The sequence below is a fragment of the Mytilus edulis genome, chromosome 10 (genome assembly GCF_963676685.1).
Source record: "Mytilus edulis chromosome 10, xbMytEdul2.2, whole genome shotgun sequence".
Classification (NCBI taxonomy): Eukaryota; Metazoa; Mollusca; class Bivalvia; order Mytilida; family Mytilidae; genus Mytilus; species Mytilus edulis.
The window spans coordinates 18577817-18649905 of NC_092353.1; the positions used below are offsets into that span (position 1 = coordinate 18577817).

General features: G+C 31.8%; 2 protein-coding genes across 2 annotated transcripts; both read left to right on the forward strand.

Moving 5' to 3' along the window:
* Positions 1-6278: 6278 nt before the first annotated feature.
* LOC139490546 (uncharacterized) lies at positions 6279-28440 on the forward strand. Its single transcript, XM_071277366.1, has 9 exons — positions 6279-6365; positions 15600-15908; positions 19080-19208; positions 19699-19800; positions 22153-22272; positions 22777-22976; positions 23990-24236; positions 26015-26185; positions 28017-28440. Exons 1-9 carry the CDS (start codon positions 6302-6304, stop codon positions 28277-28279), a joined length of 1605 nt encoding a protein of 534 aa, XP_071133467.1. The 5' UTR covers positions 6279-6301; the 3' UTR covers positions 28280-28440.
* A 15080-nt stretch (positions 28441-43520) lies between these two features.
* On the forward strand, positions 43521-71390 carry LOC139492374 (uncharacterized). Its single transcript, XM_071280580.1, has 11 exons — positions 43521-43798; positions 45647-45952; positions 49601-49729; positions 50218-50319; positions 53609-53728; positions 54519-54718; positions 62741-62987; positions 64368-64538; positions 67415-67594; positions 68296-68475; positions 70493-71390. Exons 1-11 carry the CDS (start codon positions 43660-43662, stop codon positions 70738-70740), a joined length of 2022 nt encoding a protein of 673 aa, XP_071136681.1. The 5' UTR covers positions 43521-43659; the 3' UTR covers positions 70741-71390.
* The last annotated feature ends 699 nt before the right edge of the window (positions 71391-72089 follow it).

Genomic DNA, 72089 nt, shown 5'->3' on the forward strand with positions numbered 1-72089 from the left:
TGTATGGTTTGAACTAAACATATATGACCGAAACATGAATTGCCAAATTCGATTCTATTTTGAATCCATGATATATCTACAAAGGAAACGCACTAAAAATATTTATTTTGGGTTAAATGTCGACCGTGCAAGGACCAGTCAAGGTCGTTTAAAACTTCCATCATCATCATCATCTCAAGAAGAGCAGGAATTATATGGTTGTGTAATTATTCAAAATACAAGACAAGAAAGATTTGCTCTGCAAGTTCAAAAATTTGATTACTATATACTAACATGCTATCTGTTAGTCGAAAATTAATTATCTCGGGCTTTTAATGCTCAATTTTACTTACTAATATTTAGAATAAATCGGAGTTTAATCGTTATCAATTGAATACAACGTGACAAAGGTTCTACTAGTAATATTGCTTTTTGTTCTTAAATTTTTCTTAATTGTTTTTTGTTTTGATATTTAGAAAATAATCATAAAAATTCTACACCGTATATAACTATCGTTGATAGCAATTATGTACAATTCTCCAGAGTTGTTCAACATATTTTCTAATTATAAATATTCTTTTATTCTACTTATATTGCGAATCAAGCGAGACTCGATTGTGTCGTGGTATTGCGGTCAGGATATACATGCTAAACATGCTAAAGTTGTATTGGAATTTTAAAGTTTTACATTTTATTCCACTGTGTAAAATGTAAACATGGTAAAATAAACAAATGTACAATTTCAGTCAGTCTTTTTGGTGTAAACATGTCATACATAGATCATTCCGTAAAACGTTTTGAATGTCCTTGATAACTTACAGGTGACGAATGATTAGACATAATGTATTTCTCATTTTTGTCAGCTGTTGGTAAACATGGTTAACATAGCATGATTCTCCATTGTTAAGCCAATCTCAAAACGTTCCAAAAATAAAGTTATTTTTTACACAATAATATCTTGTGACTAAGCAAAATTTCTTGCAATTCATTGGAAGGATAAAAAAGTTTCCCTAGGTCACCCCTTTTTTTCTGTTTCAGATTGGGGTTTTTTTTTGTGAATTGTTTTTGTATCCTGTAGCTGGTTTCTATACAACACTCAAATCTTAAGAGATATTTTCTGCAATTGGATGACCCTTTTATTGTGGTAAAATAAAATGAAAAAGCAATGTTCAGACAGATTGAGGCCGTATGTTAACTTTCCTCAAATATTTAACAGACGATATTAGATATAAATTGTAGGTACATTAAAACATTTGGTTTTCTTAACTATGTTTTATTCAAATAAATGTTACAGTTAATCAGCTATGGCAGTGTAAGTCATATTTTAACTAACTTGGGATAACAACACACAAAACAATTGAAATTAAATCATTCTGGGATAGTATATAAAAGATCGGAATGGTATATAAAAGATCGGAATGGTATATAAAAGATCGGAATGGTATATAAAAGATCGGAATGAATGAATGAATGATTAAAGGATTTTTTTTTTAATAAAATTATTTTGAAAACTGATTTTAAATAGAACGAAAGTTTCAATGACTTAGTCAGCTAATTCTTAGTTTGCTCTTCTATAAAATTGACAAAATGGCGCGTTATATTTGTAGGTCGTTTTGGTATTCAGTGCAATCCAAAATGATTTATAGTCTGTCCTAAAATTTTAAACGAATTATCGATAAAATTGATTATATTACTCGTGCTGTGTCCTGTACATACACAATTTATGAAATACGTGGTAGTTATTATTAAAAAAAACAATAAGCCTATACAAAAAACCAATGCATTTGGCATGTTCAACATTTAATCTATTTAGGAATAATCTAAATCAGATATATTAGTGTAAAACAAGTTCATAATCATTAATGAACAATGATGTCATCTGTAATTGCTAAATAATTAATTGATATCACAGATGTAAAAACAAAACGTGTCTTTTGAAACAATAACTCGTTAATATAATAGTTAGAATAGTAAAATTGATTTTTTAATGTTGGTCGAAACATTGTTCTTTTTTCTATTAATTTGCTTGTTACCCTAATGCCGATATCGGTAAGAAACTAGAAACATTTGTCAGTTCGACGGCACCAGACACGTTATCTGTTTGAGTTTTTATATTATTTTGTAAAATAGGTGGAAACATGAATGCACATAAACACAGACAATAAACTTTAAATAGACTGGCAGCGTAAACAAAAACTACAAAAAAATAATGTAAGAATACTCACCTTGTTTAGCAGTATTAGAACATTCTGTAAGGGTAAATTAAAAAAAAGGTCTACACTCTTGTTAACTGTTAACAAGAAAGAAAGGAGTAGGCCGATTTTGGCCCCAAATTTTAGTTTCATCTAACGAGATATTTAGGACACTTTTTAAACACTTAAGTGTCTATTTTAATTGATTCGATTAGTTTATGCTAAAGATTTTAACTGATTCAGTCATTAAAAACGCTCCGATTGAAGCTTAAATATGAAAAATCTATCAAATATGCCATAAAACGTCACTTTTCAGATGGTTTTCGTCAAAAATGAAAGTGGCCGCATCCGTGTTCATCCTCAACCTTTATATATGTTATGTATTATCATCAAATACAACTTACATTTCAATATTATGAATGAACACGAATGCGGCCACTTTCATTAAAGACGGAAACCGTCTAAAATTTTTAACTAAAATATTATAATTGTGAAGATTTCAGTAATTTAGCATGACTTTATGATGCTAGTACACGATATATGTGCATTGTATTGTCAAAAACAGCACATATTTGTGTAGCAGAAGCATTCTACTTTCCAAAAAATAGCTAAAAGATTACATTTTCACAATTTTGCAAAACTGCTAAATAGTGGGGCCAAAAAGGGGTTTTACTGAACCTACTCCTTTTGAATGGCAATTCGTTGAAAGGGGTCAGTTTGTTTGTGTAATTTGTAACAAAGCTAACATAAACTTTATTTTTCGATACAAAACATTATTTCAACCTCATTTGGACCTGAATAAATAAATATAAGAAGATGTGGTATGAGTGCCAACGAGACAATTCTCCATCCAAATCACAATTTGTATATTCCTAATATCTCCTTGCGTGTACAAGCTAATTAACGACGTCGATTTTATAATAAGGAGATATGCGTATCTGTCATTAACTCTTCTTGATGATTAATAAAAAACATTTAACATCAATGAGGTTCTTGAAGTAGCATATGTTCCTCATGATCTCTGTACGTCCAAATATATTTTCCTGATATCAAGTAAAAAGTATTTCTTTTCGCACCTCTGATCGTATGTTATTTCTATATAATGCCTTATCACACAACCCTAATATTGAAAGCCTTATATGACCGAAAATATAAATGTTTAAAAATATAGTGGTAATGTGAATGTTTATTTGTATTTTGTGTGCTGTTTATTTGCATTTAGTGTTGTTTTTTTTTGTATATTGTGTGTTGTTTATTTGTATTTTGTATTTTGTATGTTGTTTATTTGTATGTTAGGTAAAAGGCGTATCATACAAAATAAAAGTACCTTTGCCTCCATATTTCTCACATTTTATTTATTTACTTCATTTAGGAACAAATCAAAACAAGAAAAGTCATTTGTGAGTTTGGCATCTTCTGTTCTGTAAATGAAGTTGCTCATATGAATACTTCTTTATATGCAGATATTCGGTCAACGCCTTAACATTCCAATAAATTAACAAAAAGACTCAATCAATTCTTAAATAAATTCAATTTCAAGAAAGTAAATTTGAGTTATGTGTAAATCCTTTAGGGTTTGAAACCTTATGCGCTTCGGTTTTGCACTTGCTTAGGCTGTATCTGGCTTTTTTCAAAGACTTTTTTTCTATTCGAGCGTCGCTGGTGAGTCTTTTGGAATAATACGTTCGTCTGACGTGTGATATGCTAATCCTTGTATCTATGATGAGTTTATTAATGATACATTTTACAGATAATACGTTCATTGAGTGTAATAATTTAAAAAATTCGATGGAACTGAAATTCAACCTCATTACATATTCTTAAAAAGTCTGAGTAGATGTATTCAACATCTAAATAGTGCGATCTTTTTTAACAGTTCAATTGAGTTAATGGATTATTAGAAAACTTATCTGTTGACAATGTCAATCCTTTAAACGAACCTAGCGTATTTGTGCTCAAAGGATTACAGTATTAATTTGAATTTAAAAAGAGTGGTTGGGTTGTTAAACATAAAAGCCCAGTTGTTCTCATCAAATGCTCTTGATCATACAATCTCTTTTTCTAAATGTCAAACATAGTAATTGGATCTTGCAGTGAGTACATTATGTTTTATTCAAAACAAATTCTACTCTGAACAAAATACGAAGTGTAACGGAATTGTACAAATAGACTGATTAATTTCCTTACGAAAAGAGGTTGATTATAAAAAGATGTGGTATGGTTGCCAACATAATATATATATCACGTAGAAGTAAACAAATAAAGTCCATCGAAAGGCATTCAACAAAACCCGTACCCCCTAGCAAACTATAAAAGTCCGAGAAAATTCAACGTAAGAGAAAAGCGCTGATGACCTAATTTATGAAAACAATTCATGAAGGAAAACAAACATGACATTTAGCAAAACACATTCAAAATAAAGTAATAGGAACTAAATATAACCGGATTGTAAAAATATATGGTACTCTTGTACCAATATAAAAAGACGAAACTGAAGGAAGAAAAGGTTGTGGAGTTTTCATGTAATTAAACAACAGAAAATACTTAAAACTCCAGTCCCACTAGACCACGATCGCACCACGCTCACCGCGATCTAAAATAAATTTAGATCATGGTGAGGTCGCAGTTTGAACGGCATGAAAATGTAAATTTTCGTTGCTTTCACGATGCTACTACGTCCTTCTTACGCTTCTACAAAGATCCCGCTACGATTATACCACGTTCTCACCGCGCTTATTCTGCGACCTCACTACTCGTATCAAGATCTTTCTACGCTCTTCGCGTTCTCACTACGACCATACCCCGAGTTATCCGATTGCAACACGATCTTTCGCGATTATAACACGTTCTAACCACGATTATACTACGTTCATAGCGCGATCTTACTACGTTCTCAGCAATAACGTCAACATCGTGTTCCATATCAATACAGTTCAATTTCTTCTATTTCTGATTAAATCGTAGATTTCTCGGAAACAATACAGTCATGCCACCAAAATCTACCAGAACAAGTGGGCATGGTGGTAGGAGTTGATGTAGAAGCAGAGGGAGCAAAGTAACGAATCCTGATCGAGCAGAGATGTCGGACCGACCAATCCAACCTAAATTACAACCTATAGCTGGTCCATAAAGCTCAATGACGATATTTTAGTGAACTATAGCAGAGAGGACATAGATGTATCAATAAATATATATATATATTTATATAGGAAGATGTTGTTTGAGTACCAATCAGCACGCTATAAAGGACCCAAAATATTACTAGTGTTAAACCATTTAAACGGGAAAACCAACGGTCTAATCTATATAAAAACGAAAGCATGGTTGAGACGTTAGAGCAAATGGATAATTACATTCAAGCAAACAAAATCTAGGGAGCTTTTTTATATATTGTAGGTGAAAATGACAATGAGAATGATGGTCGTAGTGTGGACGTAGTCAGGTCGTAAGAAGAGCGTGATGAGGACGACAAGGGCGTGCTAGAATCGTACTATGGTCGTGAACAGCGTGGTATAGTCGTAGTGGAAGCGTATCTTACTACGATCTTAGTGCGTTCTCACTACTCTTGTACTACGACCCGATTATTTCACCACGACCGCACCACGATTGTTTTGATTATGTTCAAAGTTGGCCACGATCTTCACGATCTTGAAGACCTCACCATGACCGTGATATCACCTTACTGTGATCTACACGATCGAACTACGAACATCAAAATTTGCATTTTTTTCACGATCATGGCCTAGTGAGACTGGGGTATTAATTATTTAGTAAAATATTTTTTTTCTTTTAAACAGAGCCAGTAGTAAAAGATATATAAGTTTATAAATTACTTTTCCATCTTCATTTAAAATTTTGAAAGATAAATGGACAAATAATTATATTTTGTTCGTCGCATTTTCGGCATCATTAGTTATTCAGTAGTTGTGAACGTCATTACTTTATTTGCTGTTCAAATACTAATTAAGGAGCCTTTTTAAAAACACTTATGATAATGGCTTAATTCATATACAAATGATATTGTTAAATAGAATTAGTGATCAATACAATGGAAATACGTTTCGAAGGACGTATGTAATCATACAATTCTGCGCACAAGGCTTTCTACATTCCAAAACAGTTAAAGCGTTATGGAGAGAAGCATTGGAATGCAAGGACTAATGTTAATTCTTTTTATTCAGCGTATGCAAGCTGGTAAGATGTATTTAATTTAAAGATATGTCTGTATCATCAAAAGTCTTTTTTATGTTTTGATTTGTTTGATGTTTTATTTAGATTGAAGTATTGGCATGTTGACGCCGTTTGACCATATGTGTAGTTATATATTGGTGGTCCTTTTAAATGATAAGTTAGCTAGAGTAAAAGAACAGATATCTTACGACTGAGCAGCACCGTATCATAACAATATTCGAGACATCTCTTGTCATATGAATGACATCGATGCTTCTTCATTGCTTTCAACGTGCTTCAATGAAAAAATACTGACCACATCTTATTCCAGAAACTAACTGTTAACAAAATATTATAAATCAGTAGGATTTCTACTATGAGTATTTGTTTTCTAATCCAGTTTTATCATGCTTTTATTTAGAATTTTTATCTCTAAAGAGTTTTTTGTAGAAAAAACGCGCGTATTGCATACTAGAATAGCAAGTGTAATATCTTTGAATTTTCATTCACAATCAGTACTTAACGAACAGATCGTGTTATGAGTTGTGCTTTAATTTTTAGGAAAATGATAGGCAATACCATTACTGCGCAGACATTAAATAATAATAGTTATTAAAGGAATCAGGCTTATAATTTGAAACGCCAGACGCGTGTTTATGCGCGTCTGGCGTAAATTTAAAATTTATTCCTGGTATCTATGATGAGTTTATTTACAACCACTGGGTCGATGTCACTGCTGGCGAAGTTTTAATTCCCCGATGGTATCACAAGCCTAGTAGTCAGCACTTCTGTGCTTACATGAATTATCATTGATATGGTCAATTTTATAAATTAACTGTTTACAAAACTGTTGAATTTTTTAAATACTACCATTTTCTACGTCAGGAATAGATTACCTTAACTGTATTTAGCAAAACTTTAAGGAATTTTCGTCCTCAATGCTCTTCAACTTCGTACTTAATTCGGCCTTTTAACTTTTTTTGAATTCGAACGTCAATGATGAGTTTTTTGTAAACGAAACGCCCGCTTGGCGTAAATACAATATTTTATCCTGGCATCTATGATGCGACTATTTACAAGCACTGGGTCGATGCCACTGCTGGTTGAGTTATAATTCCCGAAGGGTATTGTGAGCCAAAATTTGTTCCTGTGAAAAAAGTTCCAGTGGAACTAATATCACAGGAAATATGTTCTGGAAGAATTTTTTTCATAGATAATTTCAATATAATTTGTTCCATCTCTATGAAATAAGTTCCACACTTTACCTGATGAAATAAGTACCGAGTTAGTGAAATTTGTTCCTTACCTAGTGAAATAGGTTACATGTTTATGAGATTTGTTCCTTACCTGGTGAAATAAGTTCTGGGTTTGTGAAATTTGTTCCACTGGTTAAACAAGTTATCTTATATACTGAACAGTTGTCATCAATGAGTTTAAAGTTATCATTCAAGTGCATTATAAAAATAAGTATAATATATTGATAATATAATAAATGAAAAATGTAAATCATCCAATAAGAATCTTGTGGACTATAGCAAATGTTTAATTATAAACGTAAAAAATATCAAAATGACAGTCCCACTTTGAGCCAGAAAAGAGTAGTATAAGAAAAATCTTTCTGAAAAAATTAAAGTCAAAGATGAACAGGAACATATGAACTAATTTGAAAAGGACAAAAAAACTGATTAATGATTCCAAAAGACATAAAGAAACAAAAGACACACTCTTTTGAAACTGTTCCATGACAAGTACATGGATGACTAGAAACAGTGCCATGACATTTAACAGGAACCAAGGAGGAATACCACATAAAACATAGATACAAATTATGATAAATTACCATCACTTTATCCTGTAAAACTTTACAGTCATGCCTACAATTGCACATGTATCCCATGCCAGCACACTCAGTACAGCATTTAGCTTGCTTTATAATTTAAGTGTTTAAACAAGAAAATGTTTCGCTGTGCAATATGTTGCAAAGGTACTTATTTCAGTGAAAATAGGTTTGAGAAGAACTTATTCATTGATTTCTTTGAAATATGTACATATTGGTCTTAAACTAATATCACAGGAACTTATTTAAAACTTTTGATATTAACTGGAACAAAATTCATGGAGCTATGATATTTGTTCCGGAACTTATGTCTTATTTGGTCAAAAAATTAGTTCCGGAACAAATTTTACAGTGTTGGAACATATATTCTGTGATATAAGTTCCGGCGGAACATATTTCCTATGAAATTTGTTCCAGTGGAACAAATGTCACGCCGGAACATATTTTTTGTTACAGTATCACCAGCCTAGTACCAGCACTTCTGTGCTAGTTTTAGTTTAAACATATCTATTTATAGTGGATGGGGAAACAAGTTATTGAAATTTTATTAACCCCTTTCCACTTTGCGGGTGCAAGTGTTGCTTTGTAGCGGCATTAGCTTAGTCTTTTTTGAAATCTACAAGGGTGTCTTTTACGCAATCTAATTAAAAACCGATCTCTCATCGCTCCTGTTTCTATTATGTCGCGTGGGAGATCTAACGAAACCCGCTTTGAGGTCACATGTGAGTGACCTCGTAGGTGTGTCTTTTTCGACCAATGAAATTGAGTCTTCCACGATCTTGGAAGTTTAACGTAAGGCAAAGGGATGTAACTCATTCTATTTACGACGAAATCGTCAGTCAAAATAATTCATAAACTTTTTTGATTGGCTTCTTAATAGGTCGTCAACTCATTTGCATATCTTTATAAATTCATAACTTTTAGTTCACTCACATGTGACCTCAAAGCCTGTTTCGTTAGATCTCCCACGCGACATATCAGAAACAGGAGCGATGAGAGATCGGTTTTTAATTAGATTGTCTTTTACGTGATATAGCTCTATCTTAACACAGGTCAGGCATTTATCGTCCCCTTCTGACGGACTATCATCGTTTCCTCAAGACCATACTCACAAATAGTGTCAAGAGAAAGTCGAAAATTTAATCCCTGAAATTATCATCACGGAATGGGAATCGAATTAGGAACATTTGCGTTAGTAGTCCGATGCACTAACCACTACGCCACGGCTCTTCTTTGCTGACGGGAATTATCATTCATATGGTCATATTTATAAATTTACTATTTTCAAAACTTTTGAATTATTTAAATACTAAGATGTTCTACCTCAGGAAAAGATTAGCTTAGCTGTATTTGGCAAACCTTTTAGAAAGTTTTGTCCTCAATGCTCTTCAACTTAGTACTTTATTTGACCTTTTCAATTTTTTTGGATTCGAGCGTCATTGATGATTCCAGGTTTGCTTTAAATTTCATGTAAAACATTTTTATATAATAGCTTTTTGAAAACAAAAATATTGTTTGAGGTATTCCCGACCAAAAACATTTCCTATTGTTGTAAAGAGAGAATATAGCAGTCATAACATATGACTTCGAGAAAGAGTCAGAAAGCTATAGATCATAGGTACTGTACATACTATAATTTAATACGCTTTTGATTGGAGTATTAATCCAGAATTATCAATTCAGATAAGGTGTATAGTTTTGAATAATCTGATATAGAGTGTAACGGTCTCATATATCCTCTTTTGATTGAAAATAATACTACGTGCTGATCATTAGGGACCTTTTGACATTAACTACAGTACAAATATACTATTGTTAAGAGAAGAGTATTAAATTACCAAAATGATTGGCAGAAAATTATAGGAAAGTTTACAATTAATGACCGTGGAACATATGGGGATTATTCCCCTTAAATTTTAATTTTGCCAAGTATTTGCGTCTTTGTGTATTCCTTCGAAGTTTTAATAGAAGGATAAGAAAATAAACCCTGGCAAAAATTAAACGATGCTAAAACTGTTGTATTAATTATCATTTTGTTTTCGTTCCAATGATTATTAAACTTGACGTTGAACAAAGATCAAACAAGCAATCAAGCAATGAAAAATAATTATGATGTTTTGTTTTTCAAATGGAATTATTGTTTTTCTTTGCACATATATCAATTGGCTTTGATAGGATTTTTCATCAGCTCATAGTTATTGTACATTTTACATTGGAAAGCACTTCTGCATGCCTTATAAAACAGCTTTAATACATGCAGATAAAGTGTCAAGTGTTCGTTAAACTGAATAGCACCTTACAGACTACAGAGGGTAAGGTTTCAAATACCCTTTTATATTAAAAATGTGAGGTGTTAATACTAAAACTCTGTTTAACTTTAAGTATTGGCTACTATTCAATATGCCTGATTTCTATCATAAACGCAAATGTTCAAAATGTCAAGATGTACCAACCGAAAGTGTGACTACAACTATCGGCTTCTTATAGATAAAGGCAACAGTAGTATACCGCTGTTCAAACTCATAAATCCATGGACAAAAAACAAAACCGGGATAACAAACTAAAACTGGGAGAAACGCATAAATATAAGAGGAGAACAACGACACAACACCAAAATGTAACACACACAGAAATAGACCAAGCATCATACAAAATCCCACGAGAATAACAAATATCACATTAAAACCAAATACATGAATTTGGGATAGACAAGTACCGTGACACGTCTTATCGCAATGTCAATTTACACTCAAAAATAAGAGAAAACAAACGACGCAACGTTTAATTGTAACACACACAGAAACGAACTATAATATAACAATGGCATATTCCTGACTTGGTACAGGACATTTTTAAAGGAAAAAATGGTGGGTTGAACCTGGTTTTGTGGCATGCCAAACCTCGCACTTTAGTGGCAATGTAAAATATAACATAGAAATGACAACATGATATTACAGGACTACGATACAAATAAATAGGAAAACGTATTAGACAAAGAAACAAATGATTAATGAATAACAAAAAGCATCAGGTTTAAAATTTAATACGCAAAAAACGCGCCTCGTTCACACAAGACTCACCAGTGACGCCCAGATATAAAAGATCGAAAGCGAAAAAAAAGGTACAAAGTTGTACAGCACTGAAGATCAAAAGTTGAAAAAGGTTGTGTCAAATACGGCTAAGTTTTTATGCTTGGGATAAGAACATCCTTATTATTTAGAACAATTAATGCTATAATTGCAAACAGTAAATTTTATCAAATGAATATAACAGATATACATAATGAAAGTGAAGTATTAACTCATTTAGTCATATTGAACCTTAAAGGATTTGTTAACATTACATAATTTTCAGCAGTCCGGTCGAACTATATTAGTGCGAAGCTGTGAGAGGTTAGACAATATAGGATTGTTTGTCCTCTAATTAACATTATTATCTGCTTTTACGTATGTGGTGTGTTTCTTTTCTTCAAAGGTATAAGTGAAAAAAAATATCTTTTAAAACTAAATTATTAACAAGAAAAGATCGAGACATGCGTCAATTGTGTCGTTCACGTACTGCCCCTTTGGGACATTTTAACATTAACTTTAATTGATAACAACAATTAAAGATAGAGAAAAGTTATAAACAACCAAATTGATCAACACAGCATTTGTGAAAAGGTTAATAACCGAAATCGCAATAAATAATATGTTTTCAATACATCCTGCACGATGGAATCTAGGAGTGTGGATTAGTTATGGTGGAAGAAAATACGATTTATACTAGTAATTAAAGGTTTGTCTGTTTCAAACATGGCATATTATCGTGAAGGGAGGAAAAGGCGCTCATAACCTCTTGAAAGGGTTAGGACACTGTCAGTTTAAAGTTACTGTTCTGTGTACATTTTGAATTTCCTGAAGCATGCATTATCATACAGTTTCCATCAATTCAGATACACAGTGTCTAGCTTTTGTTAATCTGTCTAAAACTTTACTCAACTCTGAAGGTAGAGGTCTCTGAAATTCTCTATTGTTATCATAGATACACAAATCATGTATAACTTACGAATTGTCTAGTATTTTGAATATATATTCACATACAATCATAAGCAAAAATGTTCAAATGTAAATTGATGGAAGATCTAAAAAAACGAAAAATTTAACAAAAAATGTTGACCCATATGCTCTTGATTGCCCACGAATGATAATATTATGTGTTGTTACGTTAAGGTTTTTTCGGATCTAAAAAACACAGTATATCTTTAAAATGCACTTATCAACACGAACAGATCGACACATACGGCAACGGCAATCTTGTTGTCTCCTCATTAGTCTTTATGAAGGATTCAAATTTAACTGTATTAGACAAAAATAATTGTAGAAGAAGCCAGAACAAAAGCAACTAAATTAATCGACAAAAAGCCACTCAAAGACTAATGACTAATTTGTTAGCATTATTCTTTCGGAATTAGAAATAAACTTATCAAAGGAGCTTTTTTAAATTCAATGACCGTTTTTGCATTGTGAAAACTATATAGTAAGTAATGGATTTTTTTTTAACTGAAAATGATTAAGAAAATAAAAATTTGCATATACCAAATTTGATAGAAGCAGTCATATTAAAGGATTTGTTAACATTACATAATTTTCAGCAGTCCGGTCAAACTATATTAGAGCGAAGCTGTTAGAGGTTAAATTTATCAACAAAGTTGTGATCAAGATCAGCCAATAAATCAATATCAAGGAAGTCGTCAGACAACACCTTGCAGGATTTGCTGTACCTTAAAAATATGATAAACCTATTCTGTTTGATTTCTGATAATTATCTGATAAATAATAAAGAATGGACAAACAGACCGACCAACACAGATCATTATTAAGAACATTTCTGATCTTTTTGACCACACAAATTCCCTTTTCATTTCATATTTGTGTTGCAGTCAGGTGTTCGCAAACATTCCAGTTGACCCATAATGTCTTCTTGTAACCTGAATTAAACCGGACAACTCATGGTTATGTATTTTATTGTGATCTCAGTAAACATAGGAAAGCACTAACGGTACAAATGTTACTGCTGCAAATAAGATTTTGCGACAGTGAATGTCTTTTCGATGATGATCTAGTGCACAATATCGTAAAACTCTGACTCTTATTAAAAGAGCAGATGAACAAAAGAAACAAAACGTATAACAAATTCAGGGTATAGGATCCGATTTGATACATTCTTTTACTTTAAATAATTTCAATTGTTACAGCAATTTTTTAACATAATGTCTGTAATGAAGATCCAGCTACTCGACTGGTGATTCCCTCTTGGAATATCAGTCTACCAGCAGAGGTATCGACCCAGTGGTAAAAATAAAGGTACACATTTAACTGCACTATGAGTCTTACTTTTACAATTTTTACTTAATAGGAGCGTACTAAGATTTCAATAGAAAATATTGATAACGGACAGATGGACTCTATTTTTTCAAAACGCATTTCGAATTTTACAAAAAAAAACAAAAAAACACTCAGCAAAGTCAAAAGTTGGAAGCTGTATTTATTATATGATCATCTATCAACTATCGAATTGTTGGCGTTTCGTTTTGTATACATTTATCTTTAACGTTGTTTTCATCATCTCATTTAAGACAAAGTATGATATACGATTTATGACATCTACTCGATGTTTACAACCTAATATTTATTTTGCAGATCATTTTACAATGATATCATATTTACATTACAAATTAATTGGTATTGATTGTTATTCTTTTTCGTCTGTTCTGATGCATGAGAACATTGCTGGTTGTTTGCACTGCCATCTAAGTGTGACAACCTAAATAATATTGAGATATACTAGAATTCAAAATCTAAGGTTACGGTGGAGGATTAATTTATAATGATAAGTATTGTCTATAAATCAATTAATGAATTATATCAAATATCTAATCATTAGCAATTAATGAATTATATTATGTAGCTATGCATTTCAAATTAATGAATCATATCATATACCTCTTTAAATGTTTCGGTCACATCATACATCATTTGTTTTGGCAAATATTCAGCTTCAAACGTGTCTGATAGAGGTAATCCAAATGGAGGCGCAAAGGCATGAAGACTGTGAAGTGTTGGTTTCAGATTTTTGTAATATTACCCCCCAAAAAGGTTGCAATACCTTTAAGCAAATGTAACTTTAGTCGAGTAGTTAGCAGTCTTGTTTCAAAGTTTTAATACTATTCATAAATGAATTCTGAAACTGTTAATCCCTAGTGTTCTTATTGAATATTAGGGCATTAACACGTGTAAGGGAAATATGTGTATATAATTATCAACATTAACAATTCAATTCAATTCAAATCAAATCTTTATTGCCATAAATCTACATATGTATAGTATGTGACACAACATAACAAAGGGAAAATAAAAAAATAACAACAAGATCATTAATATACACAAAATAAGTAAATATTTTAAGAGTCCCCTGTCCTCAGTTCTAACTAAATTATTAAAACTAATAGCAATAAAAACGATTTCAAGACAAAATCTAAAGAAACTTTTAACACAAATTTTAAGGTATCACGAAATATAATCAAATTCCGGTCAAAATGAAGTATTTTCGGAAACGAATTTTCTTTTCAATGTTGCAAGAGTTGTTATTTACATATATCAAATATGATTAAAATATCCTTGGTTACCATTTATTTTTTATTGGTTACCTTGACAAGGAATAAAATACCTTATCTCCTGTGAGCAAAATACGAACATCATAACCACTGTTTATGTTAAAATTATAAATATCAAGTATAGTATAATTGTAACTTGAGCGTCCATGGAATACAACTTCATATTCCCAAACAATGTATTCTACAAAATAACGTCGAGTTATAAATTATTGTTTTCTAAGCAAAGCAGGGTTTTTCAAATTGTCAGATTATCGTTTAAAAATAATTAGAAATATGGATTCTATCGCCAAATCTCATGCAACACGATATTCGCCACTTTGGGCAGTTAGATTTTAAATATTTCAATTGCTCGGGCTTGCTTTAATTGTCTTCAGTGATTAACTATTATAATAGTATCATACTTGATGCGGTGGTACAATTTATATATATCATGTAATTTTTGTATTATTCTAAAGTTTAAAAATGTATTCATCGTATGATCGCGTTGAATTTTACCCCTACAGTGCAATTAGACAAGTTAAACAAAATCTATTTTGCTAGTAATATGTGAAGATATTTTTTAATTCGCATACTATTTGTAAAACCCTGAATTTTGTTGGCATTAACTATAGTCTAATATATAGTTACTTTTCCGACTCCTCTTTTGAAATTTTACGTGACAACATCCATCAGTTCTAAATAATATTAAACATTGTAGCAGTTAAAATATCAAAAGCATGTTAATACTAGTACCTCAAACTTATTTCATTATGATTATTATTTCCAGAGGCTTCTGTGTTATTCAAACCCAGTTTTATTAGCGACTGGTACCCTGCTACAGCACTTAACGAGAGTTTGTCACTTCTTATTATTGATCATAATCTTAGAGAATATCCAGTCAAGGTTGATGTACAAGTCAAAATTAACGAAGGAGGAAAGGATTATATATTCTCCGGATTAGGATCTTCACAAAGAGATGACGATTTTCCAGATAGATTTGGAGGTGTGATCTACAAATATAACGATCAACATACACAACTCTCATTTCCATATGAAAGAAATCATTTCTATGGCAGTAGTGGTTTAGCATATACAGGTATTCTGATATTTACAGTGTTTGGATAATAATTATATTATGATGATAATCATATTAAACTTATTTGTTATAGTACACATATTTCCGTCTTAAGGGCAAACGATACAGTTAGAGGGGAGGTAATGACGTTTCTAATGTAAATTGTTATTTTCGCGACGTCAAACTATGACTTATCTGGAAAAGATTCAGTTTTCGACTGATTTTTATCATTCAAACTTATTTAACTTGAAAACAAGTTCATGGACCCCTCTTTTTTTTAAATGCCATTTGGTTTGTTAACGCGAGAAGATTATGTGTGCCAATTTTCACTAAATCGTAAATAGTGCAATTTTTTAAAATTTGATAAATATATAACAAAAAATTATGTTTTTTTTCTACATTCATGAACATTTGATAATTATGAGTTATTTGTGAATAAAAAATGGATAAATTTTTAGGATACTAATAAAATACAGAAATTACAAATTATTCAACAAAAAAAAACAATTTGTGTTTATCTTTTAAAACAAAAAAAGTTATGTCTTTCTTTCGGAAGAGAAAATCCGGTCACAAATCCGAATTTTGAGCAAATATTCAAAACTTCGACCTCATTTTACTCAAAAAGTAGCACATGAAGGTATATTTTGTATTTCATATTTGATACAATCAGGTAAAAAATAGTCTTTATGGAATTTTTTTCAAAAGGTAAATAGGGATCAAAACTGTATCGTATGCCATTAACACAAGGTCTAGAAGAAATAAAAAGACAAGACGTTTGGAATATTAATAGGTTTCTAATACTGCAATACCTTTTTTCTTCTACTGATACGCTGATCAAGCATTGTGTATTGTTTTTGAAAAATTAATTTCTTAACAAATATTATGTTATTTATTAATAGAAAATTGATGGTGAAACCAGGTTTTACTTTACGTTAAACCCCAAGTCTTCCTGACATTAATTTATATTCAAATTAATCATAATCTTTCTAAAGAAAGAAAAAAGAAACAAATTGGCTTATTTTTTTTTTTTATATAAAAACCTAATAGTGAAATAACTTTACATTACACTGCATGTACCCTTGGACAGTCTATTCAATATCACTTATGAATCATGAAACTATAAAAAGCAGAATTCCGCTAAAAGTAATGATCAATCAACATATTTTGATCATGTCAGAAGAAAGTTTTTTCCTCGGCAATTTTATAATGACTAGACTCTGACCTAAGCTATTTTGTTGATATACGTATATTGTAACGGAAAACATTGTATCTCTTTTCATGTTAAAACAACTTGACAGTATTGCATATAACAACGCAATGCATGTTTAATTCAAAAGTAAGGACATACACCAGATAAATAGCTTCTGATAATCCTATGTATCACATATTTTGTCCTGATACACACGTTTTTGCATGGCCAATAATAGCCGGAAGTCAAGGTTGGTTATCAGCCCTCGAAATTCATATCACCCCCCCCCCCCCCCCCCCCGAGTTTAATTTCCGGTAACCTGTCAATCAAAAACTATTTGTAAACACGTTGTCATCCAAAGCAGCTAGACGATAAGGAGAGGTAGCTCACAGATCAAATGACGATGCATGTAAATTCATACAAAAAAAATGAAAAATGAGAACACAATGAATAGAAATTTTGAAGTAACGAATCTGATGTAGTAGAACAAAATGTAAAAAATAAACAGTGGAAATCACAAAAGTTCCCGTAAAGTTTTGACGTCATAAAGAATTTAGAAAATATATGACGTCATAAAGAATTTAGAAAATATATGACGTCATAAAGAATTTAGAAAATATATGACGTCATAAAGGATTTAGAAAATATATGACGTCATAAAGAATTTAGAAAATATATAACGCCATAACGGAAAGTGATTGTTGAATGACATCGAAGTATAACATACTTCCAAATCACAATAGCGGTATCATAAATAAGTCGTTTAATATTTACAATTCTGAGATTTGATAATTATTGTTAATTATTTGTGAAATTTTTCACAAAACTGTGTTTACTCACTATGATACGAAATTTGTTAACTCACCGTGATACATTATTTAAATACTTTTCGTTCATTGTTCTTTTGAATTTTTGTTGAAAATATTAAACATAACTTGTTATATGCTAAATAGACTATTACATGGCATTTTCCATAATATCTTTTAATAGTATTTACTAGTAATATTAAACATAAATTGTTATATGCTATATCTTTTTTCTCTTGCTTGAAAATATGTGATAAATAGATTATCACATGTCATTATCCATATGGTCCGTGGTATCAGCCCACGACCCATATAAAGCCCTCGGCTAAAGCCCGCTGGCTTGATATGGAAGTCTAGGGCTGATGCAAGGGCCAATATGGAAAATGCCATGTAATAATCCATAAATATAATATTGGAATAGCAATTTCGTACAAATTCTTATGAGTATACAAGGAAGACATTCAAAAGATTACACACTACAACGAAATCTAAATAGCAGAATTTGAAGTTTAAGGATGTTCGCTTGTCATGTTTTAGATTTTTTTTCAGATTTTCGGAATACTCTGGATTTATCAATTTGAATGCCTGAACAAATTTTGCCCATGGACCACCATTTTTCTTTTTATAAATTATTTACATGTATGATTATAAACCATCAGTAAAAGACTTATAAAATCCTTGTTATTTTTTAATAGTTTTTCAATGATAAAGCCATGAAAAATAAAAAGAGAACAATTTTCCACCAAAATGTAGATGGCTAATATCTACACAACAAGCATATTGACCTATATTTCTGATTTCTTTAATAATCCCCTTTCAATATATTCAAGTGTTATAGAAGGCTGGTTATTTTGAAACTGAGTAGCGAATCTGCCTTATACAACCATCTAACTAACAAAATAGACTGAGTGAGATACGGAAGTTGTCAATGGGAGGTCCAAACTCATCAGTCTAGGCATTAACATAACACAATCGAAAAATCACCAAGAGATGAACAAATGTCTACAAAATACAACATTGAAAATAAAAAGGCTGAGAAAGTAGAAACCTAACCGAGATCGGGGGTTGGGGTTAGTGGGTATAAGCTTCTCCAGCATGGTAGGCAGATCATACTGCTCTTGTGAAAGTACAATATTTCTGAATCAAATTCAAATAGTTTTTTGTTATATTTGAACCTTACGTCATTTTTTATTACAGGGTCAGATGGACTTTACCATGGTTCAACACATATTCTTGGTCCATACGTTAATGGATATGTTAGAACAAGAGTGTGGCTGGCATCAGATATGTCAAACATCGTTCTTAACACATCTCTATACATGGATAGTAAGTGTGATTGCAACAAAAAGGAAACCATAAAACAGTTTATCTTTACTGAAAGAGTCATTTAATTTCAAAAAATTCATAAACATTAATAAATTAGGGTTTTTAAATTATGACCGATAGGCAAGTATATACCACAATGAGATTATGATGTGTCTTATTGCTTATTGAAAGAGATGAACAACTTGTCGTCAGAGTACTTTTTAATTTTATTATGATTTAATGCTGGTTTTCTTTTTTTAAAGATTATTTCTTTTTACCTAGTATTTTCCTCAAAGTAATACATATAAAAGCACATTGATTTGAACGTATGTCTTGCCCTTATAGTTGAATTGACAATGCATTACCTCACCTCTGAATGTCTGTTTGTGTATCATTATGTCTCCTTTAATTTATTTGCAAAGTAAACAGGTTATTAGACAACCTTTCCATTTACTTTTAAAGAACTCCTCATTCAATCATCAATAATATTGTTCAATTCATTTCATTTCAGATATTCAAAACTATCGGGAGATCAGTCATGGTTTAGGCTATTACCCAGACCTTCTAAACGTCCAGACTCTTCTTTCTAATGGTTATATGTCCGATGGAATAGGTAGGTAACACAACACTAGGTATTTCAACTTTTAAGTAATAATTCAAAATTTGTAGATATAAAAGACTTTGAAAAAGGTGAAGATTAAGCGGATATTTCAACTAAAAGTTACTTCGTTCTTTATTATAACAAGTAGCCCGTGCCAACTGAAGACTATTGCGGAACTTCTAATATGTTACTTCTCCGATTATGATTGTTTACCTTTTTTTAAATATTTTAATTGATCATAAATATTGAAATCAAAAATTACACAGTTTATTATTTTCTAAATAGTGATTCTTTTCTTTTAATGAATCATGGTTATTTTGGATTAATTACAATTATATTGTTTACTGTGACATTGAAGATTTTGTTAACCTTTCTCATCCTTACATAACAAAAAGGATACTTTCTTGGATTTTTTTTTTTTTTTTTTTGGGGGGGGGGGGTTTGTTTAAATACATAAACTTACGAATGGAAATTGGGAATGTGTCAAAGCGACAACAACCAGACCATATAGCAGACACCAGCCGAAGGCCACCAATTGGAAAATCCCGCACCGGAGGCGTCCTTCAGCTGTATTACAAGGACTCATCTCACAATGAAATATTTGGATTGAAAATCATTCAGCGATCTGTTTACAAAATGAATCACACATTTTCAAGCTTTGAGCTTTTATTTATTTATCGCCGTCTTAGTTTATCCCCTATTTTCCATAACCCTTTGTGTCATTTATTGCGACAATTGTTTCTGATTAATACCTTGATTTATATTATACATATCATATCTACATTGCCATTGCTGTCACTGTGAATTTCATGTGTAGCTCATATACTATGCCCCCTCAGAATTTTAATATTATAATGTAAAGGAACCTAAAAATTTAGGGAAGTATTTATTCCTGGCCGAGAAGGCACGTAACTATATTCATTTATAAATGCTTAATATATGTTTTATTATACTATGCTGTAATGTTATATGGGTGTACTTAACTTGTATGATTATCTTAATGATTGTTTGAATGAATAATATATATTTCAATGATGAAACTGAATATTTGGAATATAAAGATTCTACCACTGCATCGAGTGTGATACGTTATTTATCAACTCGAGACATTAAAATTTTCAAATTTAAAACGAGAGGCTCGCCGAGAGTTTTAAGTATTTAAAATCTAACCGTCCAAGGTGGATAAATATCGTATTACACGAGATTTGGTGGTGGAATCTGTTTTTCTAATATTTTTTAAACAAATTCAATACTTCTTTTCAAATGATCTGCAAAAATATGTGTTCTTTCTATGTAACGTCATCAGGCATAGTCCCCTTTTTTCGTGCCGTCACAGTAGGAAATTCAGAGGAAAGCAAGATAATTCAACGTCATAATTGAATTTTGACCAATGAAGAACTGAGATCAAACGATCCACACGTTGATTAAATAAAAATAATCAACATGTCAGGAAAGGGATAAATCGTGTAAGAATTAGAGAAATTTATATTTTACAATTTGTAGTGCTTGCAAATAAAACAATATTATATGTACAAATGTAATTGATGTTTAAGTCATATGAGAGAAATCGGACGAAGCTTCAATTCATGTTAGGGCACAGTTTAAATGTACAGTTCTTAAAATAAGAGTGGATATTATTTTGTTTTTTTTTTCATTTAATTTTTTATGATAATGGTGTATATCTAGGTATAAAAAATACATGAGAAAAGGGACAAGAAAGTTTATTAAAAGTTTATCCCATATCCAATGTGATTGCCTGGCCATTGGCAGCATTCTATAACAAATTTTACGTAAAACATCTACTAAACAAAGTATATTTTAAATAAGCTAAACTGCATTTTTGTTGTTCGATTCAAAGGTTCTGAAGGATTATTTCACGTGTAGAGATCATTTTGTCAATGGTAGAAACGTTTAAATGTTGGTAATTTCTAATTTATATACAAAAGTTGACACAACAAGGGTCGTACTGCTAGTTTAAAGAATTGAAAATACCATCTCAGTTTTAAGACGTTGTACTGTTTTATTTTTGAAGTTCATAGAAACAAGAAGATGTGGCTGGCATGATCGCCAATGACACAACTCTTTATGAGATGTAGGCGATAACCTTTGACAATCAACAATGAACAAAAACCATACCGCATAGTCAGCTATAAAAGGCCCCAAATGACAAATGTAAAACAATTTATATAAAAAAAAACGGCTGAAGTTATATACATAATAATCAACAAACAACAACCACGGAATGACAAGCTGCTGACTTAGTAAAGGCACATACAGAATGTGGCGGGGTACATGTTAGTGGGTGCCCAATGTATTTTAATACATATTTGTATTTGTCTATAACTACGATTCTTCAATTTATAGGAGTGGTGTTCATATCTGAAACGGACTTCGGGTATAACACATTGGCAGGTGTTTTATTCGGATACGATGATACCAAAGTTAGACTGTGGGTGCCGTCCAACTTTTCAACCTACTATAAAGGTAAACCATTACAGAACATGTGCTATTAACATCATGAGCACCAGACTTCTATGTAATTACAATACATGAAAGCCATACTTATCATAATGTTTGTAGACGATCAAAACACAAGTGTTTCTTTTGTACATTGTGTCTTATCATTTGTTGTGACTTGTAATAAAAGAGAAAACAACTTTTGACGGCTATGCATGCGATAAAACTACTAGTTTCTAGTAAGATTAATTGAAAATTGTTGTTGCGACTTATGCAAATTTCTAAAATAAAAAACCCTTCAGTGATGGTTCAGGCTTATATATTTTGAATAGTAGATACAACTATAAATGACTAAAAGTAAAACCGTAACAACAAATATTGTATGAAATATTAATAAGATGGTTCTTTCTCTATTGTCTTTATCCTAAACAGTGTTTCTATTAACAGATGATTAATTGTATGTGTTAGTCACAATCGTTATTCACTTACACAGTTATACTGTAACAGTGAGTAAAATTTATATTTTTACAGCTGGTGGTGTGTTTGCTGCAAAAGATGGATACAAACTTGGATATTATATGGAAGGTGTTGTAAATATTCTAGCTTGGAATATTGAATGCTCACAACAGGTTTTTCATAAAACAATCACAGTTGGAGATAATATTATACATGATGATGTTATTCAGTTTCCTTGTCCATATGATTTATCTAATTATCTAATATCAATTCAGGTACAAAAATATAATATGTTTTATTACTAAAACTTTTACAGTCGATTTTAATTTCAAATTCCCTCACAATATGAAACGTGACTTTCCGTTCCTTTGTTTAAGACTTGACATTCTCTGGTTTGTACTCAGTGTATCGCTTAGTAACTAGTTATTAGATGAAATTTGAAAAATCCCAATTGCAATTATGTGTGCAATTCTAATGCTTTTGAACTTATATTTATTAGTTACCCTGAAGATCAGTTGTTTCAATCAAAACTTAATGTGTTTATGCAAAAACATCATTGCTTTCTTGTTCAGCGTTTCCTTGTAAGTTAAAACATATACAAATGTCTAACTGAAAATTTCAGCAAACGTATCATTTATATATGCAAATACTAAAAGAACTGCTTATCATATTAATGATAATAGCAAAAACTGTGCATGTTTAATTTTTCCTGATATACTTGGTCTTCATTTCTAATAGTTTCCTGATTCCTGATATAACAACGGATTTGTTGTTAAATGTATGCTTATACAATGTCAGTGGCGATAAACTGAAATTTAATTGGATGATACGCTGTTGAGGTAAAATTCTAAAAAGGTCTAAATAATGAAAATAACGTTTAAAATTGTTGAATCATTAAGAACGCTAGAAATTCCACTTGTATAAAGCAATATGAATGTGTATGTAAATACTATATCAGCTATTTAACTAAAACATTCTAATACTTTTTGAGATTTTCATGTCACAAAGCACGGGCTATTGGATAGTTAATATCCTCAAGAAAAGAGAAAACTACTGATTTATATTTCTTTATAACTCAGATACTTGAATAACATAATTTTGCTTTAAAAATATTATCTATGGGTCGTTGATTATTTAAAAAAACATGAAGCTTAATCTGTTCGTATCCATCATGCAAAAATAGAATTGTACACTTTCAAATTCTTCACGTTCTTTCAATACGAATACCTTTTCTCGTGGTTTTCTTCGCCAGTTGATTGCAGTAACATTTATTTGAATAAATTCACAGTTCAAGGCCCCTGAAAGTGAGACACCTAATGGAGGAATGTTATTTAATGCTGCAGGAACGACCCAGGCGAAAAATGGTTCAATGTATGGTGGAATTGTATATGTTTACAGTGAAAACGAGGTTATGATATGGCGTCCGGTCAATGGACCAGTAATATATATTGGCGATAGGTGGGGAAATGGGGAATCAAAGCAGACTTCATATACAGCTGACGTTATTATCAGAGTATACCATTTACCATTAGCAGGTACCTTAATTAGAAAGCAAAGCAAAATAAATATCAATCAATTGCTTTTAAAAAGCAGTTGTAGACGGTATGTTTCCTTTGAAATATGATTGATTGCTATTCTTCTTTCTTTTTTCTTTAATTTGTTCAATGAATCTCTTAAAGTCACCCAGTTGATTGTTCTTATTACAAAGATAGAGTAAAATGAAGAAAAAACACGAGAAAAATATAGAAACAGGTTAAATTATACCCCCACTCCCCCTTAATATGTTGTCAATGTTTTTCGAGAAGAATTGTACATTATTGCAATATGTTCCCGTTACGACAATTCTTATAATAAAGATTGGGAGGTAGCTGGCCAATGTTGTTTTATGTATATTGTATAAATATGTAATTCCGTATGTATATATATACAAACTTTTATGTCAATTGGACTAATAGTTTCAAACATAATCAGATAACTCTCCTTTGTCGAGAAAATCGTAATACCAATATTAAAGAATGCCCATTCACCCAAAACGATATTTTCGAAACGATAATCTTAATATCTAAGTTAAAATGTCACATTCAGAGTCGAATGAAAGCTTCTTATACGCTGATTCCAAAATATATAGATTCTTTACACATTTGTTTGGTATATGGGAATCAATTTGTTACGGTTTTTTTTTAAATATCACTTCCGGTATCAACTAATGCACAAATTTTTAGGGCTTTATCATTTATACACAAGAAGTTAAAGCAATGGTCAAAATCTTGAACGTCATATTACATCGACTTCAAGTTCATAAACAAAGAACCTAAAATCAAAATACCCTAAATCTTTATTATATATCGTTAATGAGTTATATGATCATACTCGTTATATTAAATATAGGGGAGAAAAATTAAATATCACCGTAACTTTTCAACCAAAATGTTGTGTTACTTGACGCAACTTATAATTTAATAACGAAATGTTTTTAAAGTATCTTGGGTCGAGGTATTTTTTTACTAACACAGTGACCTATACATGCTATAGTTGTTAATCTCTGTGTCACGTGGTCTCTTGTGGAGAGTTGTTTCATTGGCATTAATATCACATCTTCTTTTTTTATATAACACTGTTGTTCAATACCGAATAACAGCCTTTCCTTTGGATTATTTTGATCGTTTGGCTAATGTCTCGTTTACGTACACCCTACAGTTTCTGATATTAATTTAAAAAAAAACTTAGTTTAGAATGAAGAATGAGTTGATCGAATTACGATATTTGAACATCCATTAATAACTGACGCCCTTTTTACCTACGTGAGAAGTTTAGCCAACTATAAAACAAGGTTTTATTTACCATGTGTATGTACCAAGCCAGACATATGACAGTTGTTATCAGTTTGTTTTGATGTGGTTGAGCTTTTGATTTTGCCATTTGAAATCTTTAAGGACTTTCGTTTTGATTTTTTCTCGGAGTTCAGAATTTTTGTTATTTTAGTTTCTACTTTCTAATCAGCAACAAAAATATCACCTGTTTACTAGAAGAGTATTATTAGTTTCCTGATTCATTTTCTTCTCCCGGTTATCGTTCTTTTGATAATTAACAAAACTAGAAGCTAATGTTTTAAATTTAGGATGTCAGACGTACCCCAGCATCAGAGATAAACTTGTTGGGAACAAATAATTATCTTTGTCTATATCATGTATCGATACTAATGATCCTAGTTACCAAAATCATGTGTTGAAGTTTTTTTCAATCAAACTGTTGTTTACAAATTAGATACGGAAAAGATTAAATGTAAATCTAATAATTGGTTTAAATTTTTTAGAATGTTCTTATCCCGAAACAGTAGGAAATGGTACATTAAATGTTACTGGCGTTATATATGGAGATAACATCACATACACATGTAACTTAGGATACCATCATGGTGGTGGTGATTTGTTCAGAACATGTGGTAGAGACAGACAATGGAGTGGAATCATTCCTGCATGTATATGTATGTACAATTCATATGTTAACGATGTACCCCTTCCCCTATAAAAAAACAAGAGGAAAGCATTAATTTGTATATCAAAAGATGAGTCAGTAAATTGATGTCCTATTTCTTAATTTTGATAGTGAAATTCGTTTCCATACCCAGGTTGTCACTATGGTATATTTACTACCCCACAATCAGTTTCTTGTGTCTTAGTGAGATATTTAGCTCACTAACTGTACACTCTTGCTGTAAAAAAAAATGTAAAATTCAAAACCAGATTTAATTTAACCTTGTCTGCATAAAGAATAATACTTGAAAACAAACGTTTAAAGCTTACTTTGCGGAATGGTTTTGATTATAGTTCAAGACGGTATAGTAACTCTTAGTTGCTAATATCTACATCATTTGGTATTTGAAGGATAACTGTTTGGTTTGTACATATTTGTATATGAACAACATCTCATGAACATTTCTGAATCAATTTCGTAATTGATATTGTTCGGACTTGTGGAGTGGTCCGACGTTTATGCAACAATTGGGCTCGTTTGGAATAAACGAGTAAAATATAAGTGCTTCAACTATGTATTTATTGTTGTTGTGATTGCATAATTTGTCAAAAGATTGTGCAAGGTTGCACACATGCATTACACGTACACACACACACGCACTTTTACTTGGTTTTATTTAGCCTATTTGCATATACATGTCGAATATCACCAGTACAAAAGAACCTTTTTTACTCTTGAAAACAGATGAGCTTTTATTAGAGACTCATTTGGTATTTGAAGGATAGCTGTTTGGTTTGCTATTGTATCGTTACCACTTATTTGTATAGGAACAACACATCGGAAATATTTCTGAATCAATTACGTAATTGATATTGTTAGGACTTGTGGAGTGCAAAGTTTATGCAATAATTGAAATCTATTGGATTAAAACGAGTAAAATATAAGTGCTTCTACTATATAATTAATTGTTTGCTGTGATTGTATCATTGGCCAAAAGATTGCCATGTCCAAGGTTGCACACATGCATTACACACACACAAATGCACTTTTACTGGTTAACTATTTTACAATGGCTTATTATTTGGTATTGCTTGTTAGCCTATATGTACATGCATGTCGAATATCACCAGTGCTAAGGGAACTTCTTATTCTTTCAAAACAGATGAGCTTACAGTGAAGACTTGATTTTTGTCTCTCATTTTGCCTTTTCAAAATGATGTTCGCGTTTTCGACCTATAATGTATAAGTTTCTGTTTGACACTGACAACTGTTCCTACGGCATAATGAATTTGCTGCTAATTATATGATTAAGTCCGAAGTAAAAGAAATAAAACAAGAACAGAACAAAAACAAAAAACTTCTAATGATTCAAATAATCCTTATGAATGGCAAAGACAACATTAAAATTGTAACAATTACTCATTCGTAGAACAATTCTTATAGTCCATTATCAAATTGCAAAATCAAAAGCTTAAACATATCAAATAGTAAAAGTAATAGAACAAAAATACCGAACTCCTAGGAAAATACAAAACGGATTTTGAATCTAAGTATGGTTTACTTAAATTGAATGTCCTGTTTTTCACACATGTATTGTAAACACACACACTTCTACCGGTTGTCTCTGTTATTATGCTCATTAGCCCATTTGAAACAATTGTCATATTACTGACTTTTAATTTCCTTACAATAATTTTCTTTGTCACCATAACTTTGACATAGTGCACCCTCGAGTGTATTGAGTCAATATAGAATATCTTCATGCATAACGGTATATCTCATTAGTAATCATACCACATCTTCTTTTATATATCTAATTATACATGCATTTTGTTTTACAGTTAATGAACAAATGAGCACAAACCGAACTAGCACATTCCTGGATTTTGAACAAGTCCGAATTGATAAGAAAGAAACATCTTTGTACAAGAGATCTTTATATAGTGCAAAAGACAATAGATATTCGTCTTTTGTTATTGGACTAAGCGGTGTTTCAATACTTATCGCAGTTTTGTGCTTTTTCATTCTTCCAGATTTGATAACTGTTTTTAGACACATGTGTTGCTTTGAAACTATATATCAAAGTAAAAGTTTGATAAAATGATTAGAAGGCAATAAATTAATTATTAACAAACAACAGCATTGCATCAAATTGTGAAGCAATATTACAAAATTAAATTGTTATATCCTCCAAATGATCATTATCATGTTGTTTGTCTGTGGTTTTGTTCCATTTTAGGGATCAAAACAATACTATTTGACATTGAAGTTCTGTTATGAACGATGTAAGTTCAATGATCTACCACCAGGTCTGAGCCTAGATATTACAATACATATATATATATATATATTTACAAAACTCATCATAGATACCAGGGATGAATTTTTTTATTTGAGCCAGGCGCGCGTTTCGTCTACAAAAGACTCAAAAGTGACGCTCTAATAAATAAAAAGTTCAAAAGGCTAAATAAAGTACGACGTTGAAGAGCATTGAGGACCACAAATTCCTTAATGTTTTGCCAAATACAGCTACGGTAATCTATTCCTATTTCAAAAATTCAAAGTTTTGTAAACAGTTAATTTATAATTATTACCAAACCAATGATAATTCATGTCAGCATAAAAAGTGCTGACTACTGGTCGAGTGATACCCTCGAGGAATAAAAACTCCACCAGCAGTGGCTTTGACCCAGTGGTTGTAAATAAAGTCATCAAAGACACCAAGAATTAAACGTTGTAATTTGTAGATGCGCGTTTCGTCTCTACAATTTTGTTTAATTTTGTCAAATCATTATCATAGTGGTGCTTGTAAGAATTTATTGTAAAGATAATTAGATGTGGAATTATTGTACACGAGGCAACTATCCATTACATTTGTTTTATTCTATTCCAATTCAGATGTCTTAACAACTATATGTTCTATACTTTTTTCAATAACGAATTCTATTAAGCAAAATTTAAATACAAAATTGATCCAAAGTGTCAAAATCTGACACGTCAGCATTTATCCACTACTGTACGTATCGAAAACCACCAATATATTTCTTCATCAAATTATCTTGATTAAATTAGTAAAATTCTTAGTAAATTCTTGAACTTTTCAAAGAAACCTTCAAATTAAGTTTACCAAAGAGCACAGTAGATCGACATTTGATTAGGAGATGATAATCAATATTGAATGAAGGTGCCTAGACATTTTGACTGCCCCGGTCTCTATAATAAGACTATTTTTTTATCGGGACGAGGGGTGTATTCTTAAACGATAGAAATTCAGTCAAACTCGAACTGAATCTGTATACAGTTATCCTTAATAGAATTTCCAAAAATCAAATTGATTTTTGTCTTCAACGAAGCTCTCACCGTTTCAAAACAGTAAGTAAAAACTAAATACCGAAACCAAGAAAAACTTTTAACGGAAAGTTCTTTAGCAAATGGTAAAATCCACAGCGCAAACACATCAATCGAATGGATAACAATTGTCATATTCTTGACTTAGTACAGCCATATTCTTTAAGCTAGTTTTATAGCTAGCTAAGCCTTTCACTCGTATGATAGTAAAGTCCATCATATTGACAACGATGTGTGAACAAAATATAGGGTACAACAATCAACACCGTTCTCTAATTTTTGTGATATTTTCACATTTCCTAACCGGTGTGAGAAAAATATTACTCCTCACTAGTGAAAAATCTGTTCTAGGCAAATGATTGGTTGAAATTTAATTGTGACGTTACATTTTCTTGTTTTACTCTGAATTTTGCTTTTGTGACGTCATAAAAAAGGTGACCATGACTGATAACATCACATCTAAAGTTCACAAGTTTCCTCAAATCTTTGAAAAGGAAGGATAAAAATCATTAGAGAAACAAATGTCAACACTGTAACTCGTGTATTATGATATATCTCCACTCTCAACAGTTAAATTTTTATTTTTTTTAAAAAGCTCGGCAAGCCCCGCGCTTTAAATAAAAATTTAACTGTCTCGAGTGGAGAAATATCGTTATACTCTTGTTGCAGTTGTGGGATCTATATTTTCATAATCGTAATCACTATATAAACAGGCAATCAGACAAATAATAGTGGCAAAACGAAAGACAAATAGATATTACCAAAAAAGAACTACACAGTAAAAGTAATATTTATTAAAGACAAACAAAAGAATATTATAGCTCTTTATTAAGATGATAAACATCGTCAGTACCTAGAATCTATACTTTATGACCATCTTATATAATTTGTAAAGTTGGTACGAAATATTTTTCAACAAGGTCTTCGTATATTCCGATGACCTTTTTCAGAAAAAGGAAGAGTTGTCTTTGACATACCACTGATTCATCACATTCCTGTTCAAATACAGGTTACGTCTTACAAAGTCTGAGTACAGGCTGCAAGCTCTAAATTACCAATTTGATGGAAAAAAGTAAAATCACAAAACTACTGTACTCCGAGGAAAATTCAAAACGGAATTCCCTAATTAAATTGCGAAATCAAAAGCTCAAACACATCAAACGAATGGATAACAACTGTCACATTCTTGACTTGGTACAGGCATTTTAGTCTATGGAATTTGAGACCCCTTATGTAGGTGAAGTTGGTATATTGCTACTAAGGAGGAGTGAAATTGATTAATATGTCAAAACTAAAATCGCTGGTTTGTCGTTGATTCTGGTACGGAGTGACCTCTTATGTCAGATAAGAAGTACAATTCATAAAATAAGGCCGTGTCTGTTGTTTCTTTAATTTCAAGTTCTAGAGGATATATAAATGGAACTCAGAAATTTTGATATTGTTCATGGAAAGAACATCATCAATTTATCTGATTTTGAATCTCATATGAAGTGGCCTATGATAATGTCTAATGAAAGATGAGAACGTTTTAAATCCAGGCAAATATGTCCAATAGTATAAAGTTCCGAATTTTACGGTTCAACTGAAAACTGAGTGAATTTATGATAGACGCTGAAATAGGCATAGGTAAAATAACAAAAATTCCGAAGTACAAGGAAAATTCAAAACGGAAGTCCGTAATCAAATGGCAATATCAAAAGCTCAAACAAATCAAACAAATCAAACAAATGGATAATAACTGTCATATTCCTGCATTGGTACAGGCAATGTCTTACATAAGAAAATTATGGATTAAGCCTAGTGTTATAGAGGACTAAACTTCGTATTTATATGATAGTAAATTCAATTATACAATACAAGGTGTGCATGCCAAAACAAACAGTCATTATAGGTAAACATGTCAAAAAAGAGGTACAGCAGCCAACGTTGTTTTATAATCTAAATCACAATAAAAGCAAGCAAATATGTCAACAGAGATTAAAAAAAAACAAAAAAAAAACAGTAAAAGTAATCATTTTTAAGGGTATACGATACAGTAGAGATCCCTCGTTGATTTTTTCTTAAAATTTTGATAGAAGGTCAATTTCAATGTGTACTTTTCAAATATGCAAAGAAAAAAGTACCTTCATGACTTACTTTTTGAGATAATTTGGTTCGAAATTTGCATATTTGGAAGAAAATCCCTGAAATTTCATTAATAATGACTTTTAAAGAAAGTAACAATACTTTTGAACGAAAAGTCATAACTTAACCGGGTTTTTTGTAAAATATTCCCTTGATTCATGGCATAAACATGCTGAAACAAGTATAAGGTTAAATCAAATCATTATGTTCCGGATTTTGATTGCTATATCCGAAATAAAGAAATTGACCATATTTTTGTGTCTTTTCGGAAGTGCAGAAAAAATTTGATCGTTGATTTTTTCCTGAAATTTTGGCGGAGTGTTCTTAAAACGGTACTTGATTGATTGCAAAAGAAAAAAAATGGGGTCCATGTGCTTGTTTTTTCAATAAAAGCCATATACCTTAATTTTTTACGACGTCTGTCAGTATGGCGCTAAATTACGTTAAATTAAGTTTTAATCGCAACAACGTCGTGTAATCATTCCCGCCGTACACGAGTTCGCTGTCAAGTATATGCAGGTGTTTTTCAAAGCGTTCATACAAAAATTTATAAGATGGTTAATCCAAAAAAGGGAAAAATATTTTTGCTAAACATTAACGAAACGAAATTTGGACAGGAACCTTTTCATTATATATAAAAAGACTATAAAAATGATTCTAGCAGATTGCTTTATCAGATATACGGCAAAAAAGAAAATCTGATAGAAGTATAAAGGTGCATCTCCGTCCGACATTAGTTCTAAATTGCTTCATGTACTGTAAGGGGATAGATAACATTATTGACATGACAAAATGTGAACCAACTATACATTAAGTGAGGCGATACCATAAATTGACAACAGTACAACCTTCAACAATGACAAAACCGATACCGTATCGTCAACTTTAAAAGGTTCCGACGTACTTTGATTTTCTTTTTTTACATTCGAAAGATAGTCATCTTTCAAATTTGAATTATAAGCAGTACTTCTTGCTTTATAATAAGAGCTGTTTTGTGCAATTTAAATCATGCCATTATTGCCTCAATCGACCGAAAATGAAGTTGTAATATACTATTTCATAGGAAGTACAGTAGCCGGTATAAGAGAATAATATTGAACGATGTCTTTATCAATAGATAAGTTGCATAACCTTTTTCACGGCGTATACGTATGAATATTGGCGTATTTGTTTGTCTAGAAGTAGAGCTATATTGAAAACACTTTGTTCGTCTGCCCGATCGTCTAACTATACGACGAGTTTTAACGTGTGTACACTTTCTTATCTGTCTGTCTGCAATTAGTATACATTTGCCGTACTTTAATTTTTATCTCTCAATACATTGAAGTACAATAGGGACATGCTTATACAAATAAGTAGACGTGGTATGATTACCAATGAGGCAAATCTCAATCAGAAACCAAATGGCTAAACGACTATAGTACATCGGACGGCCTTCAACAATGAGTAAAACCCATACTGCATAGTAAGCTATGAAAGGCCCCTACATGACAAATGCAAAACAACTCAAACGGGAAACGACCTGATTTAAGTACATAACAATGAACAAAATACAAATATGATGAACATGATACCAAAAGACACCATTTAATTACAAGCCCTTTTAACAGCATGTAAATGGGCGTGTTCTTGTTTTGGTCTATTACATCCAGTGTCATATACAAAAAGAATACAACTAATTACAAACAAACTAACGTGTGACAATTCTGCATCTATTGGTAATGTTTTGCTTAAATTCAAACCAAAAACGACACAAATATATTTTTTTTGAAATCTTTTTAACGGACTTTTATTGACAGTTTTTCGACATACACATACAATATTATATGTTTTTAAAATATCCGAATTAAAATCGGCTATTTTTTTTTATGTACCAATTTCAAGTCTAGAACAGGATGAGACACTCTCTTTATTTATTATTTTATTTACGAATAGGGGTGTTATGCGACCTTGTCCACCAATTAGGGTCTCACACATGCAGTCGGTTTTGTTATTTCATTGATAGTCTGTTAAATTTGGCCTTACAATGACAAGTCTCCGTAAAATTTGGAGGCTGTCAAATGCTAAACAAGAAAAGAAAAAAAAATCCTTGAAATTTTTCTTTCTCTACGTTAAGCAGATTCCGCTGGGCCGTGCTGTTTTGGCAGTTATTCAGTGCCAGACTAAAAAGCTCCACAATTCTTCTTCCGTCTTTCCATGTTATACTGTCAGTACTCTATTCTGTGTCTATCACCATTTCTTCAATTTCGTCATGCAAAATTGTATTTAATTTATTGTATTTCCTTTAATCTCACTGCTTTTCGGCGGATTTCTCCGCCTTTTAGAAACGGCATGACCACTTTTTTAGCAGGTACTTTTTTGAAATTCGCGCAATCGAAATTTATTTCGTCAGTGAATATTCCGCGAAATATGACTTCTTTTCAAGCAAAGTCGCGAAATGTTAACGTTCTGATTAGAAACATCGCGAAATTACAACGTTCTGGTTACCAACGTCGCGAAAACAACATGAACAGTTTTGAAAACGTTATTATCTGCCCCTGCTACTGTATCGTATTCCCTTAAAAAGACAAATAAAAGAATACTGTAACTCGTTATTAAGAAAACAAACAACGTTAGTACATATAATCTATACTTAAAGACCATTGTTTATAATTTGTGATGTTGACACAGAATATTTATAAACAAGGTGGTACATGTATCTTCCGACGAACTGTCTTTCGAAAAAGGACGAGACGTTTTTTTACATACACGTGTTTCATCAACATTCTGCTAGGACACTTGTGATGTTTTACAAAGTCTGAATAGCAACTACAAGCTCTTGAATACCGAATGAGTTGGGAATGTATATCCAATCTGCACGTGAAAATGGATTAAAGCTACTAAGGGGGGATATTGATTTTTTCCAAAATAAATCGTCTCGTTTGTCATAGAGTCTAGTAGAGAGATGACCACTTATGAGAAATTCGTGGTAATTGTCTAAAAATGAGACAGAGAAAGCCTATGTCTGTTGTTTCTTTAGTGTCTAGTTCTGGAGGATATATCAATGAAACCCAATAAAAAAATTAGATTGCTAATTAAAAGAACATCATCTATAGATGTGAATGTTAAATTAAATGATCTGGCTTCTTTGATCTTCTTGTTTGTGACAAATATCTTAAGGATTTCCGTCTCATATGAATAAGGAAAGGTCGAGAAGAAAATGAACCCAGTTTTGTCACCTAGAAATACCGTTGCAAGTTTTACCTTTTTATTTTGTAGTGTTAGAATATATCGTTTGCATCCCATATTAATAGATTTATAGCATATGCTTCCTGTTTTATGTTGAAAAGCGTTTTGAATTATTTTTTTTACACGATTTTCAATTCACATATGGAATTGTAGTATACAGGAGTGAACAATCAAAAGTTTCTATACAACAAATTTCATAGATCGAGATTCAAAATTATCCTCAAGTTCCTTAGGTTCCACATACGGTTTAGTTTAAACATATTTATTGGGAAATAAGTTTCGCAACTTTTATTAATCCCTTTCCAATTTGCGGGTGCGAGTGCCGCCTTGAAGCGGCATTTGCCTACTCTTTTTCGAAATCTACAATGGTCTTTTTTACGTGCAAGAGATATCCATATACGGGGAATACTATTATGTGAGTAAATAGGTTCACTGTAATGCTTAAGACCCTCTTTCACTGCGGAAAGAATATTTATCAATCTAATGCACAATTCTTAAGTTGAACATGCAGATGAGCCGGCAACGTACCGTTGATTGTACGGAACTTTCTTAAACATGTCCAAATTACCCAAGATTTTGTTTAAGTCCTCCAATGGGTTGTTCAATCTAATGATCATTGAAGCCATGAAATCATTATGATTCCCCAAAATCTCATTCTTTTCAAAGGATATGTTTCTGTGTGTTGGATTACCGGGATGCTAATTTATTCCTAATTTTACAAGACACTCGCAGTAATACGATTTGCATATAAAGACAATAATATTAGAAGCTTTGTCCACAAGATCAACAACATATTCGTCGAGAGGAGATGATAGACATTTCACAGCCTTTTTGTCACATAAAACAGACTTCAAGCGATCATTCCAACAGTTTTTTTAACCTATGAATTGACCTTTTATCAGCAATTTGATTGTTTTGACCCATTCTGACAAAGTGTCCAAGTCAACCTCTTATTTAGTCCATGCTCTATCGCAGTTTTTAATGGAATCCATAATTACATGTATGTTGAAGTTATGATTTTAATGTTAGTGTTGGGGTTTTCTAAACTTAGGAAAATTATAAATTGCCTTTCGGACATGTTCATGTTGAATTATGGGTAGATCTCCGGTGATGGTAGGGCCACACGGGCTCTACATATATGGCGAGTGGGAACAGTTACCTGTTATCAGTTCGTTTGATGTGTTTGAGCAATTGATTTTGCCATTTGATAAGGGACTTTCCGTTTTGAATATTCCTCGAAGCTCAGTACTAGTGTTTATGTTATCTTCATTTTGATGGCATATCGTTTTCCTCTTACAGTTGTTGTGTTTACCTTGGTTTTAGTTTGAAGCCCAGATTTGTTTTCTTTGAATCGATTTATGACTTTTGAACCGCAGATACTACTACTGTTGCCTTTATTTATTGCATCGTTTTTCAAGTGCATAATTTAAAATATTTGAGAAAAATAACACACAGTGCAAAAAAGTTAGTCTTAAAGTAATGTTATCCTAGCGGTTGATGAAGATGTTACAGAAGGTTATCAAAGCTCCTGGAGAGCGATCTAGATTTGGAAGACTTTTTTTATATTTGGACGATTATAATGTTTTCAAAGTAGTATTGAATAAGCTCATTAAATTCATATCGCTGCTGTATTGACCTGATGATTTTTCTACTCCTTTGATGTTATCATTGTAACCATATGGCATTGCAGAACATAGTTCCCTTATCTAGACATTTTCTTTATCTTTTCGAGAAGAAGTATTAGTATAGGCCTATAATGTTGTGACCAATTTTTTCGATGTTGCGTACTTCATTGATAAAGAAAGATCATGGTTAGGCAGATTAAAATGATCATAAAGAACACTGAACATCGAAACCTATTTTATCAGAACGGTGTTGTTTCATCTTTTTACGCAAAGTATTACCAACATAAAGAAGTCCACTCAAAGTACATTCATTTCCGTAAACGACATTGTTCGTGGAACAGTCCAGAGGCTCAAATGATATAGTATGATAAGTTTTTCCTAAGCTTTTAATGAAATCAGGAGTCGTGACTAACATATAACTAGTCCTGCACATGCTACTTTTTCCTTCATTATGTTAACAAGAAAAACAAAAAATGAAAAACGATTGAAGTTAATTCACTAAAAGCAGGTGTCTTTCAATAGTTGAAAATATTTATGGAACGTATCTGAATTTTAAAGCAGTAATTATCTTCTAGCTATAAGATCAATAAGTCAATCAGTGGTATCCCGAAGGATATTCCGTGAAATACACAAATCAAATGCACTGATCTGTTTATCAAAAGATTACCTTGGTCACCCGGGCGACGTCCAAGTCGGTTTGTTCTTTGTATTCTTTGCATTCATCATGAATTATGCTATCTAGTTCACAATGCCCTTGGGGAATAATTCACCAGCAATAAAGTATCATCTAGGGAAGAAACATGACGTCGACTTGGTTGTAGTTAAAAGTTAAATCACAAAAATGCCGAACTACGAGGAACATTCTATTTGGAAAGACCCTAAAGAAATGGCAAAATCACAACTTCAAGCCAATATCAATGGAAATGATAACAACTGTCATATTTCTGACCATGTACATGTATATTCTGATGTATAAAAATGGTGGATTAAAACTGGATTAAATACTAGTAGCTAGCTGAATCTTTCACTTGTATGACAGTTGCTAACAATTCCATTATATTGACAACGATGTGTGAACAAAATAAACAGACCCAGTCGGTCAAATGTCTAGAGGTACAGCAGTCAACATTGTATTATTGTCTTTATCATGAAAAACCAAACAAATATGTCAACAAAAACAGTCAAAAAGGCATACCGACAAGGCACGTTTACATACAAGACAAAAATAGAATACAAAAACATATCATGCAAAACAGTAATGGCGGGGTGTATAAGGACAATGGTGATGTTAATTGATGTGATAGAATGTACACAGACTATCGTCCAGGAACAAATTTCGCAAAATATGAACACGGTTAAAATATTATCCTCTGTTGATTTGCATTTGTTGTTCCTATTTTCAGCTTTATCAAAGAAAAAAGACAAAAATATCAATTATTCCTTACAATATTTCCAACCGTAGGACTACTTATTATATCAAATGGTTGGAAACAACTAAATGTTATTTTTGTCATTTTAACCAAAGAATATATACATGAAACACGATTGAAAATAAGATTGGTAAAAATTCAATTGTCAGCTTTTGTTGTTTTATACTTTGAAAAAACGTCAGTTAAATCTTTCAAATTCAATCATTGTCTATTTTGAGTTCACAAAAATTGCTGAATTTCAAGTAATTTAACATAGTCAACTGCGTTACGTTCGTACACATATATATACATATTTGTCTTCCAGTAGCTTCAACATGTTCTATTGGATACAAAATCGAAGTGCAAGTTCAAATATACGTGCTTTATTTATGATAATACTTTATATATCTATTTAAATATTTTACTTTGTTGTGTAGTTGTTCGCACTCAAACTTTTATATAAGGCAAATCGGCTCACCAACTCAGTTGTCAATACCTTGGTACCGTCATGATTAATTATAAACAAATGGAATTTCTGTTCATAAATTAAGAAAACTAATGTTCTAAATTCCTCAGGCGAAGTCGACCGTACCAACATTAACAAATTCGATCCTCCCTTTGTTGGTTGATATATGACCAGTCCCTATGTAAAGGATATAAGCCGATAACAGTCCATTCCGTACAATATTGGACAGAATGGACTGTTAGAGGCTTATATTTTACTAAAAACATTAGTCAACACGTCAAAAAGGCGAAAAATTACTATCAAATAAAAAAGATTTATTTTCATCAACTGTGAAATTTTTTTTGTGAATAAACTTTCTTTACATTGACATTTATCCTACATGTTGCCCCTTTTAAACAGTAGCTCAAATTAAACAATAGAAAAAAAAAGAAAGTACAATTGAAGGTAAACATTGTCAACATGTATTACTAGATGTAGATTAAGACTCAGGGTATGTGTATCAGGATTTTTGCGTGCGAAAGGACTATTCTAAATGTGCTCCGTGAATACCTTTACATGCGTTTTGTGTTCCAGAATGGTTAAGACGTTGAAAGTATATTCCTAATGCATAAAAAAACGAAGAAATTGATGATTAGTGATTGTGCAGTTTCAAACTTTGGATTAAAATCAAAAGTGTATTTAGATATATTTGATTTAAGTGTGGATTACAAAGAGGATATAGTTTTAGCAGCTGATAAAGGCAAGTTTTATATATATTATATTTCAGAATGTAGTCCTCTTCTTTCAGTTTCTTGTTTCTTCTCGGGTTTCATTTATTACTAGGTAAATGAAAAAAAGAAAAGAAAAAACACATGTGGAGACGGGTTCACGTTGAACCATATTAAGTGCACCGCAGTCGATTTTGTTTCAAATATATAATTTATAGGAACAAATGAAGAGATAATAACGTGCTATCATTTTACATTCGTTTGTTGTTAATCAGAATTTTCAAAAGAACGTGATTGTTTACCCAAACGGTACCATCTGATAATCCATCTTTTTGTATCGATTATGTTCCTGTAAGGTCGTGCCACCTCTTTTTTCGTTTATTTGTGAATTGTTTTCCCTTGTGTATTTTTGTCTCTCGATTTCCTTTTGCAAAAAAAAAACCCTCCCTCTTTCACACACCAATCACTACTAACAAAGTGCGAATCGAACACACGGTTGATTTGTTTAACAGATAACATGCAGTAACATTTCCTCAATTCTGCTTAGGTTCCCATATCCATCGCCGTTCATAAGCGAAATGTTGCATTATATTCATATTCAAGCAATAATATCAGACTTAAAAAACAACAACTTGTAAATCAAAGCAGAAATCAGAAGATTATAACAACTGTTGTAGTCCCGTAGTTCATGATGTAAGTTTCTAGATTTGCACTTTTACACAGGGTGAGGTTTATGTTGTTTATGGTCCTTGTATTGCGGCGTGATCTACAATGTATCAAACGTTAGAAGCATTACTTAATTGTTTGTTTTTTTAACTATAGATGAAAATGATGTTGGGAAGAATAAGAGCAACACCAGAGGTCAATTTTGATAACCAAAGACGGACGAGAATAAATATTTTGGTACTGTTACAATCAATTTGAAAGTGATTTTTTTCTCAAGAAACTGTTTTGACGAGTGACAAAACTATTGTATTGGAAGGTGACTTTAATAAATGTTATTTGTAAAAGTCATTTGTCATTTGATTGTATTTTTCTATTCACGTGTTAAAAACAGTTGGCGAAACTATTTTTTTTTCAGTCATTGGACTATCATTTACCTGTAAGAATCAGTTATGCTACCTTCAGCTGTCCAATATTTTAAAGAAAGAGCCCTCAGGGCTATTCTTAAAGATATTGGACAGCTAAAGGTAACATAATGGTTTCTTACAGGTAAATGATAAACCAATCACTGAAATAAAGAAGAGGTAGAATAAGAGAATGACGTCACAACAATGTTTTAAGTAACGTTTTAATACACCAAATTCTAATAAAGGCAATATTCTATCATATCATCAAAGGGAACAAGTATAGCTAATGTCCAGAAAATACCTGCTGTCCACCTTTTGATGTTAGAAGACTATTTGATGAAATAAATACCACGGGAATCCACTTTAATTAATGCAAAGGTCAATAACAAAAACTTGGAATATTGCATTTGTAGAAGTTGTTCAGTGTGAAATTGTTTTTACTGAATTTATAGACTTTTAAGTATTTGACACACCATATTAATTTTCTTAATTACGGTGTTGACTATTTTATTTTTCAGTCTTGTTTTATAACTATTTCAAATTTCAAATGGAATGTCAATGCTCGTGTTATTAGACATGTAATACCCTGCAGCGATGACAATTGAATAAACAGCAGTATCATTGATCGTATGCACAAGTGTGTCATCATTTATAGACATCTGCATACACATTTAATATAAATAATTGCAGACATTCTGCATGCAACGAGTTGAATTCATGACGTTATTTTTATTTATAGTTGATTTTGTCAATAATTAGATTATACAATACGTGGTTGTACTGTGCTTTAGTGCAAGTTGAGGTGCATAGGTTGAAATATATAAATGAAGAGATTTTAGCAATTCTGTTTTTTTTCCTCAATTTACAAAAAAAGAAGTATAATGCCCAATCAACCAACTTCCAAATATTGGCCAAATCAAGTGAAAGATAACAACTTAATATCAACTTTTATAATTATGGACTATAGCAAAACTTTTACTGCATAGCTACAAATGGTTCAAATTGCCAGCTGTTAAACAAATCAAAGGATCAAACTACCAGCATTATAATTTTTAAAACAATTTCAGAAAAAATAATTATGATTAACAACAACCGAAATACACAGAAATACAGGCTCCAGATTTTGGATGAATATACAGAATGTGTCTGTGTTTTATATGTTTTCTGACGCCAAAAACTCCCATACCTCGGTTACTTGGTCTAAAAGTACAACATTAGAACACACTATAAACATTCGGTGGAAAGTGGCATAACTCATCAGATCGATACAAAGGACTATAACTAACAATTACACAAAAGACACAAAATACGAATCTGAAGTATGATGTCTAATTTGGGCATGCAATATCATTTTTTACTGTACTGTTTGTGCGTATCATTTGTAATTGAGTTCATATATCAGTGGGTGTTTCAAAATCATCAGTAATTATAATTAAATGGTATAACGAACTGCATGTTTCAATATGGTTTCTTCTCTGGGCTGAAATAGGATTAAACCTTAAATCTAACATGAATGTTGATTGTAATCGAGTTTTATGACTATCAGCTGTAAGGTAATTTATATATATATATATATATATATATAAGTACGTCTGAGTCAGTGACAACTCTACAACAGATGTATCCATCGGATCGCCATCAATGATGGTGATACATGGCTGTGTACATAATGTATATACAACTCGTCTAAACATCAACCCAACAATGTTAGATCTGTAAATTTGCTTTCGCAAATTTTTGGTTCTTCCCTCGCTGGGATTCGAACCCATGCTACTGTGATATCGTGACACCAAATCGCCTGCACTGCAGCCGTCCCGCTAGACCACACGACCACCTGGGCTCTCAAAAAAAGAGCTTTCGCTGGCCGTGTGTTACCTTTCCTCGTCTGAGTCAGTGACAACTCTACAACAGATGTATCCATCGGATCGCCATCAATGATGGTGATACATGGCTGTGTACATAATGTATATACAACTCGTCTAAACATCAAACCATACATCTGTTGTAGAGTTGTCACTGACTCAGACGTACTTATAAATATAATTATTTTCTGTGACTGTATATTACATTAATTTGTAGGATCCTTTACTATAGATAATTTAGCTGATCTGTAACAATAACATCTTCATGCCTTATATATCATGTACTTTAGTACGCCGCTAGATTAAAACTGACGAGGAAAGGTAACACACGGCCAGCGAAAGCTCTTTTTTTGAGAGCCAAGGTGGTCGTGTGGTCTAGCGGGACGGCTGCAGTGCAGGCGATTTGGTGTCACGATATCACAGTAGCATGGGTTCGAATCCCAGCGAGGGAAGAACCAAAAATTTGCGAAAGCAAATTTACAGATCTAACATTGTTGGGTTGATGTTTAGACGAGTTGTATATACATTATCTACACAGCCATGTATCACCATCATTGATGGCGATCCGATGGATACATCTGTTGTAGAGTTGTCACTGACTCAGACGTACTTATAAATATAATTATTTTCTGTGACTGTATATTACATTAATTTGTAGGATCCTTTACTATAGATAATTTAGCTGATCTGTAACAATAACATCTTCATGCCTTATATATCATGTACTGTAGTACGCCGCTAGATTAAAACTGACGAGGAAAGGTAACACACGGCCAGCGAAAGCTCTTTTTTTGAGAGCCCAGGTGGTCGTGTGGTCTAGCGGGACGGCTGCAGTGCAGGCGATTTGGTGTCACGATATCACAGTAGCATGGGTTCGAATCCCAGCGAGAGAAGAACCAAAAATTTGCGAAAGCAAATTTACAGATCTAACATTGTTGGGTTGATGTTTAGACGAGTTGTATATATATATATATATATATATATATATATATATATATATATAAAAGGAGAAGAAAACTCATACAACAAAGTTCATTGATATCATTTTCAGATACATTAATGATGTTTCTCAATACCCATTATTTTAGTAAGTTCTATATATCATTTATCCCAGCGAACAATCGTATGGCTTTTGCAAATTTAATACATTACGCACGTGTATATTCACAATATACGGACCTCGTTAATAAGTGTGCTTCTGTAACAAAAACTGCGCCACATTGTACGTGCCTGTCCCAAGTCAGGAGCCTGAAATTCAGTGGTTGTCGTTTGTTTATGTGTTACATATTTGTTTTTTTCGTTCAATTTTTGTACATAAATATATTTTTATATCCAATAGAGTAATGCAGAAATACGACAAATCGACACTACATAATGTTTTACAGTCACCATAACAAATGCGTAGACCGATACGAAACGTTCATTTGTCAACTCAAAGGCGACATGCTTTAGCTGTTTCGGGTCTGTTAGTACAATAAAAGTCGTCTTGTAAGTAAATTACCGATTACATGTATATTTTATTCTTGGTAGTGACATGGAATGGATTCACATAACGGGTGATGCATGCATTGCAGGCAACACTCACTCTGTTAAAATATGAAAATTAATTGATCAAAATCAGCAATATGGAAATGGTTTACAATGAATGCTTTCTGATTGCGATATTATTCTAACCATCGTCAGTTTATTTCAAAACAATATGAATGTTAAAGGCGCTATTTTAGAAATGCAAAGACAAGCATTAATCGTACATATTCTTACGTTATGTCGATGTCTGAACGCTGGTAAGTGTTATTTGAAATATTTCTGTTATATCACATGATAAGCTTTGATAACCCTAAGTATATTAACCTTTTTTTTTTAATCATATCGAACGAACTATATCACAAAAGTGTATAGTCTAAATTTTCTTTATTATGCTCAAAGTTAATATATTTGATATAATGTGTAAATACATATAAGTTCTCAGGCTCATCTGCATGTTCTTCAAGGATTTTGTTCATTTGCTTGACAACATTCTGTCCGCAGTAAAAAAAAAAAAAAAAGAAGAAAAAAAAAAGAAGGGGGGGGGGGGGTCTTCAAATATACTGTGAAAAATGTTTTTTGCGTAAAGTATTAACCATATGTGAATTCTCAAAAAAGAACTTCTGGATAATTTCAAATCTTAATCGTTCTCTGATATCATGTATCCATCCAATACCTATGTGCAATGAATTTTTTTTAATAGAAATAATAGAAAATACTGTTAAAACTTTAAAAAAAAGTAGCATACGCTATAAAATTATAATTTGGGAATATCATACAGTATATTTTGTCAATAGTGAACATAAAAGTAAAAGATGCGACACAGAGGAACAAGTGATCCGTGTGCTGGAGTTTCTTATCGACACCATATTTGTTGAATTTGGAGGTAGACTTTTCTAACCAATTGGCGGTGTTTTTCTGTTACATTTAATTAACATTATGGTGTCCTGTATCACCTTTTTGGAATACCACGAAGTGATAACGCAGCCATCGCAGAACAAGAATCTATGATTAACGAAACATTTTTTTTTTTTTTGAAATAATCACGCACACACCTTAGTAGCAATATACCCATTTAACCTGCATATACATATGAGATAATTCCCCTTCTCATTTGGTATTTAAAAGCTTGCATCTAATACAAGTGAACCAGGATCATGTCAAGAACTTCGCATCCTTTTTCTAAAAAAAAAGTTAATCGGAAAATACTGACGTTGTTTATCATCTGAATTGTTTTATGTGTTATAGTGTTCTTCTATTTGTCTATTATTAACCTTTAATGTTCAGAACATTTTTATAATTTCATTTTTGGCGATAATCGAATTGGGTGTTTGTGCTATGGTCAGGTTTAAATAGCTGTAAAACCAGGTTCAATCAATGTTTTTCTACATATGGAATGCCTGTATAAAGTCAGGTAAATAACATGTTTTCCATTCGTTTGATTTGTATATATAACTTTATATATAATTGTATATGCTGTCCGTATAGTAAACATATATGAACATGCACAAGCATAACATATCAACTGAAATATATTAGCACCTTAGGAGGGGGCAGAAGGTATGTTACTGTTGAGAAATTGGAAATTGATAATTGGGAACTTTGAACCGTATTGTTATTCATAGATTTTAGTGTGAAGTCGTCCATCTGTGTCCATATTAGAGAAGATATCAAGGTGCGAAGCAGTCCTTCTAGCAAGGTGCTTTTTCTTTTTGTCTTTTAGAAGGTTATGAATGAATTTTGCTTCATACGAGGACAAAAACAAATCGGCCAGTTGGGTTAGCAATTTTAGTTCCCATTGAAATACCGACTGTCTGTTGAAATATCAATCCTCTAAACTCAAGAAATATATTGTTCATCAAAATGTCCAGCATTTTTATAATATCATCTTCAGTATATTTTCTGATAGAATCAAACTAAGAATTGTTATAACCCAAAACAAAGCGATTCCCAGTAACTCAGTCTTAACAAGACCTCAAAAACAAATTGCATTTTAAATAATCACTTTCGGAAACATAGATTTTAAAAACAATATATAAATTTATAGTGAAAGAAAAATATCAAATAATTTTATTTATTTTTTTATATATATTCACTTTTTTCCACAGAGCCATCTTTGCTTTACAGACCAAGTTTTGTAAGTTCCTGGTACGAAGCCACAGCTCAAAATGTCAATTTTTCAACTCTAGTCATTAACCATAACCTTGGAGAATATCCCGTCAAGGTTGATGTGCAAGTTAAAATAAATGAAGGGGGGCTAGATTACATCTTCACAGGATTAGGATCTTCACAAAGAGATGACGATCTTTTCAAAGACTATGGTGGAGTTATATACAAGTACAATGACCAACATATCAAATTGTCATTTCCGTATTCATCTAACGGTGCTGATACTGGAGGCTTAGCATATACCGGTAACTTAAGCTAACACTTAGATAAACCAACAGTAAAACACAAAATTCAGATATGTTGATTCTTTTTCGTTAACAATCCATACTTTGCTGATTGGGTTCCATTAATAAATCCTACATAACTAGAAATTAAAGAAGCGTAAGACACGACTTCCTCTGACTACTTTGAAACTTAAAACTCGAATTTGATATAAGCAGTCAGCCTCAGTAACAGGATCTGTGAGAAACGAGACGGTTTTTTTTTTAATTTTGAAGTTACCACCTTAGCAGCAATATACCAATATCATCTTTATATGTGATATACGTCTCGTACTATTTCGGTTATTTAGAGCTTGCATCTCTACACGGACTTTATAATACGTCACTTATGTCTGAGTAGAAAATTGACGAGCCATGGTTATGTCAAAGAACGTCTCGTTGATTTTCTAAAAGATAACTTCATTAGAAGATAACAAGACCTTTTTGAAAAAATATTTGGTATCAACTTCACGAATAATACTTTGTATAATGGTCTTGAAGTATAGAGTCTAGGTACAGTCGTGTTTTATCATCTTAATTATATTTCGTCTTTGTTGTGCTTGTATATGTTTATCCTTTACAGTTGATCCATTGTTTGCTTCTGTAGTCGATCGGTACTTATACGTCTCGCCACTGTTTTATCAATGTTAAGTTTGTGCTATGTACAGTTGTGTGTCCTTGCTTTTCATTTTTGCTTATTTTGTTTGTAAATATGCCATTTTGTGTTGATTTGTTGAAACATCTATTTGTTTTTGTATTGATTAAGATTATATTATCTTAGTGACTGATGAACCCCAAATTTTGTTAATTTTATCTATTATGTCTGCTTGCTGAAAATAATTGAATTCTATGCATCTGTCATACAAGTAAGAAGTTAAACAAGCTATAAAATATGTTGTAATCTACCCTTTCAAGTAAATGCATGTATTTATTAAGTCAAGAATAAGACAGTTGTTTTACATTCGTTAGATGTTTTTGATCCCTTTATTTTGCTATTTAAAAAAGGAATTCCATTTTGAATTTCCATTGGTGTTCGATATTTTTTGTTATTTATTTTGGCTACTTATGGTTTTCCCCCTTAAATGCTCATCTGGCCTAAAAGGTCAAGTGAGCTTTTCTCATCCCTTGGCGCCCGTCGTCCACCGTCCGTCGTGGTCGTTCGTCGTCGTCGTTAACTTTTACAAAAATCTATTCCTCTGAAACGACTTGGGCAAATTTAACCGACTTTTGCCACAACCATTATTGGGGTATGTAGTTTAAAAAATTTGTCCGACGACCCTGTTTGCCTACTAACATGGCTGCCATGACTAAAAATAGAATAAAGGGGTTAATTGCAGTTTTTGGCTTTTATCCCTGAAAATAATGCTTTTATAGAAACATTGACCTGGGGACAAACATTCTCATCAGGTTGAGATCTATCTGCTTTTTAATTTTCAGACGAATCAGACAACACTTTATTGGATTACCGCCCCTAAATAAGTAATTTTAAGGAACTTTTGCAGTTTTTGGTTATTATTTTGCATATTATCAGATATGGAGAAAACTGTACACAGCAATAATGTTCAGTAAAGAAAGATCTACAAATAAGTCAACATGACCAACATTGGTAATTGACTCCTTCAGAAGTTATTGCCCTTTATAGTCATCTTTTAACAATTTTTCGTAAATTTTTGTAATCTTTACAAAAACTTCTCCTTTGAAACTAATGAGACAAATTTGATCAAACGTGGCCACAATCATCATTAGCTATAGGGTATCTATAGCTAGTTTTAAAACAAATGTGTCGGATGACCTCGCCTGTCAAACAACACGGCAAACGTGACTAAAAATAGAACATAGGATAAAATACAGTTTTTGCTTATATCTTTGAAACTACAGTAAAGTGTAAAAGTTGCATTATATAATGCATCAATTATAACCAAAAATATCAGATGAGCGACACATGCTCATTGTAGCCTCTATATGTGTATAGTCGTCGCTGTTTTTAAACCATAGACTTTAAATTCCTTTATGATTTTAACGTCTTTCCATCTTTTCATTAAAATACCTTTTGATCTTGTACCAACTACACATTCAGAAACTACCCTTTCTCAGTTGATTTTCTCAGGTCTTTTGGCACTTCATAGATTAACCATTTCATGTGTTAGTGCTAGAAATTTATCAAACATGTTTCACACCAGTGTGGCCTATACACATTACAGTCATATGAATTTCAAATATTATACAAATCTTGTCAAATATATCTTTATTGAATTATTGGTGTCCCAGACGATAATTCGCTGATATTTTCCAGTATGCAGTAACCTTATCTACGAGTCATCTCGTTATAGATTCTACAACCGAACAGCACTAGCACGAGGGGGGACCTGTGATGAAAACATATATGCAAACGTGCAAATAGTGATAACAGATTCTTAAAGAACCAATTTTAATACAGTAAAACATTTTACATCTGTTAATGAATAATTTCATTAATAAATTGGAACGCATAAAAAATATAAGACAAATGTCGTGGATCTTTCAATTCACTTATCTGTCCTGTTGTGTACGTGCTGATCTAATACTTATCGATGTCCCGGTAAACTTTCGAAACACATTCGAAAGTTAATTAGCTTTAGATCAACACCCCTGAAAGAAATATGAAATGTCTATGATACGTTATAGTTGTGTAATAAATATTTAAAAAAATCCTGTAAGACTTCATTTTGTATATATGCATACATTGGTTCAATGATTTTGATTAAATTAAATTTCCAAGGGACTCGTTTAACATGACTTTCTGTAAGAATAATTACAACATTACCTATTCATTATACAAAATCGATTTAGAAGATACAAAGGAAGAGTCCAAATCAAGGCAACAGTAGTATACCGTTGTTCGAAATTCATAAATCGATTAAGAAAAATAACAAATCCGGGTTACAAACTAAAACTGAGGAAAACACATCAAATATAAGAGGAGAACTACGACACAACAGAAACACAACACTAAAATGTAACACACACAGAAACGAACTATAAAATAACAATGGCCATTTTCCAGACTTGGTACAGGACATTTTAAGAACAAAAACGGTGGGTTTTACCTGGGTTTGTGGCCAGCCAAACCTCCCGCTTTTATGGCAATGTTAAATATAACATTTAAATGACAACATTACATGACAGGAATACAATACAAATAAATGGAAAAACATATAAGACAAAGAATCACACTAATTATAGCTATCAAAAGGTACAAGGTTTACCAGGTTTATCCAAAAGGGACCAAAATATGTATGTTAAAAGAATGACATAAAAATTACTAAAACACAAACAGCAAACTAAAAAAAACTCGACATTAACACTACAGAGGCCATCTAAGGTGATTTGACTTATCCACTTTATTTCACTTTAATTCAAAATTCCGTCTTAAATGTTTACGTATTTACATATCCATGGCTTGATAAGGTTTAGGTGCTCATTGATGATTAAATTAACACGAAAAGTGCCTCGGAAGCACGATATTTATAAACTATTTAGTGATTTTTTTCTCAATATCATGCTTCTCAATGTGTACTTTTCTAAGTATCAAGTATAACGCTCTTATATCTTCATTGACTATTCTTTAATATTTTCATTTTTTGTTTTTGGCAGGATCAGATAACCTATATGTTGGACCAACAAATCTGTTAGGTCCTTACAAAGAGGGACATGTGAGGGCAAGAGTTTGGCTAGCTTCCGATATGCCATATAATGTTCTGAATACATCAGTGTATATGAGTGGTATGTATTGTTATGCTACATATTGTTCTGATTCATCAGTTTATTTGAATAAACTCATCATCGATACCAGGATTGAAATTTTATTAGGATATGTAAACACTTCAAACTGTTGTTGAGTTAGACAGAACTGACACATCATAACAGGACACATTTCTAACGTGCATTTTTGCAATACGTTTGAAAGAATACATAGCAGTTAGCCGGAGTTGATTACTCTGTATCTGCCTTATCAATTGATCTGATTTTGACATTGAAAAACAACAGATTTTCTGGAACTTCAATTTTGCCATTTTACAAAAATTAGTCGACAGATATCAAAGGGACTATCAAAATGGATAGGCGGAGGAGAAACAATGACATGACAAAAACCAAAAAGCCGAAAAACTAAGGATAAATTCTATGAACCACTTAGAAAACTGGAGACGGAGCAACACGAAACCTTTCAAAATGATAATATGATAATATGTTAAATGTAAATTGTTTTATAGAGACGGTTAATTACAAAGAGATTACCCATGAATTAGGATATTATCCAGATCTTGTAACTGTACAGACCCTGTTGTCAGATGGGTATATGTCAGACGGAGTCGGTAAGTCTTTAGCTCATACTTAAGGTAAGGTTTGCACGATACCTTGATTTTCTTCTTAACGATATTATACCAATATAATATATAATTTTCTTCAGGGAGGAGTGCCCGATCATTTGATGAAAAAACCGAACATCGGCCGTCCAGTTTTTTTTAGGTGAAAAGCTCCTAATTGCGCTTTTTGACGTTTTTGTGAAAATTGTATTTGAACTCTTCTTAATTTATGATGTATGCATGTGTCAATAAAAAAATCAAACTTAATAAAACATATACAAACAATTGTGGTCCATTTAAGGAATGACTGTAATATTTTTTTTCTGTCTATGAAGAAAAAACATGAATAACATGGTGCATACTGAATAAACCGCGCATTTCAACTCTGTATTTGTTTTGGCTTTCAACCGTTTTGTATCTAGGCGTCACTGGTTAGTCTTGTGTGGACGAGACGCATTTCTGGCGTATTAAAGTTTAAACCTGGTGCCTTTTCTTAGCTATTGTTCGAGTGTTTCTTTGTACAATATGTTCTCCTATTTATGTGTATTGTAGTCCTATAATGTTATGTTGTCATTTTTAATGTTATATTTAACATTGCCATTAAAGCGGGAGGTTTTGTATATGCCACAGAACCAGGTTCAACCAACCATTTTTTTCTTTAAATAAATGTCCTGTACCAAGTCAGGAATATGGCCATTGTTATATTATAGTTCGTTTCTGTATGTGTTACATTTTAACGTTGTGTTTCTGTTGTGTCGTTTGTTTCCTCTTATATTTGAGTGTGTATTCTCATTGCTATAAGACGTGTGACGGTACTTTTCTATCCCAAATGCATGTATTTAGTTTTGATGTTATATGTGTTATTCTCATCGGATTTTGTCTAATGCTGTGTTCTTTTCTATGTGTGTTATATTTTAATGTTGAGTCGTTGTTCTCCTCTTATATTTAATGTATTTCCCTTAGTTTTAGTTTGTAACCCGGGTTTTTTTCTATCGATTTATAAGTTTTAAACAGCGGTGTACTACTGTTGGCTTTATTCATAGTTTGCACCACATTTTTATTTCGAATAAATTGAAAAAATGTTGCAGTCATTTCTAATAATTTAATTCTAAATTCCATCTGAAACCGGAGTTGAAAATAAAAATACGTTGGTAACGTCACGGTCACATAATAAAATTATATCTATGAGCTGATGGACAAAACACTGTCAACCAATCAGAAGACGCGTCACATCTAAAATTAATTATTCATAATGATCAAAAGCTAATATTTTATTTTTTTTAAACATGATCTTAAAATTTTTGAATTAAAATAAAATTGTTCCTATGGCAAACAAAAAGCCGAAATTATTCTGTTTCCGGTTCGACCGTTTCTGTAAAAAAAAACTTGGAACTAAAGGATTTAATTCTTTTTTTTATTATAATGAGCTAATAAAATTGATGTCCTTGAACTTGTTTTTACAGAATTAGCCGTTATATATGCATCGTGTCATTTCTGAAAACACAAAATAAAACAAGTTTCAGGTTGCAACACTTTAGGATTTATCATAACCAATGAGAAAAAATAGTGATCATAATTAACCTGTATGCCCACATCTATCAGTCGGAAGGGGAAGTGTTTAACTTTCGTCATACTTGTGGAACTTCATGTATCTGACTTTGAAGGAAATACTTATCTCCTGTCAGTGCTTCAAACTGTAATATTTTGAATCTTAGGATAACATTCCAATTGCCATTAAAAGTATTGTAAATGTCTTTATTGTCTCATGATTGGTAAATTGTTTGAATGTATCAATTGGATGATAAAATATCAGTTTTGACTAGAAGAGTCATTTACATCAGGCGTGTGTATTCCATTCACTCAATCTGGACACATAAAAAGCATATACAAGTATGATCAAATATCTTTGACTAAGCGGGAGAAAGATAGATTACTGGTATGATTTGTACAATTGTTACATTATGTTTCGATTTTGAGGCTTCGATCAATCAAACAAACTGCATGCTCCTATACATGAAAATAGACGAAACAGAAAATGAACAGGGAATACAAATCAACAGTTTTATATGTATTTTTCATATATAATATAAGTCATTTAGTTATGTAGACCTATAACTCTATGATATGAAAATCTTTCACAAACTTTCATTAAATCAAAATCAGTGCAATGCACGAGGTTCACAGGAATATCAGTAATGTAGCTGAGGAGTCACCACCGTCAATTGGCGGTTTGATGGTCGCAAACGCAGTTTCACTGTCGACTCGGTCCGGAAACAGTAAAACAGAAATTTGCGACCGTAAAATCAAAATTGACGGTCGCTTTTCTTCAACCACAATACTGTAATTCAAATTATAATGCATAACAAAAAGATATGATACGTTAGAGATTGAAATAATGGTGAATGTGTCTATGGGACATAGACGATGCCCCCGCTTGCATAAAACATTATACAGCATTACGTAAGTTTTATAACATTTGTATTGAAATAAACTAAGTAGACTTTTTCAATTCTAAACGTGATCATTACTTGATCATGATATATAGCGCTAATGCTCTCACTTGTACAGAACGGAAAACGTGACGACACCAAAGTTCACATTTGATTTGTGTTTTGTGCTGATAAGTATTGTATACAAGTTTCATGACATTTGATTGATGCAAATTAAAGTGAATGAAAACCAATGTTGGACGAACGGACTAGTTCAATAACATATGACCTCGAGGGCATTGCTTTCTATTTCGATTTATTTCTGAAGTTTTCTTTTTCTAATTTCTATTTTATTTTATTTATTTTAATTTTTTTTACTCTCAATATGCCACCCGCATTAAAAACAAATAGAAAAAAAGATATAGGAAGATGTGGTATGAGTGCCAATGAGACAGCTCTCAATACAAGTAACATTTTTTTTAAGTAAGCCATAATATGGCAAAGTACGGTCTTCAAAATAGAAACTTAGCTTAAACCACTTTACATCAGATTCATGACTTAGAACAAATATATCAGTATTTAACGTTGAAAATTGAATAAGAATGTGAAGTTTTATGTTTAAAGACTTACGTACGGACGAACGGTCGCACAAGGATAAAACTGAATTGCCCATCTGTTTTCAAGCCAATGACAGGATTGTTGAACAAATGTCGGTATAAATTATGAAATTAAGACAGGATTCAACGCGTCACACAATTAACCAACAATCGTGCAAACAAATAATTTATTATTGTCAAGGATAAACAATCTTTCTCGTATCCGTTCTAAAGTTTTATTTTTGTTCTATCAGAATCTTTTTATTTTTTCAGGAGCCGTGTTTATGGCATCCACACCTTCTATGTATAACAGTTTATCGGGAGTGCTTTATGGCTATGATGAAAGTAAAATTAGATTGTGGGTTCCTTCAGACTATGTTGGCACGACAATGGGTAAGATAATAATTGGGATGTCTAATTATACAAACATAAATAAAAACATGGTGTACGTTTAAATGTTTGATAGAGTTGATAGTTGTAAAACAACAATTGAACGCCAAAATGTGTGAATGGCCTTTCCTTATATAGGTTTCAAAGAAGTCGCATTTCCACACATTTGGTGATTTTGAACTTTTGTTACTATTTGTATTAAATATGGTTGAATGAAAACTGAAAGTTTATAGATACCAATTAATCGTAATTTAAAAGATACAAAAGACTATCCTATTTATTTAACATCAAGGTGCCCCTTCATACACAAACATGGTAGTATAAACTCATAAAAGATACAATTCTTATCATTTTGTATGTCGAATTGATGAATCAATGGTAATGGTTCTAATTTAATCTATTTGTAATTTGAGAATTTCGATGGATGATTTTTGTCATATAAATCTACCCAATATTCCTTTCTTTTCCCAATTAAAATATCGCACCAAATTGTACAAACAGCCACAAGACAAAACCAACTAAAGCGAATACAAAAAACATATATGAAAATACTTAGATTAATATATGCAATAAATAAACAGTTTAAAGGACCTGTTTCATCCATAAACCAACAAGCCAATCTAATTAAGTTTCCAAATTCCTAAATCACACGTTTGTATAGATATACAAATGTCTAGACAAAAGCTACATATTAGATTACCACTCACGTAAGTTAACTCGTGTTTATGGTAGGGATCCCGTCTTCTAGTATACGTACCTTTTTTTGTTATATATTTCATTATTTTTGTTTCAGGTGGCGGAGTATTTATAGCGTATGACGGATACCAACTCGGAAACTTCAAATCTGGTGATGTCAAAATCCTAGCATGGAATATTCAGTGTTCACAGCAGGTTTTTTACAAAGCATTTGAAGTTGGAGATATAATTGATCATGACGATAAGATAAACTTTCCATGTTTATATGATTGGACGAGTTTTCTTGTGTCAGTTCAGGTACATATGTTAATGTGACTTCAGTGTATAAATCAAAAGGGATGCCAGTGTTAGGATGGGGTCAATAAGACAAATGTCAGTCACTCTCTTTCTTTTGCATTCGTTTATAATCTTTTTCCGATAAAGACTTAGTCTCGGAATTTTTAAAAAGGTTGATTTGTCAAATTCGTTTTATAAAATGCACTAAGACAGAAAAAGTTAATTGAGAATATTTTTATCAGGTTGGATAAAAATGATTTTATCACCTTTTAAAAATTGTACTTTTCATATTTTGCTTTTCAATATTTCATTCTTGAATGCTAGTCAATGAGACAGATATTCAAAAGGACAAGCACTAAATAGTCATTAGCAATAAGAAAGATTAATGACGTAAGCGGTTATTTTAATCGATATTCCTGATATACACTTAACTAAATACAACAAAAGTTGAAGTATTCTGGCAATCATGATAAGAGACTCGAAATTAATACTTGACAGCATGACAAATAATTTCTTTTTTACAACATTTAGATATGATGCATTCTATCTGAGGTAAATAAGTCGGCTACTTCATCAGTTTCTCGAATTAATACTGAACTATTAAAACTAAAAATAGTTTTCTTGACAAAAAGGTGTGTTTCTTTTGTTGATAAATAAGGTCATGCATTAAGACACACATTTTTTAAACGAAAATATGGTACTATCATCAGATACACAAAATTAGAACAACTGACGAATTGTACTTAATGGTCTAAAGGAAAACTAAAATATTTCTTCACTGACATGATGTACGACTTTGCCCCCCGCAGAGCTATAGACAAAACAGTACATTAACGGGTGTTACACGGACTCTTTTTAAATGATACACGGACTCATTTTAGTTGTTACACGGACACTTTTTATTAATAGAATCACTCGTACATGATCAGTGAGTTCATGGGCACTTTAGCTTTCAATTAGATTTGAACTTTTTGATTCACCGACTTATTTCCTGTCTTTTTCTTGAACAAAATATTTACGTTAGCATCAATATCTTTTTCCAAACATTTCCAGTAAAATACTATTTATATCAGTACACTAAGGGATTAGACATTTAAATTCAAAAGGGGTGGGGTGGGGTATGGCTATCTCCTAAAAAAGATATTTTGATCCCAAATTTTATGAGAAAAAAATTATTATGGTCAAGCAGATGACAAATTAATGTTTTGCATGATTCCTAATTTTCCGAATATCGTAAATAGTGCTAATTTTAACAAAAACATTTGGGTGATGGTGTTGAAAAGTAAATAGTTAATATTCTCAAAATAGAACATACCGCCCCTTTTATGAAGCAAAATATTGAGTCAATACATGTTTTCTTCAATATATGGATATGAATAGTATTTTGGAAAATGCTGAAAGTAAAGAAATGATGATACTGACGTGTATGTTTCAATAACAATAAGACAGAAAATAAGTAAATAAAAATCAAATATTTTCAAAAGATAAAATCCCTATCAACTCACCAATGCACGATTGATCCTATAAACAAAAAGTGTTCATGTACATACACGTCCAAATAAGCAGCAAATCTAGAAGAAAATCATTCAACTTAGTCATAAATTTTGGGCGGTAAGCTGCGATTGGATCATAATGTAACACATGTTTATTCCCGATCAACACTTGCAGATCTAGAGACGAGCATGAATTTAAAAAAAAATAAAAGGATATGCCTGAATATTTATAATATTAAGACAAAATCCATTTTTTCATAAACATTTCATTCACTAATGAAGAAGGAAATTCATTCTTTTGATACATTTATATTGTTATCGAATTTATATCAGTGGCGGATCCAGGTCCAAATCCAGGACAAAACAGGGGGAAGGGGGGCCAACTTTATGTCCCCATTTAAATGCATTGACCATTCAAAAAAGGGGTGTTCCAACCCCCCACCACTGAATATTAAATTCATGTATTTGGCAACAAACGCGCGATTTTTACGAAAGTTTTTAAGGGGGGATGAGGGAATGGAATGGCACATCCTGCATTTTTTCATCAAAGAAAAGATCACAGCCTGTTATTTTTAAAATGAATTAGCCCCCCACCATCACCCCCCCCCCCCCCCCATCCCCGCTTTCCGTTTCATCCGTAAAAATCAAACGTTATCCTACTTACCACTAAAATATTTCTTTAATATACTACTTTTTTACGAAGTTGCATTTTAAAAAGTTTTAATGTACAACATTCATCTTTTACTTGAAACGGTTCTTTTTTATCAATTTATTAGATTCCTGATTTTTTTTTTCTTAAAAAAAATCTCGATTGAAGGAAAATGAAAAAAAAATGTTTATACTATAACTTACATTTACTGCTTTATGGCTATCTAAATTTCTCAAATGTTTAGTCTTGCAAAATGTATTATTACTTTCTTGAAACGTCGTACAAGTCAGATAAAAAACAAAAGTAACAAAAGAAGCAGGCCGGTAATAACCACCCGAATAGTTTTTCTGCACTTGTAGTCACTTGTATTTACGATTTGAGACAGCCTTTTCCTGCCAATTTCCGAAAATCAAATATCGCAAAAACGAGTTTTATTACTGAGAAATATTTTATTCCTTGACTAATGCTCTTCCGAATTATAGTATCGATTTTTGATTCTGTATTTTTTTGTATCTACTTATATCCTTTAAAATATTTGATTGGTATTTGTTGCACTTTCTTTTACCATTGTCTACGTACATATCCATGTATAGGCGATTACATATTTATCCTTGGTCTTAAAATTACATCAATCATGGAAGTTCTTATCCTAAGTATGAAATTGTTCAAATTATTATGGCATATTGTTATTCTAAACTATTTCCCAAAATTGATCGCCCTGAAGATCATAAAAAACATTTTCTTAAAATAAAGTATGTCAATAAAGGTTTTGATTTTGTAAATATTGCCGGTATATTTAACGACCATTTTGTTAAAGAACAAATTCCTGGATATTTTGACAATACTGAACTACCTCTTATTTGTTATATTTACAAGAAATCTACCCGGAAATTTGTGTTTAATTAAAGTCAATTGTGTAAAGATGTTAATATCAGTGAAAATACACCTACTTCATGTAATTGTAGTACCTCCGAATATATTTATGGACCCATTTCCCATGTTATAACAGGAGATCTTAACATCGTTCAAGACCGAGAGTTAAAATCATTCCTCAGTAAAGGACCTAAATATCGTCCCCCGTCAATTATTAATTGGAATGAGCGTCGTAATATCATCCACGACTCACTCCATACCTACTGTATAAAATGGATAAAACGGGAAAAAGCTGACAAAAAATATTTGGACTCTTTTTTTAATTCAGTAATGAAGATAGTTGATATACGTATTCAACATTTTAAAGAACATTTTACTATTAACAATAACCACAATAAACCTATTTCTCGTATCAAACATAAACTAAAAGAACTAGCCAAGAAATTTGTTTGTGTCCCGGCCGATAAAGCTGCTAATAATATTATTATTGTTTGACGTAAATTTTACATTGAGGTTCTGAAAAAAAAAATCACCAATTCACCAACATTCCAACTGACTCCATTTTCAGAAAACGACATCTGTAACAAACATAAACTTTTAGCAACCGCTTTACAAGCAGAGCCAAATACAATGAAATCCCAACTATGTATTGGCTTCCGAAGCTACACAAAACACCTTACAAATATAGATTTATTTCGTCCTCAAGTCATTGTTCCACTACTAAATTGTCTATTCTTCTTACCAGCACACTTGTTACTATTAAAAACCTGATAATAAATTGTTCAAATAAGGCCTTCGAAAATAGTGGAATTAATTACTTTTGGAGTGTCAAGAACTCGTTGGAAGTACTTGATAAATTGCATGCTTATATTGGTGATTTTGAATCTGTTCAAAGTTTTGATTTTTCTACCCTGTATACCACATTGCCTCACATTCTCATTAAAAAAAAATCACACACCTAATTAAAGTCAGAATGTGAATATATATGTTCAAACTCTTTGAGGTCATTTTTTAGTAGCAATAAACAAAAAAACTATGTCAATTGGACATGCTTTAATACTATATATGCCCTTGAATTTTAACTAGATAACATTTTTGTTCGCTTTGGGAATTCCGTATATTGTCAGATTATCGGAATTCCAATGGGGACTAACTGTGCACCACTTATTGCGGACCTGTTTTTGTATTGCTATGAGTTACAATTTATGACAAAAATAAGCAAAGACCCATCGAAACAACATCTGATAAACAAATTTAATAATACTTTTAGATATTTGGATGATATTTTGGCTCTCAATAATGACGACTTCAGTATGTATATTTAAGAAAGTTATCCTGTTGAACTTACTTTAAATAAAGCTAATACTAACAATGACCACTGCCCTTTCCTCTATCTTGATATCTATATCACTAACGGAAAGCTTAATACTAAAATTTATGATAACAGAGATGATTTTCATTTCCTATCGTTAATTATCCATTTTTAGATGGTGACGTTCCCTTGTCACCATCTTACGGTGTTTATATATCTCAACTTGTACAATTCGCTCGTGTATGTAACAATGTTTTAGATTTTAACGAGAGAAATTTATGTATTACTGAAAAATTATTACACCAGGGTTTTCGATATCACAAACTAGTCAAAACATTTACTAAATTTTATCATCGGTATAAGGACATCATTCTTAAATATAGCTCAACATGCAGACTTCTTATACGTTCAGGTATTTCACATCCAATTTTTTATGGAAATATTCTTTATAAAGCACAAAGGTGTCAGTATTCACCTCAAAAACTAACAAAACCTTTGAATAGACTTATTAAGAAGGGATATAGTTACGATACTTTTGTCAGGTCATTAAAGATTGCATATTTTGGCGTTAATATTGATTCACTTATAGGGTCTTTGCATCGGAACTAAACACATTTATTCAAAAACCAGTTGTTGGCATGACACGGGTTATGTTCTTCTCATATATGTTATGATGGTAGGATACTAAACCCCTAACGGGAAGGATTGTGCCTGATGGTCATATGATGAAATCATAATCTTTCAGTCAGTTTAATTGAAGTCTGGAGCTGGCATGTCAGTTAACTGCTAGTAGTCTGTTGTTATTTATGTATTATTGTCATTTTGTTTATTTTCTTTGGTTACATCTTCTGACATCAGACTCGGACTTCTCTTGAACTGAATTTTAATGTGCATATTGTTATGCGTTTACTTTTCTACATTGGCTAGAGATATAGGGGGAGGGTTGAGATCTCACAAACATATTTAACCCTGCCGCAATTTTGCGCCTGTCCCAAGTCAGGAGCCTCTGGCCTTTGTTAGTCTTGTATTATTTTAATTTTTGTTTCTTGTGTACAATTTGGAAATTAGTATGGCGTTCATTATCACTGAACTAGTATATTTTTGTTTAGGGGCCAGCTGAAGGACGCCTCCGTGTGCGGGAATTTCTCGCTACATTTAAGACCTGTTGGTGACCTTCTGCTGTTGTTTTTTTTCTATGGTCGGGTTGTTGTCTCTTTGGCACATTCCACAGTTCCATTCCCAATTTTAAGATCTATAGAATTCAGTTTGTTCATTTATTTTTAATATTTATCTTGATGAATTTATTCTTAAATATTCTAATATTTAGAGATTTTTAGGGCAGTTGTTATCTCATAGTTCGTTTTTGTGTATGTTTCATTGTCGTTTGCTTTTGTTGCACGTCAGTGTTCTGTTGTTTCGTTCTTTTCCTCTTATAGATGATGTGTTTTATTTAGGTTTAAGTTTGTACACCGGATTTATTTTTCACTCAATCGATTTATGACTTTTGAACAGCGGCATACTACTGTTGACTTTATTTACACTGAAGTATATCAGTACATGCACACTTTGGCAAAGCTAGTTCGTTTTCATTATAGACGCTGTCAGCATAGAAATGCGTGTGAAGATCCTTGGTTTTAACGAAAGCAACATCCCGGTATATGTGTTAGTCACGTACAAAAAAGTAAAACAACAAGATTACCGATTGCCGAGTAAAGAATTATAAACAAAAAGTGTAAAACAAAAGGTTTAAACACAGCAAACGAATGGATAACAACTGTGTAAAACGACGATATAGGTTTTAATAATCCAGCCATGTAATGTTGTCATTTTAATGTTATATTTAACATTGCCATAAAAACGGGAAGTTTGGCACGCTGCAAAACCAGGTTCAACACACATTTTTTTTCTAAAAATGTCCTGTACTAAGTTAGCAAAATGTTAGTATAAATTTCATCATATGTTTGTTAACAGAAATTACATTATATCATACAGATTTGATTATAATACGAGAGATTTATCATATCAAGATACATATGAATGTTGATATGTAAATCTTTAAAATGTTTTAAACTATAGATCAGTCTTAAAAACAGTCTTTTGCCCTTTGACTTTTATTTTGGTACAATTACGTATCTCATGAATAGACACAATGCTTGTCTATTTTGCTCGTCTTGGTTATTCATGAAATAATTACCACTTGACATTAAGCAATCATCAAGATTTTTGTTCTCAGGTGTATGCTTTTAATAAATTATTGAAACATATTGAAATATGCGTCACAAAGTGACATTATCAAATAATGACATAATTTATAGCAAAGCAACTCCAATTATGGATGATAAGTCAAATCAATATAGCAATTTGTAAATTCCTCATGTTCCATAATACATACTCTAGCTGAAGGACGACTCCGGGTGCGGGAAGACCTGTTGGTGACCTTCTGCTGTTGTTTGTTTCATGGTCGGGTTGTTGTCTATTTGCCACATTCCCCAATTTCCATTCTCAATTTTATTCGTCCAAAAATCAGATCATCAATTTTAAACAATATCAACACATGCTTCTGTAACATTATGACAACACCGTCTAAACTGTGTCTAACAATCTGGACCACTCTGAAAGTTAAATGATATTAAAATACAGACCTCATTGGTCGATCAAAATCCTCCCTTATCGGGTCTATCTAATGTTGTTACACTGAACATGATGCATAAAGATGATACCTTACACAGGTTACAGGGAGGCTGTTTTGTCCGTCGTAATGCATTATCTTACTTTGTATGAAGTTATTTTGATATATTTCTCAGTATGTGATAATTTTACGTCTATATCCCCATTGATTATAGGGCTAAAACGAGGAATTCATTTTTTTTTAACAATTAACCCTACAATGTAAGACCACAAATTTGAAGATATAACATTAGTGTGCTAAACTTCAGACGAATCATCATCTGGCTTCTAAAACATGCTGTGTTGGTGATTGTTAACTTTACGTGTGTTTATCAAGTGCTTCTATGATTCATTCAGGTCTCATATTAAGGATCCGACACGACATTAGTTGCAGTTGTTTTTCAATATTGCTAGATTAAGTGAAAACATTGATATATGTTCTACGATGCCAGTAATAAGTGAATGAACAACAAAAAAACGTAAACGGTATTGTTAAGTTACTAGATTTGAAAAAGATGTAGTTGTCTATAGATATTTCTACAAATACAATTTGTTGCATGCAATATTACACGTTTATTCTGTTATGTATTCCATAGTTGTATAATTTTCATTGCTTTTCTTTAAAAAAAGAAAGAAAGCATATATGAACTACAGGTAATTCCAATAATTCGAAACCTCATACATTATTTTGGTTTAATGTGTCCTATGATATTCGTAAAAAAATTAACTATTGAACTTAGTTTAGACTGGTTCTTGAAAATTGAATGGATAGCTTCATTGTTATCATAGCAAAATTTGTGAAAAAATGTAGTATGCATTTTGTTTCAGATCACTGTCTATACCACACAAAAAGTCATGTGGTATAGTTTTTGTTCAAATTAGTAAATATAAACAAGGAGCATATCAGTATTCAGACTATTCTTGGAAACCTACTTAAATTGTATTATGCTCCTTACTTTCAATGAATTTTTATTCAACATTATCTAAGTTTATATGATTAAATGTAGTCAGTTCGAATTCGAATATATTATCAATTATTTTTTAACCAGTATAGAGTACCCAATGAAAGAAGTCCCAATAGAGGAATGGTATTCAATGCTGCAGGTACAACCCAAGCAAATGTTCTATCCAGGTATGGAGGAGTGATCTATGCTTATACTGAAAAGGAGGTTTTGTTATGGCGTCCCACTAACGGACCTGTAGCTTATATCGGTGACAGATGGGGGAATGGAAATTCAAACCAAATCGCTAATACGGCTCATGTCATCATAAGGGTATACCATCTTCGTGAAGCAGGTATTTAAGATTTATACAATTAAAAATATATTTTTAACAACGAAAACATAAAATAACTATGTCAAAGATCTGTAAAATAAGTACAAATTTAAATGTGATCATTATGATAATATAGTATATCCACCAACAGTAAATAGCTTTATATTACTAGAAATAAGTATGTTGTTTGCTCTATGGTCGGGTGGTTGTCGCTTTGACATATTCACCATTTCCTTTCTCAATTTTATATCCAGAAAAATACTAATCTCCAAGGAAAATTCAAAACTGGAATTCCCTAATCAATTGGCAAAATCAAAAGCTCGAACACATCAAACGAATGGATAACAACTGTCATATTCCTGACTTAATACAGGCATTTTTTTATGTAGAAAATGGTGGATTGAACCTGGTTATAGAGCTAGCTTTACCTCTCACTTGCATGACAGTCGCATCAATCTCCATTATATAATATTTTTGCATAAAATATTTTTTCTATTTTTTTTAAATAGAAAAAATTAAAACAACGAAATAACCAAAAGGTTTTTGTATGATGTCTGTATATCTGGATGTCGTCTTGTATACTTCCCTTACTCTTTCATACTTTATATATTTACATAATGATCCGTCTAATTATTTCATATTATTTATATTATTTTTAATTGTTTGCTTTCATTTGGATACTATGTTTTAATTAAATTCTGTTTGTATAACCACATTTTTGTTTTGATTTTCACTTGTTAACCCTGTCTATTTTGAGTGTAAATGTACTCAGGGTTTTTTTCAGATGTTAAGAAAACATAATCTGATTTGAAATGTAATAAATTCTGGATAACTAAACTCATCATAGATAACAGGGATAAATGTTGTACTTACTACACCGACGCGCGTTTCGTCTACAAAAGATTAACCAGTGACGCTCCAATCAATGGGAGTCAAAACTCTAGGAATTACTGTTCTTCCTTTGTTTTGAGAAAAACCTAGTTATGTCATATTTTTGTTTTTCGGTTGTTAAAAAAAGTCGACCAGTTGGCGTAACAAATTAGGGATAACCGAATTTAAATTAATCATCGAATAGCCATATCCCAACTGTTTTGCAATTGATAATATGATTTAAAGAGCTTTTTTTCGAAATCGATAAAAATGATGTATACATATTTTATATATGTATATTATTCGTATGCATTTTCATTTTTATGAGTTATAACTAGAACATCGTTCAGAGAAAACGTAAACGACACCTACTATGTGATAGGTAACTAAATGAATAGCTTGTAAAGAATTAAAGTAATAACGTAATGTATATTGTATTTGAAGTTTGTCTCTTAAAATGGTTGATTACAAATATATTTTAATCGTCTAACAATACAAAATAGTACATTAGATCTTCTTAATGTGTTGAAGAATGTCCATACCCAGAAACAATCGGAAATGCAACTTTTAACGTCACTGGTGTGATGAATGGAGATCAAACAGTTTATTTATGTATACCCGGGTACTCCAATGTTGGCGGAGATTTAACGAGGATTTGTGAAAGCAACCGACAATGGAGTGGTAGTGTTCCAGCTTGCATAGGTAAGTCCGTATATTCTTTACGGTAGACATGTATTGAGGATTAATGTACGTATTTTATTATCAAATGTCAAAATCAAACGCTCAAACACATCAAACGAATGTACAACGACTGTTATATTCCTGACGACTAGGTATACGCACTTTTTAAGGTAAACAATGGTGGATTTAACCTGGCTTTATAACCACTTTGTACGTACATAATTCCATCATACCGAAAACGATGTGCGAACAAAACAAACAGAAACAATAGACAAAATGTCCACAAAAAAAGGCACAGACGTCAACATTGTATTATGATCTTAATCACAATGAAAACAAACGATTATTTTTTAAAAGACATTTACCATGGCACAATAACACAATGATGTGATGTTTAACTACAGAGGCAACAAAAAAAAAACGACAAAGCATATTGGCAATACAAGTTTTCTGACCAGATGCACATTTCGACAATAAATGTCTCTTCAGTAAGACTGGAGGCCAAAAAATAGAAAAATCCACGATAAATTATACGAAGGGCAAAGATATTTAGTTTAGATATTTAAAATTTGTTATATATTTATATTTAACTTGTGAATGTAGCATTATTTACCATATTGCATACGTATTGAAAATCATAAATACATATGTTATTAGAGATTCATTTTAGAACAATTTGAATCTTATTCAGTTTTTTAAGAAAAATATGCACATTATTTAACTTTGTCCAGTTAACAAAGTCACATTACTTGAGAAGTCACCAGTATCATTCTCAAAATTAATCAGTCAGGGTTCTACTTCGTCAAAATTATCTCCCCATTACGCCAGTTCATTTTCACAATCGTAGAAATGGAAGCCATTGTAGGGATGACGCGCTGCCAATTTATCTCTTGAAAACCGATAAATTTATCCATATAGCACCATTACGATCCTTATGTGTCAGTTGTATTTTAAAACAAATGTATCTACTAGCTAATGAGCATCAGTTAATTATCTTGTCTGCATTGATTCAACTTAAAACAATTGTCTGATCGGTTGTAAGTTGGAATTTTCAAAACTTCTTAAACATTAAAGAAATTCTAATTAAATATTTTGTGGAAGGGCAGACTACAAATGTTCAGTGGTTTAAGATTATAAACCCTAGTTATCACACACAAAAATTGATATTTTTTCGAAGATATGCATTTTCATCATCCAAATTAAAAGACTGTCGTCAAGTACTTTTAGTATAAAAAAAAATAGCTATTCGAACACACCTACTCTGTTTTTGTGATTCATTAGATAGGTATTTCACTTGACCTATATATTTCATCTTTTCGTACTGTGATTTTTTTCATGTTATAAAGTCAACCTGTAGCTTTGATATATAAAAATGATAGAATCTGAAGCGAGATGATATGTCAAATACTCTTGTTTTGTACGTTTTAAAGACAAAATATACACCTCAAACACGCAAAAAAACATAAAAAAAGTGCACTTGTTTTTCTCTTTTTGATACAATTGTTACTCATTTTTGGAATTTTTTCTTGAGTCACATAATGGAAGGGCAGACACGAAAATTACTGAACTAATAGATTGATATGTTCTCTGTCCGTGGTAAAAAAAAAATAAAAAATCGGAGGTTATGCATTTTCTACATCCAACTTGATAGATACCCATGTCGTCGACTTGATATCTAATTGTTCTGCATTACTATGTAAAAGATAAATTAAAAACTAATGCAAATGGTGTTTTTGAAATAAAACACTTCGTAATTGAGAAGAAAATTGTCGTTTTATTTGTTTCTATTAACTTTTAAAAATTTTGTTACTATAGTAAACATTACAGTAAGCATTTATCGCCTTCTCTAACAAAGAACTTCAATTCGTTTGTTCTATTTCAACTGGGTTGCCGCCTGTAATGTTATTGTTCGTATTCATATTATATTGTAAATTTGTTCTACACCTTAATCTTAAAAAGTAATATCACAAAAGTACTGAACTCTTAGGAAAATTCAAAACGAAAGTCCCTAACCAAATGGCAAAATCAAATAATATTCTTTACATAATTGTCCAAATGTCCATACCCAGAAACAGTCGGAAATGCTACTTTTTACGTTTCCGGTTTGAGGTATGGAGATTACTGGAGAGTACTGTTTATACATGTAAATCCGGGTACTTTCATGGAGGTGGGGATTTGACGAGGGTCTGTAGTCATAACGGCCAATGGAGTGGAATTGTTCCCGCTTGTATAAGTCTTTCAACACTTTAAAATTGCAAACTGTTTTTGGTTTGGCTTGAATTTAACTTGTAAAGGACAAAGAGCAATAATATTATTTTATTTGTGTTTGTTTACATTTAAACCAAAAAATTAAATTTATGAACTAGTAATATATTCGAGAATTTATAGATACGACGCAGTATTATTAAGCGTATAGCAAACGTAATGATAATCTAAAAAGGCATTTGTATTATGGATATCCACTTGAAAAAAAAAACTATTTGAAATGTCTTCTACTGTTAATAAACATACACGTCACCTAAAGTTTGCCAGATAACCAAGAATCTACTCAAGAGTACATTATTATCAATTTAAATTTTTGCATGACAGGTGTTCCATGTATTGTAAAATGATGGCTGTTTTTTGCAAATTATAAAAAATTTGAATTAAAAATGAAAACATATTTCAGAACATACGTAATGCAAATTATTACATACATTTGAAATTGGAATCTATTTTAGAATCGTTTGAGAAGTTTTCTTTCTGTTAGTAAAAATATATATGTCTTCTAACCTTTTTCGAGTAACAAAGTAGCTACTTATGAATTCCTTATTATGAATTTTAAATTTTGCCGGATAGGTCTTGCTCCTATCTAAAAATGATAGTTGATATCTTACAATTTTGTTGATATATTACAGATGTTTCTGAATGTCCTTACCCAGAAACGGTCGGAAATTCTACTTTTAAGGTTACAGGTTTGAGGTATGGAGATAGTATTGTTTATACATGTAACTCCGGGTACTCACATGGTGGCGGGAATTTGACGAGGGTCTGTAGTCAGAAGAGCCAATGGAGTGGAATAGTTCCCGCTTGTATTGGTAAATTCATAAACATTTGTTGAGAATACTTGTATCGATTGTGGGTTTTTTTATTTTGTGGGCATTACGTTCAGAGCATAATTTGTAATGTATTATCATAAACAATCAAAGTGAAATATATTTATCAAAGGTACCAGGCTTATAATTTGATACGCCCGACGCACGTTTCGTCTACGTAAGACTCATCAGTGACGCTGGTATATGATATTAATTAAATATCGCATTTCTTCATTTAGCGAAACTATAAATAACTATCAATCAAGAAGGAGGTTAATTTAACCATAAACCCTTTTCTTCGGAGAATGCATGTACCAAGTTAGGAATTTAAAAGTTGTTTACCACACGTTTCGTTGGTTGATAACATTTCATTATATTAGTGATTAATCTTAAGGTCGAATTCTGTACATTAGTTATTCTTTTTAACATACGTTTATATAATATGATATTTTATAAAGGTATATATATATATATATATATATATAATCGACGATCCAATCTTGAACTATTCGAATCTTTTCTGTTGGCAAAACCCGACAAAATATATATTAAACATCACTTGAAATTTTTTAAGTAGTGACGTAGCTTTTTTAACAGTTCATTTATAAGCAAGTCACAACTTTTGCAAATGTTGCATTGGGAGTTAAGCTTCTTCTTACCTTTCAATTGTTAATTGCAACTCCATTTTCCTTTTTATTATAAAGATGATTCAGAATGTCCATACCCAGAAACAGTTGGAAATGCTACTTTTAATGTTACTGGTTTGAGGTATGGAGATAGTACTGTCTATACATGTAAACCCGGGTACTCCCATAGTAGCGGGGACTTGACGATGATATGTTGTAGGAACGGCCAATGGAGTGGATTTGTTCCCACTTGTAAAGGTAAAGCTTAAAATAAAGACGAGTTTTTATGGATTTACATTGTAACTATACGTGCATTACATAATGATCATAGATGTTCATTGAATGTTGTTTCAAATTTAAAATGTAATATTTATGTAAATATATGATATTTCTTGGATAGAGACACAGCATTACAATCATAACTTTATACATGTAAATCGTAAGCTTGCGATAGCCAATCGAGGCAAATGTATTCAAAGATCCCAATCTTGCCCATTCGAAGGCCTTCGCTTGACCAAAAGAAAGTATACGTTACCCCATGTTAAGGTTTGAACTAACAGGAGCAACACGATTAGCGCAACATGTGGAGAAGGATCTGCCAACACTTCGCGAGCACCTCATGTGACCCCTAGTATTTGTGTGGTTTGCGTTGCTCATTCTAAAACTTTCTTTGATGTGTTTTGCGTAAAGCCGTTTGTTTGTTTGTGTTATTCCTTTTTAGCCAGGATGTGGTCAGTTAATTTTCGACTTATAATTTGGATGTCCTTTTGGTGTTTTTGGCCTCTCTTTGATTTTGCATGAATAGTATACGTACATTACATCAACATAATAATATCAAAATATGTATTAAACATAATTATAAAATTTCAAAAATATTAATTGAAATATGCTAAAAACTGATTTTTAAAACATCTTTTCCGAAACTAAAATGGTAGCTAAAATACAACATTACTACCTGACAGTTTTGGACTTCTTCATTTTGCATTTGAAACGTTATTTCAACTCATAACATATATATAGTAAGAAGTCAATATTCATAACATATCAATCAAGTAGACATATTAAGGTGATATCTGCGATCATCAAATCCCTAAATGATGCTGTCGGAGCTTAAAATACAATATTGTTATCTCCATTCTAATGACACTGACAGAAATCAACGTTAAAACAAGTATTTAAAATTTGTCATATGCCGTCTGCGCTTGCGTTTACGTCCCATAGCATCAATTGTCAATTGATCTCATGTAAATAAGTGACGTTATCTAATCAAAATGAACGTTACAAACGTTGTTGCATTAGAATTAGGAGATAACTGTATTGTATTTTGGCATGGTAGGGAACGTTTCTTAAAATGTGTAGGATTAACTTTTATTTGTGCTGTTTATGAGCTATCATTCTAGTGTTCCCTATATATGGATTCTACATTCATATACGTTTTATCACAACACTATGTATGTGTTTTATATTGAAAAGAATTTAGTTTTACTGTCAGTATTGTTGTGTGTTTGTTTAAATTACATTGGCTAGAAGAATAGGGGAGGGTTTAGATCTCACAAAACATGTTTAACCCTGTCGCATTTTTGCGCCTGTCCTTAGTCAGGAGACTCTGGCCTCTGTTAGTCTAGTGAGTGTGTTTTTTATTATTTTAATTCATTTTATTGAACTAGTACACATTTGTGTTAAGGGACCAGCTGAATCTCGGGTCCGAGTGAGGATTTTTCTAGCTGTGTTTAAGACCCTTTGGTGGCCTTTGGCTGTTTTTTTGTTTGTTTTGATCTTTGATATGGTTTTTAGTTTTAGTTTTAAACATATTTATTTATAGTGGATTGGGAAACAAGTTATTGGAACTTATATTAATCCCTTTCCACTTCGAGGGTGCGAGTGCTGCCTTGTTGCGGCACTAGCCTGCTCTTTTTCAAAATCTACAAGGGTGTTTTTTACGTGCAAGAGATATGTCTCTCCCTTAACACGGGTCAGCCATTTATTGTCCCCTTCCAACGGACTATCATCGTTTCCTCAAGACCATACTCGAAAATGGTTCCAAGGGAGAGCCAAAAGTTTAGTCCCTGAAATTATCATCCCGGAACTGGAATCGAACCAGGAACCTTTGTGTTAGTAGTCCGATGCACTAACCACTACACCGCGGATCTCTTTGGTAGGGCTGTTGTCTCTTTGACACATTCAACATTTTTGTTCTCTATTTTATGAAATAAAGGTAATACAATGATTGCATACGTTTTACATTATTTGTATATTATTTGATTCAACTTTTTAGAATCAAAACAACAAACAAAAGGAAGTTACGAAGATATTGAAGAAGTATTAAACAACATACGAGTTCAAAGGAAGGACACATCAGCATACAGAAGATCCTTAATAAGTGTGAAAGACAAGAGGCTATCTTCCAAAGTTATAGGTATTACTGGCGTAATATGTGTTACTGTATTCATAGGAATAATTACTTTACCGGATCTGATGACGTTGCTTAAACACCTATGCTGTTCCAGAAGTATCAACAAATGAAAGGCTCTCCGTAATGATAATAAATAAGATTGACAAAAACAAACAGCCAATGCCACTTAGAACTGTAATATGAATGCATTGTGTATGTGTTGATAGTTGGTGTGGTCCAATAGTTTTGCTGTTATTGCTGACACAATTTTCTTAATTAAAGAAATCCTCTAAAGTTTACTTTGAAAATTTTATGAAAAAGTTTTGTTTTTAATCATGTGAATTTCGGGAAATAAACCACAGGTAGATGGGAAAATATGAAAGGACGCAAAAGGCTATGCATACTTTATACAAAAATGAAATAAGCAATCAAGTTCATTTCCAATTACAATGTAAAAACTTTGAAGAAAAAACACATTTTGTATGCCGAATAATACTTTTTATATACATTTACTTCTAGAAAATACCAGATACTGGTATCAAAATATAACTTTATCAAGCTTAACAAAAAAGAATTCGAGAAGAAATTGAGATTTTCACATTTTGTATAAGCGTTCTTTTTTTTTCTTTCTTTTTTTTTTTTCTTCTTTGTGCTTCTTGAAAGTTCATGTATTATTGTATATTGAAAACATTTTTTATCTATAATTGTACTGTATTAGAATTCATGTAAACTTTGTAATTTTATAACATAAAAACTTCATAAAACATCTATATTATCATCATTGTTGTTTTGTGATACTATATTTAACTATTTTCAGGTTTAAGAGATCTATTTTTTCATGTGTATTGATCAAACTTGGACATATTATTTTTCTTTAATTTATGATGCTACTGTTAATGTAGTTTCGAATTTCAAAATTTTGGATATAATTTGAACCGACATGTGACACAAATCTTAATGAAAGTACCGCTGATTGTGATTATCATGATAGAACATAAATGATATGGTTGCTCCACTTGTAATATACAGGAGTTGAGCAAAGAAACAATTAAGCTTTCTAGATATTTGCGCTCAAATCATAGGTTTTCAACGTATATACTATATTTTACTTTGTTTAATATTTTCGCTTATTTTCGTTCACATTTTCAACGCGTGTTTATATCTATATGATATTAGTGTGTCTTTTAGTGTACTGTAGCATAAAAATACAGAAAAGTCCATTTTCCTAGACTCTCACTCGTCTATTTAATAAGCCAGTAATTCAAATGTGCATTCACACGTAACCAATAGTTATAACTTTGTTTAAAATCATCGATCTTTGATAATTACATTACGTCTAACAAGTCATTCATTAGTGATATTTTTTTTTTTTTTTTGGTAAATTGAGGGAAAATTTATGCAACATGTATCAGGGTAAAGACGAATAATTAAACTTCAACTTCATTATAACAGGTCAGAGTGCTTTGTAAACATGTTTGTT

Bases quoted from the DNA above. Each gene is read 5' to 3' on its own strand.
- LOC139492374 (XM_071280580.1), top strand. From the start codon at position 43,660: ATGCTTTCTGATTGCGATATTATTCTAACCATCGTCAGTTTATTTCAA. The intron at 62,988-64,367 runs GTATTTAAGATT...AATGTGTTGAAG, and splicing joins ATACCATCTTCGTGAAGCAG to AATGTCCATACCCAGAAACA. The intron at 64,539-67,414 runs GTAAGTCCGTAT...GATATATTACAG, and splicing joins TAGTGTTCCAGCTTGCATAG to ATGTTTCTGAATGTCCTTAC.
- LOC139490546 (XM_071277366.1), top strand. From the start codon at position 6,302: ATGGAGAGAAGCATTGGAATGCAAGGACTAATGTTAATTCTTTTTATT. The intron at 22,273-22,776 runs GTAAACCATTAC...ATATTTTTACAG, and splicing joins CTTTTCAACCTACTATAAAG to CTGGTGGTGTGTTTGCTGCA. The intron at 22,977-23,989 runs GTACAAAAATAT...ATAAATTCACAG, and splicing joins ATTATCTAATATCAATTCAG to TTCAAGGCCCCTGAAAGTGA.